Below are 72,089 nucleotides of genomic sequence, written 5' to 3' on the forward strand. Positions count from 1 at the left end.
CGTATCCTCACGTATCCTCACTTATCCTCACTTATCCTCACGTATCTTCACGTATCCTCACGTATCCTCACGTATCCTCACGTATCCTCACGTATCCTCACGTATCCTCACGTATCCTCACTTATCCTCACGTATCCTCACGTATCCTCAAGTATCCTCACTTATCCTCACGTATCATCACGTATCCTCACTTATCCTCACGTATCTTCACTTATCCTCACGTATCCTCACTTATCCTCACTTATCCTCAAGTATCTTCACTTATCCTCACTTATCCTCACGTCTCCTCACTTATCCTCACGTATCTTCACTTATCCTCACTTATCCTCACGTCTCCTCACGTATCCTCACGTATCCTCACGTATCCTCACGTATCCTCACTTATCCTCACGTATCTTCACTTATCCTCACGTATCCTCACTTATCCTCACTTATCCTCAAGTATCTTCACTTATCCTCACTTATCCTCACGTATCCTCACTTATCCTCACGTATTTTCACTTATCCTCACTTATCCTCACGTCTCCTCACGTATCCTCACGTATCCTCACGTATCCTCACGTATCCTCACTTATCCTCACGTATCTTCACTTATCCTCACGTATCCTCACTTATCCTCACGTATCCTCACGTATCCTCAAGTATCCTCACTTATCCTCACGTATCATCACGTATCCTCACTTATCCTCACGTATCCTCACGTATCCTCAAGTATCCTCACTTATCCTCACGTATCCTCACGTATCCTCACGTATCCTCACGTATCCTCACGTATCCTCACTTATCCTCACGAATCCTCACGTATCCTCAAGTATCCTCACTTATCCTCACGTATCATCACGTATCCTCACTTATCCTCACGTATCTTCACTTATCCTCACGTATCCTCACTTATCCTCACTTATCCTCACGTATCCTCACGTATCCTCAAGTATCCTCACTTATCCTCACGTATCCTCACTTATCCTCACGTATCCTCACGTATCCTCACTTATCCTCACGTATCCTCACGTATCCTCAAGTATCCTCACTTATCCTCACGTATCATCACGTATCCTCACTTATCCTCACGTATCTTCACTTATCCTCACGTATCCTCACTTATCCTCACTTATCCTCAAGTATCTTCACGTATCCTCACTTATCCTCACGTATCCTCACGTATCCTCACGTATCCTCACGTATCCTCACTTATCCTCACTTATCCTCACGTATCCTAACGTATCCTCACTTTTCCTCACGTATCCTCACGTATCCTCACGTATCCTCACGTATCCTCACGTATCCTCATTTATCCTCACGTATCCTCACGTATCCTCACATATCCTCACGTATCCTCACGTATCCTCACTTATCCTCACGTATCCTTACGGATCCTCACGGATCCTTATTTATCCTCACGTATCCTCACGTATCCTCACGTATCCTCACGTATCCTCACGTATCCTCACTTATCCTCACGTATCCTATCGTGTCCTCCTCCTCTCGTCTCGTCTCCTCTCGTCTCGTCTCCTCTCGTCTCCTCCTCCTCCTCTCGTCTCCTCCTCTCGTCTCGTCTCCTCTCGTCTCGTCTCCTCCTCTCGTCTCCTCCTCTCGTCTCGTCTCCTCTCGTCTCGTCTCCTCCTCTCGTCTCCTCCTCTCGTCTCGTCTCCTCTCGTCGCGTCTCCTCCTCTCGTCTCGTCTCCTCCTCTCGTCTCCTCCTCTCGTCTCCTCCTCCTCTCGTCTCCTCCTCTCGTCTCCTCCTCCTCCTCTCGTCTCCTCCTCCTCCTCTCGTCTCTTCCTCTCGTCTCGTCTCCTCCTCTCGTCTCCTCCTCCTCTCGTCTCCTCCTCTCGTCTCGTCTCCTCCTCTCGTCTCATCTCCTCCTCTCGTCTCCTCCTCCTCTCGTCTCGTCTCCTCCTCTCGCCTCCTCCTCTCGTCTCCTCCTCCTCCTCTCGTCTCCTCCTCCTCCTCTCGTCTCCTCCTCCTCTCGTCTCCTCCTCTCGTCTCGTCTCCTCCTCTCGTCTCCTCCTCTCGTCTCCTCCTCCTCCTCTCGTCTCCTCCTCCTCCTCTCGTCTCTTCCTCTCGTCTCGTCTCCTCCTCTCGTCTCCTCCTCCTCTCGTCTCCTCCTCTCGTCTCGTCTCCTCCTCTCGTCTCATCTCCTCCTCTCGTCTCCTCCTCCTCTCGTCTCGTCTCCTCCTCTCGCCTCCTCCTCTCGTCTCCTCCTCCTCCTCTCGTCTCCTCCTCCTCCTCTCGTCTCCTCACGTCTCCTCACGTCTCCTCACGTATCCTCACGTATCCTCACGTATCCTCACGTATCCTCACTTATCCTCACGTATCTTCACTTATCCTCACGTATCCTCACTTATTCTCACGTATCCTCACGTATCCTCACGTATCCTCACTTATCCTCACGTATCCTCACGTATCCTCACGTATCCTCACGTATCCTCAAGTATCCTCACTTATCCTCACGTATCATCACGTATCCTCACGTATCCTCACGTATCCTCACTTATCCTCACGTATCCTCACGTATCCTCACCTTTCCTCACGTATCCTCACGTATCCTCACGTATCCTCACTTATCCTCACGTATCCTCACGTATCCTCACGTATCCTCACTTATCCTCACTTATCCTCACGTATCCTCACGTATCCTCACTTTTCCTCACGTATCCTCACGTATCCTCACTTATCCTCACGTATCCTCACGTATCCTCACGTATCCTCACTTATCCTCACTTATCCTCACTTATCCTCACTTATCCTTACGTATCCTCACTTATCCTCACGTATCCTCACTTATCCTCACGTATCCTCACTTATCCTCACGTATCCTCACGTATCCTCACTTATCCTCACTTATCCTTACGTATCCTCACTTATCCTCACGTATCCTCACGTATCCTCATTTATCCTCACGTATCCTCACGTATCCTCACGTATCCTCACGTATCCTCACGTATCCTCACGTATCCTCACGTATCCTCAAGTATCCTCACGTATCCTCATTTATCCTCACGTATCCTCACGTATCCTCACGTATCCTCACATATCCTCACGTATCCTCACGTATCCTCACTTATCCTCACGTATCCTCACGGATCCTCACGGATCCTTATTTATCCTTACGTATCCTCACGTATCCTCACGTATCCTTACTTATCCTCACGTATCCTATCGTGTCCTCCTCCTCTCGTCTCCTCCTCTCGTCTCGTCTCCTCTCGTCTCCTCCTCCTCCTCTCGTCTCCTCCTCTCGTCTCGTCTCGTCTCGTCTCGTCTCCTCCTCTCGTCTCCTCCTCTCGTCTCGTCTCCTCTCGTCTCCTCCTCTCGTCTCCTCCTCCTCTCGTCTCGTCTCCTCCTCTCGTCTCCTCCTCTCGTCTCCTTCTCCTCTCGTCTCGTCTCCTCCTCTCGTCTCCTCCTCTCGTCTCGTCTCCTCTCGTCTCCTCCTCTCGTCTCCTCCTCCTCTCGTCTCGTCTCCTCCTCTCGTCTCCTCCTCTCGTCTCCTCCTCCTCTCGTCTCGTCTCCTCCTCTCGTCTCCTACTCCTCTCGTCTCGTCTCCTCCTCTCGTCTCCTCCTCTCGTCTCCTTCTCCTCTCGTCTCCTCCTCTCGTCTCGTCTCCTCCTCTCGTCTCCTACTCCTCTCGTCTCCTCCTCCTCCTCTCGTCTCCTCACGTCTCCTCACGTCTCCTCACGTATCCTCACTTTTCCTCACGTATCCTCACTTTTCCTCACTTATCCTCACGTATCCTCACTTTTCCTCACGTATCCTCACGTATCCTCACGTATCCTCACTTATCCTCACGTATCTTCACTTATCCTCACGTATCCTCACTTATCCTCACGTATCCTCACGTATCCTCAAGTATCCTCACTTATCCTCAAGTATCTTCACGTATCCTCACTTATCCTCACGTATCCTCACTTATCCTCACGTATCCTCACGTATCCTCAAGTATCCTCACTTATCCTCACGTATCCTCACGTATCCTCAAGTATCCTCACTTATCCTCAAGTATCTTCACGTATCCTCACTTATCCTCACGTATCCTCACTTATCCTCACGTATCCTCACGTATCCTCACTTATCCTCACTTATCCTTACGTATCCTCACTTATCCTCACGTATCCTCACGTATCCTCATTTATCCTCACGTATCCTCACGTATCCTCACGTATCCTCACGTATCCTCACGTATCCTCACGTATCCTCACGTATCCTCAAGTATCCTCACGTATCCTCATTTATCCTCACGTATCCTCACGTATCCTCACGTATCCTCACATATCCTCACGTATCCTCACGTATCCTCACTTATCCTCACGTATCCTCACGGATCCTCACGGATCCTTATTTATCCTTACGTATCCTCACGTATCCTCACGTATCCTTACTTATCCTCACGTATCCTATCGTGTCCTCCTCCTCTCGTCTCCTCCTCTCGTCTCGTCTCCTCTCGTCTCCTCCTCCTCCTCTCGTCTCCTCCTCTCGTCTCGTCTCGTCTCGTCTCGTCTCCTCCTCTCGTCTCCTCCTCTCGTCTCGTCTCCTCTCGTCTCCTCCTCTCGTCTCCTCCTCCTCTCGTCTCGTCTCCTCCTCTCGTCTCCTCCTCTCGTCTCCTTCTCCTCTCGTCTCGTCTCCTCCTCTCGTCTCCTCCTCTCGTCTCGTCTCCTCCTCTCGTCTCCTCCTCTCGTCTCCTCCTCTCGTCTCCTCCTCTCGTCTCGTCTCGTCTCCTCTCGTCTCCTCCTCTCGTCTCCTCCTCCTCTCGTCTCGTCTCCTCCTCTCGTCTCCTCCTCTCGTCTCCTCCTCCTCTCGTCTCGTCTCCTCCTCTCGTCTCCTCCTCTCGTCTCCTTCTCCTCTCGTCTCGTCTCCTCCTCTCGTCTCCTCCTCTCGTCTCCTTCTCCTCTCGTCTCCTCCTCTCGTCTCGTCTCCTCCTCTCGTCTCCTACTCCTCTCGTCTCCTCCTCCTCCTCTCGTCTCCTCACGTCTCCTCACGTCTCCTCACGTATCCTCACTTTTCCTCACGTATCCTCACTTTTCCTCACTTATCCTCACGTATCCTCACTTTTCCTCACGTATCCTCACGTATCCTCACGTATCCTCACTTATCCTCACGTATCTTCACTTATCCTCACGTATCCTCACTTATCCTCACGTATCCTCACGTATCCTCAAGTATCCTCACTTATCCTCAAGTATCTTCACGTATCCTCACTTATCCTCACGTATCCTCACTTATCCTCACGTATCCTCACGTATCCTCAAGTATCCTCACTTATCCTCAAGTATCTTCACGTATCCTCACGTATCCTCACGTATCCTCACGTATCCTCACTTATCCTCACTTATCCTCACGTATCCTAACGTATCCTCACTTTTCCTCACGTATCCTCACGTATCCTCACGTATCCTCACGTATCCTCACGTATCCTCATTTATCCTCACGTATCCTCACGTATCCTCATATATCCTCACGTATCCTCACGTATCCTCACTTATCCTCACGTATCCTCACGGATCCTTATTTATCCTCACGTATCCTCACGTATCCTCACGTATCCTCACGTATCCTCACGTATCCTCACGTATCCTCACTTATCCTCACGTATCCTATCGTGTCCTCCTCCTCTCGTCTCGTCTCCTCTCGTCTCGTCTCCTCTCGTCTCCTCCTCCTCCTCTCGTCTCCTCCTCTCGTCTCGTCTCCTCTCGTCTCGTCTCCTCCTCTCGTCTCCTCCTCTCGTCTCGTCTCCTCTCGTCTCGTCTCCTCCTCTCGTCTCCTCCTCTCGTCTCGTCTCCTCTCGTCGCGTCTCCTCCTCTCGTCTCGTCTCCTCCTCTCGTCTCCTCCTCTCGTCTCCTCCTCCTCTCGTCTCCTCCTCTCGTCTCCTCCTCCTCCTCTCGTCTCCTCCTCCTCCTCTCGTCTCTTCCTCTCGTCTCGTCTCCTCCTCTCGTCTCCTCCTCCTCTCGTCTCCTCCTCTCGTCTCGTCTCCTCCTCTCGTCTCATCTCCTCCTCTCGTCTCCTCCTCCTCTCGTCTCGTCTCCTCCTCTCGCCTCCTCCTCTCGTCTCCTCCTCCTCCTCTCGTCTCCTCCTCCTCCTCTCGTCTCCTCCTCCTCTCGTCTCCTCCTCTCGTCTCGTCTCCTCCTCTCGTCTCCTCCTCTCGTCTCCTCCTCCTCCTCTCGTCTCCTCCTCCTCCTCTCGTCTCTTCCTCTCGTCTCGTCTCCTCCTCTCGTCTCCTCCTCCTCTCGTCTCCTCCTCTCGTCTCCTCCTCTCGTCTCATCTCCTCCTCTCGTCTCCTCCTCCTCTCGTCTCGTCTCCTCCTCTCGCCTCCTCCTCTCGTCTCCTCCTCCTCCTCTCGTCTCCTCCTCCTCCTCTCGTCTCCTCACGTCTCCTCACGTCTCCTCACGTATCCTCACGTATCCTCACGTATCCTCACTTATCCTCACGTATCTTCACTTATCCTCACGTATCCTCACTTATCCTCACGTATCCTCACGTATCCTCACGTATCCTCACTTATCCTCACGTATCCTCACGTATCCTCACGTATCCTCAAGTATCCTCACTTATCCTCACGTATCATCACGTATCCTCACGTATCCTCACGTATCCTCACTTATCCTCACGTATCCTCACGTATCCTCACCTTTCCTCACGTATCATCACGTATCCTCACGTATCCTCACTTATCCTCACGTATCCTCACTTATCCTCACGTATCCTCACGTATCCTCACGTATCCTCACTTATCCTCACTTATCCTCACGTATCCTCACGTATCCTCACTTTTCCTCACGTATCCTCACGTATCCTCACTTATCCTCACGTATCCTCACGTATCCTCACGTATCCTCACTTATCCTCACTTATCCTTACGTATCCTCACTTATCCTCACGTATCCTCACTTATCCTCACGTATCCTCACTTATCCTCACGTATCCTCACGTATCCTCACTTATCCTCACTTATCCTTACGTATCCTCACTTATCCTCACGTATCCTCACGTATCCTCACGTATCCTCATTTATCCTCACGTATCCTCACGTATCCTCACGTATCCTCACGTATCCTCACGTATCCTCACGTATCCTCACGTATCCTCACGTATCCTCAAGTATCCTCACGTATCCTCATTTATCCTCACGTATCCTCACGTATCCTCACGTATCCTCACATATCCTCACGTATCCTCACGTATCCTCACTTATCCTCACGTATCCTCACGGATCCTCACGGATCCTTATTTATCCTTACGTATCCTCACGTATCCTCACGTATCCTCACGTATCCTCACGTATCCTCACTTATCCTCACGTATCCTCACTTATCCTCACGTATCCTCACGTATCCTCACGTATCCTCACGTATCTTCACTTATCCTCACGTATCATCACGTATCCTCACTTATCCTCACGTATCCTCACTTAACCTCACGTATCCTCACGTATCCTCACGCATCCTCACGTATCCTCACGTATCCTCACTTATCCTCACGTATCCTCACTTTTCCTCACGTATCCTCACGTATCCTCACGTATCCTCACGTATCCTCACGTATCCTCACTTATCCTCACGTATCTTCACTTATCCTCACGTATCATCACGTATCCTCACTTATCCTCACGTATCCTCACGTATCCTCACGTATCCTCACGTATCCTCACGTATCCTCACTTATCCTCACGTATCCTCACTTATCCTCACGTATCCTCACGTATCCTCACGTATCCTCACGTATCCTCACGGATCCTCACGGATCCTCAGTTATCCTCATATATCCTCACTCATCCTCACGTATCCTATCGTGTCCTCCTCTCGTCTCCTCCTCTCGTCTCGTCTCCTCCTCTCGTCTCCTCCTCTCGTCTCCTCACGTATCCTCACGTATCCTCACGTATCCTCACTCATCCTCACGTATCCTCACGTATCCTCACGTATCCTCACTTATCCTCACGTATCCTCACGTATCCTCACGTATCCTCACGTATCCTCACGTATCCTCACGTATCCTCACTTATCCTCACGTATCCTCACGTATCCTCACGTATCCTCACGTATCCTCACGTATCCTCACGTATCCTCACTTATCCTCACTTATCCTCACGTATCCTCACGTATCCTCACTTTTCCTCACGTATCCTCACGTATCCTCACGTATCCTCACGTATCCTCACGTATCCTCACTTATCCTCACTTATCCTCACGTATCCTCACGTATCCTCACTTTTCCTCACGTATCCTCACGTATCCTTACTTATCCTCACGTATCCTCACTTATCCTCACTTATCCTCACGTATCCTCACGTATCCTCACTTTTCCTCACGTATCCTCACGTATCCTCACTTATCCTCACGTATCCTCACGTATCCTCACGTATCCTCACTTATCCTCACTTATCCTTACGTATCCTCACGTATCCTCACTTATCCTCACGTATCCTCACGTATCCTCACTTATCCTTACGTATCCTCACGTATCCTCACGTATCCTCATTTATCCTCACGTATCCTCACGTATCCTCACGTATCCTCACGTATCCTCACGTATCCTCACGTATCCTCACGTATCCTCACTTATCCTCACGTATCCTCACGTATCCTCACTTATCCTCACGTATCCTCACGTATCCTCAAGTATCCTCACTTATCCTCACGTATCCTCACTTATCCTCACTTATCCTCACGTATCATCACGTATCCTCACTTATCCTCACGTATCCTCACTTATCCTCACGTATCCTCACTTATCCTCACGTATCCTCACGTATCCTCACTTATCCTCACGTATCATCACGTATCCTCACTTATCCTCACGTATCCTCACGTATCCTCAAGTATCCTCACTTATCCTCACGTATCCTCACTTATCCTCACTTATCCTCACGTATCATCACGTATCCTCACTTATCCTCACGTATCCTCACTTATCCTCACGTATCCTCACTTATCCTCACGTATCCTCACGTATCCTCACTTATCCTCACGTATCATCACGTATCCTCACTTATCCTCACGTATCCTCACTTATCCTCACGTATCCTCACTTATCCACACGTATCCTCACGTATCCTCACTTATCCTCACGTATCCTCACGTATCCTCACTTATCCTCACTTATCCTCACGTATCCTCACGTATCCTCACTTTTCCTCACGTATCCTCACGTATCCTCACTTATCCTCACGTATCCTCACGTATCCTCACGTATCCTCACGTATCCTCACTTTTCCTCACGTATCCTCACGTATCCTCACGTATCCTCACGTATCCTTACTTATCCTCACGTATCCTCACGTATCCTCACTTATCCTCACTTATCCTTACGTATCCTCACGTATCCTCACGTATCCTCATTTATCCTCACGTATCCTCACGTATCCTCATGTATCCTCACGTATCCTCACGTATCCTCACGTATCCTCACGTATCCTCAAGTATCCTCACGTATCCTCATTTATCCTCACGTATCCTCACGTATCCTCACGTATCCTCACATATCCTCACGTATCCTCACGTATCCTCACTTATCCTCACGTATCCTCACGGATCCTCACGGATCCTTATTTATCCTCACGTATCCTCACGTATCCTCACGTATCCTCACTTATCCTCACGTATCCTATCGTGTCCTCCTTCTCCTCTCGTCTCCTCCTCCTCTCGTCTCCTCCTCTCGTCTCCTCCTCCTCCTCTCGTCTCCTCACGTATCCTCACTTTTCCTCACGTATCCTCACGTATCCTCACGTATCCTCACTTATCCTCACGTATCTTCACTTATCCTCACGTATCATCACGTATCCTCACTTATCCTCACGTATCCTCACGTATCCTCACGTATCCTCACGTATCCTCACGTATCCTCACTTATCCTCACGTATCCTCACGTATCCTCACTTATCCTCACTTATCCTTACGTATCCTCACTTATCCTCACGTATCCTCACGTATCCTCACGTATCCTCATTTATCCTCACGTATCCTCACGTATCCTCACGTATCCTCACGTATCCTCACGTATCCTCACGTATCCTCACGTATCCTCAAGTATCCTCACGTATCCTCATTTATCCTCACGTATCCTCACGTATCCTCACGTATCCTCACATATCCTCACGTATCCTCACGTATCCTCACTTATCCTCACGTATCCTCACGGATCCTCACGGATCCTTATTTATCCTTACGTATCCTCACGTATCCTCACGTATCCTCACGTATCCTCACGTATCCTCACTTATCCTCACGTATCCTCACTTATCCTCACGTATCCTCACGTATCCTCACGTATCCTCACGTATCTTCACTTATCCTCACGTATCATCACGTATCCTCACTTATCCTCACGTATCCTCACTTAACCTCACGTATCCTCACGTATCCTCACGCATCCTCACGTATCCTCACGTATCCTCACTTATCCTCACGTATCCTCACTTTTCCTCACGTATCCTCACGTATCCTCACGTATCCTCACGTATCCTCACGTATCCTCACTTATCCTCACGTATCTTCACTTATCCTCACGTATCATCACGTATCCTCACTTATCCTCACGTATCCTCACGTATCCTCACGTATCCTCACGTATCCTCACGTATCCTCACTTATCCTCACGTATCCTCACTTATCCTCACGTATCCTCACGTATCCTCACGTATCCTCACGTATCCTCACGGATCCTCACGGATCCTCAGTTATCCTCATATATCCTCACTCATCCTCACGTATCCTATCGTGTCCTCCTCTCGTCTCCTCCTCTCGTCTCGTCTCCTCCTCTCGTCTCCTCCTCTCGTCTCCTCACGTATCCTCACGTATCCTCACGTATCCTCACTCATCCTCACGTATCCTCACGTATCCTCACGTATCCTCACTTATCCTCACGTATCCTCACGTATCCTCACGTATCCTCACGTATCCTCACGTATCCTCACGTATCCTCACTTATCCTCACGTATCCTCACGTATCCTCACGTATCCTCACGTATCCTCACGTATCCTCACGTATCCTCACTTATCCTCACTTATCCTCACGTATCCTCACGTATCCTCACTTTTCCTCACGTATCCTCACGTATCCTCACGTATCCTCACGTATCCTCACGTATCCTCACTTATCCTCACTTATCCTCACGTATCCTCACGTATCCTCACTTTTCCTCACGTATCCTCACGTATCCTTACTTATCCTCACGTATCCTCACTTATCCTCACTTATCCTCACGTATCCTCACGTATCCTCACTTTTCCTCACGTATCCTCACGTATCCTCACTTATCCTCACGTATCCTCACGTATCCTCACGTATCCTCACTTATCCTCACTTATCCTTACGTATCCTCACGTATCCTCACTTATCCTCACGTATCCTCACGTATCCTCACTTATCCTTACGTATCCTCACGTATCCTCACGTATCCTCATTTATCCTCACGTATCCTCACGTATCCTCACGTATCCTCACGTATCCTCACGTATCCTCACGTATCCTCACGTATCCTCACTTATCCTCACGTATCCTCACGTATCCTCACTTATCCTCACGTATCCTCACGTATCCTCAAGTATCCTCACTTATCCTCACGTATCCTCACTTATCCTCACTTATCCTCACGTATCATCACGTATCCTCACTTATCCTCACGTATCCTCACTTATCCTCACGTATCCTCACTTATCCTCACGTATCCTCACGTATCCTCACTTATCCTCACGTATCATCACGTATCCTCACTTATCCTCACGTATCCTCACGTATCCTCAAGTATCCTCACTTATCCTCACGTATCCTCACTTATCCTCACTTATCCTCACGTATCATCACGTATCCTCACTTATCCTCACGTATCCTCACTTATCCTCACGTATCCTCACTTATCCTCACGTATCCTCACGTATCCTCACTTATCCTCACGTATCATCACGTATCCTCACTTATCCTCACGTATCCTCACTTATCCTCACGTATCCTCACTTATCCACACGTATCCTCACGTATCCTCACTTATCCTCACGTATCCTCACGTATCCTCACTTATCCTCACTTATCCTCACGTATCCTCACGTATCCTCACTTTTCCTCACGTATCCTCACGTATCCTCACTTATCCTCACGTATCCTCACGTATCCTCACGTATCCTCACGTATCCTCACTTTTCCTCACGTATCCTCACGTATCCTCACGTATCCTCACGTATCCTTACTTATCCTCACGTATCCTCACGTATCCTCACTTATCCTCACTTATCCTTACGTATCCTCACGTATCCTCACGTATCCTCATTTATCCTCACGTATCCTCACGTATCCTCATGTATCCTCACGTATCCTCACGTATCCTCACGTATCCTCACGTATCCTCAAGTATCCTCACGTATCCTCATTTATCCTCACGTATCCTCACGTATCCTCACGTATCCTCACATATCCTCACGTATCCTCACGTATCCTCACTTATCCTCACGTATCCTCACGGATCCTCACGGATCCTTATTTATCCTCACGCATCCTCACGTATCCTCACGTATCCTCACGTATCCTCACTTATCCTCACGTATCCTATCGTGTCCTCCTTCTCCTCTCGTCTCCTCCTCCTCTCGTCTCCTCCTCTCGTCTCCTCCTCCTCCTCTCGTCTCCTCACGTATCCTCACTTTTCCTCACGTATCCTCACGTATCCTCACGTATCCTCACTTATCCTCACGTATCATCACGTATCCTCACTTATCCTCACGTATCCTCACTTATCCTCACGTATCCTCACGTATCCTCACGTATCCTCACTTATCCTCACGTATCCTCACTTTTCCTCACGTATCCTCACGTATCCTCACGTATCCTCACTTATCCTCACGTATCCTCACGTATCCTCACGTATCCTCACTTATCCTCACTTATCCTCACGTATCCTCACTGATCCTCACTGATCCTCACTTATCCTCACGTATCCTCACGTATCCTCACGTATCCTCACTCATCCTCACGTATCCTATCGTGTCCTCCTCCTCCTCTCGTCTCCTCCTCTCGTCTCGTCTCCTCTCGTCTCCTCCTCTCGTCTCGTCTCCTCTCGTCTCGTCTCCTCCTCTCGTCTCCTCCTCTCGTCTCCTCCTCCTCCTCTCGTCTCCTCCTCCTCCTCTCGTCTCCTCCTCCTCTCGTCTCCTCCTCTCGTCTCGTCTCCTCCTCTCGTCTCCTCCTCCTCCTTTCGTCTCCTCCTCCTCCTCTCGTCTCTTCCTCTCGTCTCGTCTCCTCCTCTCGTCTCCTCCTCCTCTCGTCTCCTCCTCTCGTCTCGTCTCCTCCTCTCGTCTCATCTCCTCCTCTCGTCTCCTCCTCCTCTCGTCTCGTCTCCTCCTCTCGTCTCCTCCTCCTCTCGTCTCCTCCTCTCGTCTCCTCCTCCTCCTCTCGTCTCCTCCTCCTCCTCTCGTCTCCTCCTCCTCCTCTCGTCTCTTCCTCTCGTCTCGTCTCCTCCTCTCGTCTCCTCCTCTCGTCTCGTCTCCTCCTCTCGTCTCATCTCCTCCTCTCGTCTCCTCCTCCTCTCGTCTCGTCTCCTCATCTCGCCTCCTCCTCTCGTCTCCTCCTCCTCCTCTCGTCTCCTCCTCCTCTTCTCGTCTCTTCCTCTCGTCTCGTCTCCTCCTCTCGTCTCCTCCTCCTCCTCTCGTCTCCTCATGTCTCCTCACGTCTCCTCACGTCTCCTCACGTATCCGTATCCTCACGTATCCTCACGTATCCTCACTGATCCTCACGTATCCTCATTTATCCTCACGTATCCTCACTTATCCTCACGTATCCTCATTTTTCCTCGCGTATCTTCACGTATCCTCACGTATCCTCACTTATCCTCACGTATCCTCACGTATCCTCACGTATCCTCACGTATCCTCATTTATCCTCGCGTATCCTCACTTATCCTCACGTATCCTCACTTATCCTCACGTATCTTCACGTATCCTCACGTATCCTCACTTATCCTCACGTATCCTCACGTATCCTCACGTATCCTCACTGATCCTCACTGATCCTCACGTATCCTCACTTATCCTCACGTATCCTCACGTATCCTCACTTATCCTCACGTATCCTCACGTATCCTGACTCATCCTCACGTATCCTCACGTATCCTCACGTATCCTCACTTATCCTCACGTATCCTCACTTATCCTCACGTATCCTCACGTATCCTCACTTATCCTCACGTATCCTCACTTATCCTCACGTATCCTCACTTATCCTCACGTATCCTCACGTATCCTCACTCATCCTCACGTATCCTCACGTATCCTCACGTATCCTCATTTATCCTCACGTATCCTCACGTATCCTCACGTATCCTCACGTATCCTCACTTTTCCTCACGTATCCTCACGTATCCTCACGTATCCTCACTTATCCTCACGTATCCTCACTTATCCTCACGTATCCTCACTTATCCTCACGAATCCTCACTTATCCTCACGTATCCTCACTTATCCTCACGTATCCTCACGTATCCTCACGTATCCTCACTTATCCTCACGTATCCTCACGTATCCTCACGTATCCTCACGTATCCTCACTTATCCTCACTTATCCTCACGTATCCTCATTTATCCTCACTTATCCTCATTTATCCTCACGTATCCTCACTTATCCTCACGTATCCTCACTTATCCTCACGTATCCTCACGTATCCTCACTTATCCTCACTTATCCTCACGTATCCTCATTTATCCTCACGTATCCTCACGTATCCTCACTTATCCTCACTTATCCTCACTTATCCTCACTTATCCTCACTTATCCTCACTTATCCTCACGTATCCTCACGTATCCTCACTTATCCTCACGTATCCTCACGTATCCTCACGTATCCTCACTTATCCTCACGTATATCCTCACGTATCCTCACTTATCCTCACGTATCCTCACTTATCCTCACATATCCTCATTTATCCTCACTTATCCTCACTTATCCTCACTTATCCGCACTTATCCTCACTTATCCTCACTTATCCTCACGTATCCTCACTTATCCTCACGTATCCTCACTTATCCTCACTTATCCTCACTTATCCTCACGTATCCTCACGTATCCTCACTTATCCTCACTTATCCTCACGTATCCTCACGTATCCTCACTTATCCTCACTTATCCTCACTTATCCTCACGTATCCTCACTTATCCTCACGTATCCTCACGTATCCTCACTTATCCTCACGTATCCTCACTTATCCTCACGTATCCTCACTTATCCTCACTTATCCTCACTTATCCTCACTTATCCTCACGTATCCTCACTTATCCTCACGTATCCTCATTTATCCTCACTTATCCTCACTTATCCTCACGTATCCTCACTTATCCTCACGTATCCTCATTTATCCTCACTTATCCTCACTTATCCGCACTTATCCTCACTTATCCTCACTTATCCTCATTTATCCTCACGTATCCTCACGTATCCTCACGTATCCTCACTTATCCTCACGTATCCTCACTTATCCTCACTTATCCTCACTTATCCTCACGTATCCTCACGTATCCTCACATATCCTCACTTATCCTCACTTATCCTCACTTATCCTCACTTATCCTCACTTATCCTCATTTATCCTCACGTATCCTCACGTATCCTCACGTATCCTCACTTATCCTCACGTATCCTCACTTATCCTCACGTATCCTCATTTATCCTCACTTATCCTCACTTATCCTCACTTATCCTCACTTATCCTCACGTATCTTCATTTATCCTCACGTATCCTCACGTATCCTCACTTATCCTCACGTATCCTCACTTATCCTCACGTATCCTCATTTATCCTCACTTATCCTCACGTATCCTCACTTATCCTCACTTATCCTCACGTATCCTCACTTATCCTCACTTATCCTCACGTATCCTCACTTATCCTCACGTATCCTCACTTATCCTCACGTATCCTCATTTATCCTCACTTATCCTCACTTATCCTCACGTATCCTCATTTATCCTCACGTATCCTCACTTATCCTCACTTATCCGCACTTATCCTCACTCATCCTCACTTATCCTCACGTATCCTCACTTATCCTCACGTATCCTCATTTATCCTCACGTATCCTCACTTATCCTCACGTATCCTCACTTATCCTCACTGATCCTCCCATTACAGATAAAGAAGTAAATCTCAGTCTGATAATATCTGACATCAGTTTTTATGGTTTTGTGGCCGAGTGAGGCGTTTCCTGTGAAGAGGTTAATTATTTACTGTGGACCTCGGACTGAGCCTGGACTGAGCCTGGACTCGGCCTGGACTCGGCCTGGACTCGGCCTGGACTCTCAGACGAGCTCGGAGCAGGATGAGGTCGAACGTGTGGAACCTGCAGCTGCTGCTCCTGGGCCTGAGCCTCGGGTCTGCGGTCGCTCAGAGCGGTGAGTGAATCTGACTTTAGAGCTGCACATGTGGGTCTGTTTGGTACAGCAGGGTCAGAGCTTTGGTTTGAGGCTGAAGAACCATGTGCTGTGTTTATTTGTACCACAGTAAATGATAAATACTTTATGACATTTCGTACGATCATAAAGGGTTTATACAAACACAGAAGCTCAGACTCTGCGTCGGGTTTTACATGAGAGATCAGAGGTTTATTATGAGTTATTGAACTTCCTCCTTCTTCTTTCGAGCACAAAGTCTTGTTTTTGTTTTTCTTCTGTAAAAATGTTTGAAATTGAGAAAGGATTTAAAGCCACACCGCGGAGAATTTTACACAATAAATTAACCCCTTCACTCCCACCTGAACCGAGCACATTTTCTCCAGTTTGGCTTTACCCCAATCCAAAAGCTTCTGGGAAAAAGCTGTGAAAAAGCAACACAACTGAGATGAAAACAATGATGAAAAAATGACAAAAATGTGACAAAAAATGATTACATTTTTTCTTATAAAAATGTGACCAAAAAATGACCAAAAAAAGTTACAAAATGAGTTGAAAACCTCCTAAAAAAAGATGGAAGGAAATATCTGATTATGTGAGGAAAAAGATCCATTTAGATGAGTTTTGTAGGTCTTAGCTTTCAAATGAGGCGTTACACTGGCCGACAGGATTTGGGTAAAGCTGAACTGGAGAAAATGCTCTCGGTTCAGGCGGGAGTTAAGAGGTTAAATAGAAACACAAGCAGTTATTTGATGACAGATATTTTCTGCAAATGTACAAACACGAGCCTTCACGGTGAGCGGCTCCTCACACATGACTTTACCTTTAAGTTGAGAGAGGGGGCGTCTCCAGCCCGTCTCCATGGAGATGTGATTAAAGCAGCAGAATCTGAGATTCAAACAGGTTTGGTTTTCATCTAAATCTTTGATTATCCACTGCAGTCTCAGCATCTTCATGAGGAGCAGGTTTTAACAACAGTATAGTCCAGAATGTTACGCAGTGTCCCTTTAACTACTTTCTGGGGGCACGGTGGCGCAGTGGTTAGCGCTCACGCCTCACAGCTAGAAGGTCCTGGGTTCGATTCCCACCTGGACGGGGCCTTTCTGTGTGGAGCATGTTCTCCCCGTGTCTGCGTAGGTTTCCTCCGGGTACTCCGGTTTCCACTACCACTAAAAACATGTACAATAGATTCCCCTCTGGGGCCAGGACTCCCCTGAAAAAGAGATTCTTAATCTCAGTGAGATTGTCCTGGTTAAATAAAGGTCAATAAAAAAATAACTACTTTGTCATGAAAGAGTTTTTTTAGTGAATCCATAGTTTATGTGACAGCTCTGCAAGTCAAGTATAAAGAATATCACTTGAGCAACAAACAAGAGAGGCCCCAGTACTGATCCCTGGGGAACCCCATATGCACTTGTGCAGTTTGGATGAAAGGCTTTGAAATGATTCTGTTTTAAATCCACTGAATGTGTTTGTTTTTAATATGAACAGGTCAATGTGTGATGAAACCTGGTTAATCTTTAAAAAGCAGCTGATTCCATGTTATTAAACACGGATCATTTACGAACACGTGAACTTTGACCTGAACAGGATTAATCACCGAGTAATGACTTTACGGCGCCGCGACTAAACCAGGTCAAAGTGCGGCTTTAATATTATATTATTATATTATTATATTATTAATCAGCAAATACTTTAGCATTAATTATTAGAAGAATCATAAACCAGTGATGTGTCTGTGAACGACCCGGTCCAGACGTAGAACAGATCCTCTGTGTAAAAGCCTCACCACAAACTCTCACTGGATTATTGTAGAGAACAGTCTGTATCACATTATTAAACATTTGCATCATTTTAAGAACTTTCAGGTTATTTTTGTTTGTAAAGTGAACCTGTAAAGAATGTGGACGTTACAAATATATCAGGAAAGATACGACATTTCACTTTAGTGGCTTCATCTTTCATTGTTTGCAATCAGGTTTAGGGCCTTTAACTCCTGTGCTTAACCTCTTAACCACGCCTGAACCCAGAGCATTTTCTACAGTTCAGCTTTACCCAAACCCTGTAGGCCAGTGTAACACCTCATTTGAAAGCTAAGACCTACAAAACTAAATTGATGTTTTTCCTCACATCAGATTTTTTTTCATCACTTTTTTTGTTGGGCAGTCGTCTCATTTTTGTCAAATTTTCGTGACTTTTTTGCCACTTTTTCGTCAAATTATTCGATTTTTTTTGTCAAATTGTTATCACTTTTTAGTCAATTTTTTGTCACTTTTTTGTCAAATTTTTGTACATTTTTTGTCACTTTTTTGTCGATGTTTTCGTCTCCGTTTTGTTGCTTTTTCACACCTTTTTTCCAGAAGCTTTTGGATTGGGGTAAAGCCAAACTGGAGAAAATGTGCTCGGTTCAGGTGGGAGTTAAGGGGTCAGTATGGTCACGTTTGACGGTGTAAATCCTGAGTTAAATATGTGGTGAACACATGACACACGCTGCTTTTGGAAAGGGATCATGACTTTCTGGTTTGAGTTGAAACATACTTTTCATTGGAACCTGCGTCTCAAAATCATCCGATTTTACTTTGAAAATCCTGAGAAGATTCAGCATCACTTTGACCTTCAAATGTGACTGGAATCATTGTCCAAAAGGCCTCGGATGCTCCATTTGGAGGGATTATAACTCTGTTTTACTGTGGCTCATGCATTATTATTCCACTTCATCTTTATTTATCTGCTTCATATCATGTGAAAATCCAGACAAAATGAAAGGACAAAGTGCTACATTTGTCACTTTAATTGTTCTCCACAGTGACATGTGAGGGATCTGAACATGATGATGCTTTGACTGTTCATGATTAACATGTGTTTCCAGAGACATCACGCATAGCTCCGGCGGCCATTTTGAATACTAAAGTAGAAGTATGCAGTACTACAACATGTAACAGTAACTCAGGATGAAGATGAACTGATCCACAGAGGTGTTTTTATTTACTCGTAATCATCGCTCAGGAAGAGAACAGTAAAAACAGGTTTATGTGGAATAACAGCAGCTCCGTCTGTGGAGCGACAGCAGGATCTACTAAAGACCTGCTTCACTCTGAAGACTAAATGAACACATCAAAGAGAGAACAGAAAACCTTTCTCTGTGACTGTTACAGTTTGTCGACAGAGTCTCAGTCTGAGTCAGTGTTTCAGCTGCTCAAGACGTTAGCATGCTACCGGTTAGCAACTGTCAATGACTTCAACACAATAAACACGCGTGTGTCTCACATGTATGACACTGAGGAAATACTACAGTAACAGCTCTGACCTCTGACCTCTGACCTCTGTCACAGGTTGTATCCAAGGCCAGATGTTTGTGGTTCAGGGCTTTCTCTTGGAGAGGTCAGAGGTCAGATCGCTGCTGTAGAGGCTAAATGCTAACCGGTAGCATGCTAACGTCTTAAACACCGACTCGCTGGTTTCTTCACATAAACTCTGGAGCTGAACTTTGTTATCCTGCTGCTCACACGGATCTGTCTGGAATTCAAATGTGTTTATTCCCTGTTTATTCCCTGTTTATTCCCTCTTTATTCCCTGTTAATTCCCGTTTGTTCCCGTTTGTTCCCGTTTGTTCCCGTTTATACTCGTTTATTCCCTGTTAATTCCCGTTAATTCCCTGTTAATTCCCTGTTAATTCCCGTTTATTCCCTGTTCATTCCCTGTTTATTCCCTGTTTATTCCCTGTTAATTCCCTGTTAATTCCCGTTTGTTCCCGTTTGTTCCCGCCAGCCCGGGCCTCGGGGGCGCGGCCTCTGCCTCAGTGGCTCACCGGGATCATCGCCGTGGTCGGCTTCCTCTTCCTCACCTTCGTCGTGTTCCTCGTCAAACGCGCCTGGTGCGAGAAGCCCAAAGAACGGTAACCACGGCAACGCCACACACACCGGGAGGGGGGCGGGGTCTATCCGGGAGGGGACGGGGTCTAACCAGCGACCGGGAGGAGGGCGGGGTCTAACCAGCGACCGGGAGGAGGGCGGGGTCTAACTGGGAGGGGGGTGGGGTCTAACCGGGAGGGGGGCGGGGTCTAACCGGGAGGGGGGCGGGGTCTAACCGGGAGGGGGCGGGGTCTAACCGGGAGGGGGGTGGGGTCTAACCGGGAGGGGGGCGGGGTCTAACCGGGAGGGGGCGGGGTCTAACAGCGACCGGGAGGAGGGCGGGGTCTAACCAGGAGGGGGGTGGGGTCTAACCGGGAGGGGGGCGGGGTCTAACCGAGAGGGGGCGGGGTCTAACCAGCGACCGGGAGGAGGGCGGGGTCTAACCGGGAGGGGGCGGGGTCTAACCGGGAGGGGGCGGGGTCTAACCAGCGACCGGGAGGAGGGCGGGGTCTAACCAGGAGGGGGGTGGGGTCTAACCGGGAGGAGGGCGGGGTCTAACCGGGAGGGGGCGGGGTCTAACCGGCGATCACGATGTTGCCGTAACACTGTGTTTGAATCGTGCAGGGGCTTCAAGGACGTGGAGACGAAGGAGAACGAGTACGAGGACGTGAAGGAGAACGGGCGCCCAGCGCAGAGAAGGTCAGGTCCAAGTCTGAGAAGATCTGACTCAGAGAACATGGGTCACAGGTCAGGATGAGTCTGAGAAGATCTGACTCAGAGAACATGGGCCACAGGTCAGGATGAGTGAGAAGATCTGACTCAGAGAACATGGGTCACAGGTCAGGATGAGTCTGAGAAGATCTGACTCAGAGAACATGGGTCACAGGTCAGGATGAGAGTCTGAGAAGATCTGACTCAGAGAACATGGGTCACAGGTCAGGATGAGTGAGAAGGTCTGACTCAGAGAACATGGGCCACAGGTCAGGATGAGTCTGAGATCTGACTCAGAGAACATGGGTCACAGGTCAGGATGAGTGAGAGAAGATCTGCCTCAGAGAACATGGGCCACAGGTCAGGATGAGTCTGAGATCTGACTCAGAGAACATGGGCCACAGGTCAGGATGAGTCTGAGATCTGACTCAGAGAACATGGGTCACAGGTCAGGATGAGTGAGAAGGTCTGACCCAGAGAACATGGGTCACAGGTCAGGATGAGTCTGAGAAGATCTGACTCAGAGAACATGGGTCACAGGTCAGGATGAGTGAGAAGGTCTGACTCAGAGAACATGGGCCACAGGTCAGGATGAGTCTGAGAAGGTTTGACTCAGAGAACATGGGCCACAGGTCAGGATGAGTCTGAGATCTGACTCAGAGAACATGGGTCACAGGTCAGGATGAGTGAGAGAAGATCTGCCTCAGAGAACATGGGTCACAGGTCAGGATGAGTCTGAGAAGATCTGACTCAGAGAACATGGGTCACAGGTCAGGATGAGTCTGAGAAGATCTGACTCAGAGAACATGGGCCACAGGTCAGGATGAGTCTGAGAAAGTCTGACTCAGAGAACATGGGCCACAGGTCAGGATGAGTCTGAGAAGGTCTGACTCAGAGAACATGGGCCACAGGTCAGGATGAGTGAGAAGATCTGACTCAGAGAACATGGGCCACAGGTCAGGATGAGTCTGAGGTCTGACTCAGAGAACATGGGTCACAGGTCAGGATGAGTGAGAAGGTCTGACTCAGAGAACATGGGCCACAGGTCAGGATGAGTCTGAGAAGGTTTGACTCAGAGAACATGGGTCACAGGTCAGGATGAGTGAGAAGATCTGACTCAGAGAACATGGGCCACAGGTCAGGATGAGTGAGAAGATCTGACTCAGAGAACACGGGTCACAGGTCAGGATGAGTCTGAGAAGATCTGCCTCAGAGAACATGGGTCACAGGTCAGGATGAGTGAGAGAAGATCTGCCTCAGAGAACATGGGCCACAGGTCAGGATGAGTGAGAGAAGATCTGACTCAGAGAACATGGGTCACAGGTCAGGATGAGTCTGAGAAGGACCTTAAACGTCTCGTCTGGTGTTTTTCAGGGACAGCTCTGAGTTGAAGACCTACACGAACCTCGCCATGGAGAGCGAGGACAAAGTCACCGCCATGTGACCAAACGGAGCCTCCTGATTGGACGATCCCACCAAACAGCACTCAACCTTTTATTGCACATTTGCTAACATGGCTCTGGAATGTTCTGGAATCTCCACGTTCTTCTTTCTTCACTGTAAAGCTTTTCCAGGATGACTTTAGAGAGACTTTAGTTTACACCAAATGAAAACAGTTCCTGTATTTATCGATCACTCTTTCACTTTTGATTAAAAACTATTTATACCAAATGAGTCTGTTTTTTATTTGGTTTGACCTTTATTTAACCTCTGACCACCGGCCAAAACCAAATGCATTCTGTCCTCTTTGCCATGGTCGTCACTTTTTATTTCCCACCTTTTATTTCCCTTATCTGGTCTGCTCATGGTCTGCTCATGGTCTTCTCGTGGTCTGCTCATGGTCTTCTCATGGTCTTCTCATGGTCTTCTCATGGTCTTCTCATGGTCTTCTCATGGTCTTCTCATGGTCTGCTCATGGTCTTCTCATGGTCTGCTCATGGTCTTCTCATGGTCTGCTCATGGTCTTCTCATGGTCTTCTCGTGGTCTGCTCATGGTCTTCTCATGGTCTGCTCATGGTCTGCTCATGGTCTTCTCATGGTCTGCTCATGGTCTTCTCATGGTCTGCTCATGGTCTGCTCATGGTCTTCTCATGGTCTGCTCATGGTCTTCTCATGGTCTGCTCATGGTCTGCTCATGGTCTTCTCATGGTCTGCTCATGGTCTGCTCATGGTCTGCTCATGGTCTGATCGTGGTCTGCTCATGGTCTGCTCATGGTCTGCTCATGGTCTTCTCGTGGTCTGCTCATGGTCTTCTCATGGTCTGCTCATGGTCTTCTCATGGTCTTCTCATGGTCTGCTCATGGTCTTCTCATGGTCTGCTCAGGGTCTGCTCAGGGTCTGCTCATGGTCTTCTCATGGTCTGCTCGTGGTCTGCTCATGGTCTGATCGTGGTCTGCTCATGGTCTGCTCATGGTCTGCTCATGGTCTGATCGTGGTCTGCTCATGGTCTGCTCATGGTCTTCTCATGGTCTGCTCATGGTCTGCTCATGGTCTGCTCATGGTCTTCTCGTGGTCTGCTCATGGTCTGCTCATGGTCTGATCGTGGTCTGCTCATGGTCTGCTCATGGTCTTCTCATGGTCTGCTCATGGTCTGCTCATGGTCTGTTCATGGTCAGCTCATGGTCTTCTCATGGTCTGCTCATGGTCTGCTCATGGTCTGTTCATGGTCAGCTCATGGTCTTCTCATGGTCTTCTCATGGTCTGCTCATGGTCTGTTCATGGTCTGTTCATGGTCTGTTCATGGTCAGCTCATGGTCTTCTCATGGTCTTCTCATGGTCTTCTCATGGTCTGCTCATGGTCTGCTCATGGTCTGCTCATGGTCTGCTCATGGTCTGCTCATGGTCTGCTCATGGTCTGCTCATGGTCTTCTCATGGTCTGCTCATGGTCTTCTCATGGTCTGCTCATGGTCTGCTCATGGTCTTCTCATGGTCTATTCATGGTCTATTCATGGTCTGCTCATGGTCTGCTCATGGTCTTCTCATGGTCTGCTCATGGTCGATTCATGGTCTATTCATGGTCTATTCATGGTCTGATCGTGGTCTGATCGTGGTCTGCTCGTGGTCTTCTCATGGTCTGCTCATGGTCGATTCATGGTCTATTCATGGTCTATTCATGGTCTGCTCATGGTCTGCTCATGGTCTTCTCATGGTCTGCTCATGGTCGATTCATGGTCTATTCATGGTCTATTCATGGTCTGATCGTGGTCTGCTCATGGTCTTCTCGTGGTCTTCTCGTGGTCTTCTCGTGGTCTTCTCATGGTCTGCTCGTGGTCTTCTCATAGTCTTCTCATAGTCTGCTCATGGTCTTCTCATGGTCTGCTCTGTCCCTCACTGAGATGAACCACCTGCGTGCTGGCCCGTTGTTTTGTCGTATTTTCCTCAGTTTTTCATCACGTTTATGTTGCTTGTCTCTTTGGCCACGTTTTTGACTTTTTGATTTGGGTAAAGCCGGTTCAGGTGGGGGCTAAGAGGTTAAAACCCGTTGTGTTCTCCTGGTTTACACTCGCTTTAGTCCAATCGTTAAACCCGCAGTGTGTGAGCTCTGAGCACCTCTGGCATAAACATCTGCGGCCGCTGTGATTGGATGAACCCTGACCGTGTGAAGCTGTGATTGGACGAACCCTGACCGTGTGACGTTGTGATTGGACGAACCCTGACCGTGTGACGCTGTGATTGGACGAACCCTGACCGTGTGACGTTGTGATTGGACGAACCCTGACCATGTGATGCTGTGATTGGACGAACCCTGACCATGTGACGCTGTGATTGGATGAACCCTGACCGTGTGACGCTGTGATTGGATGAACCCTGACCATGTGACGCTGTGATTGGATGAACCCTGACCATGTGACGCTGTGATTGGACGAAACCTGACCGTGTGACACTGTGATTGGATGAACCCTGACCGTGTGACGCTGTGATTGGACGAAACCTGACCGTGTGACACTGTGATTGGATGAACCCTGACCATGTGACACTGTGATTGGATGAACCCTGACCGTGTGACGCAGGAGTAAAGTCCAGTTTCCATCAGTGAAACATTAAACTGGTCATGAAGCACTTCTTTGTGCTTCATGACCCCCCCCCCCCCCCCCCGAAACCGTCAGATTGTAACCTCTAAGCTCTAACACGAGCAACTTAACACAACAACAACAACAACAACAACAACAACAACAACAACAACAACAACAACAACAACAACAACAACAACAACAACAACAACATAATGTCCAAACAAAGACATTTAAGGAGAAAAATAAATCCAAATGATCCAAACATTTCCCTTTAGTGTTATTTTAGTTCCACAGCTGTTTCATAAAGCTACAGCAGCAAATGATCCATGTGGCTTAAGTTTCTACTAAATGAAAAAAAAAAAGCATTTAAGCGTTAGCATCAGAGGTCCATATGCTAAAGTGCCTATGATAGTTAGCACCAGAGGTCCCTATGCTAAAGTGCCTATGATAGTTAGCACCAGAGGTCCCTATGCTAAAGTGGCTATGATAGTTAGCACCAGAGGTCCCTATGCTAAAGTGGCTATGATAGTTAGCACCAGAGGTCCCTATGCTAAAGTGGCTATGATAGTTAGCATCAGAGGTCCCTATGCTTTAGTGGCTATGATAGTTAGCACCAGAGGTCCCTTTGCTAAAATGGCTATGATAGCTAGCACCAGAGGTCCCTATGCTAAAGTGGCTATGATAGTTAGCATCAGAGGTCCCTATGCTAAAGTGGCTATGATAATTAGCATCAGAGGTCCCTATGCTAAAGTGGCTATGATAGTTAGCACCAGAGGTCCCTTTGCTAAAATGGCTATGATAGCTAGCACCAGAGGTCCCTATGCTAAAGTGGCTATGATAGTTAGCACCAGAGGTCCCTATGCTAAAATGGCTATGATAGCTAGCACCAGAGGTCTCTATGCTAAAGTGGCTATGATAGTTAGCACCAGAGGTCCCTATGCTAAAGTGGCTATGATAGTTAGCACCAGAGGTCCCTATGCTAAAGTGGCTATGATAGTTAGCACCAGAGGTCTCTATGCTAAAGTGGCTATGATAGTTAGCATCAGAGGTCCCTATGCTAAAGTGGCTATGATAATTAGCATCAGAGGTCCCTATGCTAAAGTGGCTATGATAGTTAGCACCAGAGGTCCCTTTGCTAAAATGGCTATGATAGCTAGCACCAGAGGTCCCTATGCTAAAGTGGCTATGATAGTTAGCATCAGAGGTCCCTATGCTAAAGTGGCTATGATAGTTAGCACCAGAGGTCCCTTTGCTAAAATGGCTATGATAGCTAGCACCAGAGGTCCCTATGCTAAAGTGGCTATGATAGTTAGCATCAGAGGTCCCTATGCTAAAGTGGCTATGATAGTTAGCACCAGAGGTCCCTTTGCTAAAATGGCTATGATAGCTAGCATCAGAGGTCCCTATGCTAAAGTGCCTATGATAGTTAGCATCAGAGGTCCCTATGCTAAAGTGGCTATGATAGTTAGCATCAGAGGTCCCTATGCTAAAGTGGCTATGAGAGTTAGCATCAGAGGTCCCTATGCTTAAGTGGCTATGATAGTTAGCATCAGAGGTCCCTATGCTAAAGTGACTATGATAGTTAGCACCAGAGGTCCCTATGCTAAAGTGGCTATGATAGTTAGCACCAGAGGTCCCTATGCTAAAGTGGCTATGATAGTTAGCACCAGAGGTCCCTATGCTAAAGTGGCTATGATAGTTAGCACCAGAGGTCCCTATGCTAAAGTGGCTATGATAGTTAGCATCAGAGGTCCCTATGCTTAAGTGGCTATGATAGTTAGCACCAGAGGTCCCTTTGCTAAAATGGCTATGATAGCTAGCACCAGAGGTCCCTATGCTAAAGTGGCTATGATAGTTAGCATCAGAGGTCCCTATGCTAAAGTGGCTATGATAATTAGCATCAGAGGTCCCTATGCTAAAGTGGCTATGATAGTTAGCACCAGAGGTCCCTTTGCTAAAATGGCTATGATAGCTAGCAGCAGAGGTCCCTATGCTAAAGTGGCTATGATAGTTAGCACCAGAGGTCCCTATGCTAAAATGGCTATGATAGCTAGCACCAGAGGTCTCTATGCTAAAGTGGCTATGATAGTTAGCACCAGAGGTCCCTATGCTAAAGTGGCTATGATAGTTAGCACCAGAGGTCCCTATGCTAAAGTGGCTATGATAGTTAGCACCAGAGGTCTCTATGCTAAAGTGGCTATGATAGTTAGCATCAGAGGTCCCTATGCTAAAGTGGCTATGATAATTAGCATCAGAGGTCCCTATGCTAAAGTGGCTATGATAGTTAGCACCAGAGGTCCCTTTGCTAAAATGGCTATGATAGCTAGCACCAGAGGTCCCTATGCTAAAGTGGCTATGATAGTTAGCACCAGAGGTCCCTATGCTAAAATGGCTATGATAGCTAGCACCAGAGGTCTCTATGCTAAAGTGGCTATGATAGTTAGCACCAGAGGTCCTATTGCTAAAATGGCTATGATAGTTAGCATCAGAGGTCCTTATGCTAAAGTGGCTATGATAGTTAGCACCAGAGGTCCCTATGCTAAAGTGGCTATGATAGTTAGCACCAGAGGTCCCTTTGCTAAAATGGCTATGATAGTTAGCATCAGAGGTCCTTATGCTAAAGTGGCTATGATAGTTAGCATCAGAGGTCCCTATGCTAAAGTGGCTATGATAGTTAGCACCAGAGGTCCCTAATCTAAAGTGGCTATGATAGTTAGCATCAGAGGTCCCTATGCTAAAGTGGCTATGATAGTTAGCATCAGAGGTCCCTATGCTAAAGTGGCTATGATAATTAGCATCAGAGGTCCCTATGCTAAAGTGGCTATGATAGTTAGCATTGAGGCTCCTTTCCCTAACTCCTTCCTAACTGACAGCCCAATTTGGAAGCATCTTGTCATGGCGGACGCTGACGCACATCCGGTTTGCCGTAAGAGCTCTTACCAATCTGCTCGTTTGGGAAGGGCCTTAGTCTGAATCTGAACCCCCATTCAAATCCCCCCTAAACCACTCCACTGACAGCACCCTGAACCTTGGCCTCTAGAGGTTCAATGTTTCTCCCTCTGACCCACAATGCCCCATCTGCAAACAAAGATCTGCCCCCATCCCGGGCTCTGCACCAAACACTTCATTAATCATTAATCAGTCAATTTTTTTATTTTCCTGTTACTGACTGGAGCAAACGGATCCTCTTACAAAGGAATAATGTGAGCAGGACAGATTTAACTGTTTGGCCCGGGACACATCCTGAGTGTTAACCTGGTGTTGTTATTGCATTGATGTATCTCACAGGCAGACTTCCATATGTGCCTGTATCAAACCCCCCCACAAATCCATGATATAAAAGAAGCCAGACGCCCAGGCTGATGCTGAGAAGGAGAGTGTTTTAATGCACAGCAGATGAACGTGCCCTAGCTCAGGTTGGGGGTAGATTTGTAGGTCAGCCCCCCCACAGTTAGGGCCACTCTCGGAGGCGCGTCTTTGGCACAGATGGAGTCCAGACTCCGGCTCTCCGGGAGGTCGTTCCAATACGCGCCTGGATTGAGTGAAGCACAAAGAAAGCTTGTTAGAAAAGTTACTCATTCAGCTTCACGTGACTTCTTCTCAGGAGGATCCATTTGTTGTGTTTTGATTTTGAGCTGTACATCTTTACCGTCCCAGTGGATCTCAGTGAAGTGCTCGTTCCCGGCAGTGTTGCTCGGCTCGCCTGTCTTCAGCTGCCAGTGTGAATAATCCCAAACAGATCCGTCGCTCCACAGCCACAGTCCTTCCTGATCACAGGTTCACACATTTCAACTCCATTACCAGGATTTAAGTGATGGAACAAACAGTCTGACCTTTGCCGCGTCCAGTCCACCGATCCAGGTCCGCCGCTGTTCTCCTGTGGCCTCTTTGATCAGATCTTTGATGAAGGCGTGCTCCTCAGCGCTGTGGATGGACGCCAGGTTTGCACCGTGATACTGGCAGGTGGTCTGGACAGAAAACACCAAAAGGTACGGTACGGTTTAACCCCTTAACTCCCACCTGAACCGAGCACACAGTTTGGCTTTACCCCAGTCCAAAAGCTTCTGGAAAAAAGCAGTGAAAATAGCAACAAAACTGAGACGAAAACAATAATGAAAATGTCACAAAAATGTCACAAGTAATTGAGAAAATGTGGCAAAAAAATGACAAAAATGTGATAAAAATGAGTTGAATACCCAATAAAAAATGATGGAAAAAAATCTGATGACGTGAGGAAAAAGATCTCTCGGTTCAAGCGGGAGTTAAGAGGTTAAAAACAAAATCAAACTGCTGCTCTCCTGAATTGCCTCATTTGAAAGCTAAGGACCTCCAGAGCCTCAGCGACAGAGCATTGTTTTGTGGAGGTGAGTGATCGTGATCTTTTATATCAAATCAACATCACAAATATTAGTTCTTGACAAACCCGACTATTAATCTAGTGTTAATCTATGGATCTGCTCCATGTGATACACACAGCCTTTATGTCGACTCAATGTAGTGATGTGAGTCTTCTGGACTCGAGTTCCTCCTCCCAGAGTTGAACCTCTGACTCCCAGAGTAAAGAGAATATTAGTATTATCAGGGCTGTACCTCTGCTACTGTCCAAGTCGCCTTAGAATCAAAGAACTTGAAACAGCGAGTTCCAAACAGAGTCCAGTCCTCAGGACAGCCTTTATTAAAATAATAACATTATTAATAATAAATGAATCATAATGAGTGTTCTGTAGATGAACTCACCATCGGCATCCTTCATCGGCTGTGAGTGAGGGACAATGAGCAGAGTTATTAAAGCCTGATCAAACAGATTGATAAATGAGGTGTATCTTACAGTTTCAGCTCGTGTGGTCAGCAGAGCGGTGGTCAGACACAGCAGGGCGGTCAGCGGGCAGTGGACAGCCATCTGAAATCATCAGGTAGTGAGAAGATCTGTGTGAAAGACCTGAGCCATGAGGAGACTTACCTTGACTCCAGAGTGGGCTCTGCAGGAGAGGAGGAGCAGTTCTTATAGAGCAGTCGGGGGGGGGGGAGTTCACTGCCGGTAAATCACACACACACATTTTGGCTAAGTTTCAAGGACTGAGAATGTTTCTGTATTTTGTTTTCCTTTTTAATCATTATAAATTATAAAAATCGGTCTCATGGACCTGTCAACTGTATATGCAAGTATTCCCTTCAACTTTCCTAAATATAAAATGTGTACGTTCATGCGCGAGTACCTGGTGTTTATCAAGAGTTAAACTCTAACAACTTTTTTCAAGTGAAAACTGCAGCTTCATGTTTGATAAGTTCTGTGAACTTCAACCTCCTCCTTTTGAGTGAGCAAATGCTCTCCTGTTCCTGTGGAAACATCTGTTGTCTGTACCTTGTTTGCTGCTCAAATAAACTAATAAACCAAAGTAAGTTAAGTTAAGTTATACGTTTAAGTTATACTTTATTCATCTCTGTAGAGGAATGTGTTCTCTGCATGTGACCTCCTCAGTGTCACTGGTGGCCTGTAGGACCAGTGAGCTCCAGCGTGGGCCGGCGCTCGGGGACCCATCTCCCTATTGCACATGTTTTTACCACTAACCTACGCAGACACGGGGAGAACATGCAACTCCACACAGTAAATGGAGCACCTGTAGACCTGAAGAGGGGAAGGAGAACCATGGCCTCGGAGTTGGAGGTGCTGATCCTCATCCCGGCCGCTTCACACTCGGCTGCAAACCAGAGCAGCTGAAGGTCCAACAGAACTTCGTCTGCAAACAGCAGAGATGAGATCCTGAGGCTCCCAAACCGGACACTCTCCGGCCCCTGGCTGCGCCCTCTGTCCATAAAGGTAATGAACAGAACGAGTGACAAAGGGCAGCCCCGTGGAGGCCCCCAAAGGGCACCATGAGGGACACGGTCGAACGCTTTCTCCTGATCCAAGAAACCACATGTGACTGAACCCTCGAGCCCCTGATGGAGGGTATAGTGAACCCTCGAGCCCCTGATGGAGGGTATAGTGAACCCCCGAGCCCCTGATGGAGGGTATAGTGAACCCTCGAGCCCCTGATGGAGGGTGTAGTGAACCCTCGAGCCCCTGATGGAGGGTGTAGTGAACCCTCGAGCCCCTGATGGAGGGTGTAGTGAACCCTCGAGCCCCTGATGGAGGGTATAGTGAACCCTCGAGCCCCTGTTGGAGGGTATAGTGAACCCTCGAGCCCCTGATGGAGGGTATAGTGAACCCTTGAGCCCCTGATGGAGGGTATAGTGAACCCTCGAGCCCCTGATGGACGGTATAGTGAACCCTCGAGCCCCTGTTGGAGGGTATAGTGAACCCTCGAGCCCCTGATGGAGGGTGTAGTGAACCCTCGAGCCCCTGATGGAGGGTAAAGTGAACCCTCGAGCCCCTGATGGAGGGTATAGTGAACCCTTGAGCCCCTGATGGAGGGTATAGTGAACCCTCGAGCCCCTGATGGAGGGTGTAGTGAACCCTCGAGCCCCTGATGGAGGGTATAGTGAACCCTCGAGCCCCTGATGGAAGGTATAGTGAACCCTCGAGCCCCTGATGGAGGGTGTAGTAAACCCTCGAGCCCCTGATGGAGGGTATAGTGAACCCTCGAGCCCCTGATGGAGGGTATAGTGAACCCTTGAGCCCCTGTTGGAGGGGATAGTGAACCCTCAAGCCCCTGATGGAGGGTATAGTGAACCCTTGAGCCCCTGTTGGAGGGTATAGTGAACCCTTGAGCCCCTGTTGGAGGGTATAGTGAACCCTCGAGCCCCTGTTGGAGGGGATAGTGAACCCTCGAGCCCCTGATGGAGGGTATAGTGAACCCCCGAGCCCCCGATGGAGGGATAGTGAACCCCCGAGCCCCCGATGGAGGGTATAGTGAACCCCCGAGCCCCCGATGGAGGGTAGAGTGAACCCCCGAGCCCCCGATGGAGGGATAGTGAACCCCCGAGCCCCCGATGGAGGGTGTAGTGAACCTTCGAGCCCCTGATGGAGGGTATAGTGAACCTTCGAGCCCCTGATGGAGGGTATAGTGAACCCTCGAGCCCCTGATGGAGGGTGTAGTGAACCCTCGAGCCCCTGATGGAAGGTATAGTGATCCCTCGAGCCCCTGATGGAGAGTATAGTGAACCCTCGAGCCCCTGATGGAGGGTGTAGTGAACCCTCGAGCCCCTGATGGAAGGTATAGTGAACCCTCGAGCCCCTGATGGAAGGTATAGTGAACCCTCGAGCCCCTGATGGAGGGTATAGTGAACCCTCGAGCCCCTGATGGAGGGTGTAGTGAACCCTCGAGCCCCTGATGGAAGGTATAGTGATCCCTCGAGCCCCTGATGGAGAGTATAGTGAACCCTCGAGCCCCTGATGGAGGGTGTAGTGAACCCTCGAGCCCCTGATGGAAGGTATAGTGAACCCTCGAGCCCCTGATGGAAGGTATAGTGAACCCTCGAGCCCCTGATGGAGGGGATAGGGAACCCTCGAGCCCCTGATGGAGGGTGTAGTGAACCCCCGAGCCCCTGATGGAGGGTGTAGTGAACCCCCGAGCCCCCGATGGAGGGTGTAGTGAACCCTCGAGCCCCTGATGGAGGGTGTAGTGAACCCCCGAGCCCCTGATGGAGGGTGTAGTGAACCCTCGAGCCCCTGATGGAGGGTGTAGTGAACCCTCGAGCCCCTGATGGAGGGTGTAGTGAACCCCCGAGCCCCTGATGGAGGGTATAGTGTACCCTCGAGCCCCTGATGGAGGGTATAGTGAACCCTCGAGCCCCTGTTGGAGGGTATAGTGAACCCCCGAGCCCCTGATGGAGGGTATAGTGAACCCTCGAGCCCCTGATGGAGGGTATAGTGAACCCTCGAGCCGCTGATGGAGGGTATAGTGAACCCCCGAGCCCCCGATGGAGGGTATAGTGAACCCCCGAGCCCCCGATGGAGGGTATAGTGAACCCCCGAGCCCCCGATGGAGGGTATAGTGAACCCCCGAGCCCCTGATGGAGGGTATAGTGAACCCCCGAGCCCCCGATGGAGGGTGTAGTGAACCTTCGAGCCCCTGATGGAGGGTATAGTGAACCCTCGAGCCCCTGATGGAGGGTGTAGTGAACCTTCGAGCCCCTGATGGAGGGTATAGTGAACCCTCGAGCCCCTGATGGAGGGTGTAGTGAACCCTCGAGCCCCTGATGGAGGGTATAGTGAACCCTCGAGCCCCTGATGGAGGGTATAGTGAACCCTCGAGCCCCTGATGGAGGGTGTAGTGAACCTTCGAGCCCCTGATGGAGGGTATAGTGAACCCCCGAGCCCCTGATGGAGGGTATAGTGAACCCTAGAGCCCCTGATGGAGGGTATAGTGAACCCCCGAGCCCCTGATGGAGGGTGTAGTGAACCCTCGAGCCCCTGATGGAGGGTGTAGTGAACCCCCGAGCCCCCGATGGAGGGTGTAGTGAACCCTCGAGCCCCTGATGGAGGGTGTAGTGAACCCTCGAGCCCCTGATGGAGGGTGTAGTGAACCCCCGAGCCCCTGATGGAGGGTGTAGTGAACCCTCGAGCCCCTGATGGAGGGTGTAGTGAACCCTCGAGCCCCTGATGGAGGGTGTAGTGAACCCCCGAGCCCCTGATGGAGGGTATAGTGAACCCTCGAGCCCCTGATGGAGGGTATAGTAAACCCTTGAGCCCCTGATGGAGGGTATAGTGAACCCTCGAGCCCCTGTTGGAGGGTATAGTGAACCCTCGAGCCCCTGATGGAGGGTGTAGTGAACCCCCGAGCCCCTGATGGAGGGTATAGTGAACCCTCGAGCCCCTGTTGGAGGGTATAGTGAACCCTCGAGCCCCTGATGGAGGGTATAGTGAACCCTCGAGCCCCTGATGGAGGGTATAGTAAACCCTTGAGCCCCTGATGGAGGGTATAGTGAACCTTCGAGCCCCTGATGGAGGGTGTAGTGAACCCCCGAGCCCCTGATGGAGGGTATAGTGAACCCTCGAGCCGCTGATGGAGGGTATAGTGAACCCCCGAGCCCCCGATGGAGGGTATAGTGAACCCCCGAGCCCCCGATGGAGGGTATAGTGAACCCTCGAGCCCCCGATGGAGGGTATAGTGAACCCTAGAGCCCCTGATGGAGGGTATAGTGAACCCCCGAGCCCCTGATGGAGGGTGTAGTGAACCCTAGAGCCCCTGATGGAAGGTATAGAGCTGATCCAGTGAGCCACGACCAGGATGGAAACCACATAAAATGTCAGCATTGGCAGTGCTGAGTTTCCAAATGCAGGCGGTGATAAAGTGACGCTGATACAGAGATTATTGCACGTAGAAAGTTTTACATTTCCTGAATCCTCAGAGTTTAGAGAATTACATTTTTGCAGCTCTTTTGTCTCTTGTTTGGAATTTTTTTGCGCGATTTCTTAATTTGTTTTTTGATGCTTTTTGTTGTATTTTGACACATTTGTTACTTTTTTATCCCGTTTTTGTTGCTACTTTATGCTTTTTAACAAGCTTTTGAATTTAACATACATAACACGCCATCACAGCCAAGAGCCGCTTTGACAAACACAGACTTTAATCCTCAAACACAAACAGTGACGGGAACGAGAGCGGCTCAGACAGGGAATCCAGCACCATCATCGACCCGTCCTGCTCTTGTCCATGTCCTGGATTCAGCTTTTAAAGAGGGGGTATTATGCTTTTTTCAGCCACATAGCACCAGTCTATAGCACACTACAATGATGACGAAACCTTCTGTTGGTCTGTCAATGCAGTAAATTAGAATAACTGCCTTGTATAAAATTGCTCTTTCAAAATGGCGTTAGCAAATGACTTGAAATAGGCCTCTGTCTCTTTAAGAACCTCTGACCCTTTGCGACACGCCCCCTCCACACGCTGTCTGTGGCATCACAACAACACTGCGCTCGTTGTCTCAACTGTATTGAAACTACGATCGGTGCATTTTAATTTTTATTGTTGGAAAGGAGCTACTGTTTATCACTTTGTGAACGATGGCCACACAGGATATTATTTGGAAACGAACCTTCCACACCGGACGCTTGGAAGGGGCTCTTGCCTGAAAAATAACTGCTGTTTGGAGGCTTCTCTTTGCATCTGCCATGCCCTATGGATCTCTAACTATACCCCCATGGACGACACCAGGATCTGCAGGAGCCCATACGATTCAAAGACGGACATTATCTGTGCAAGTGGACAGTGGTTTTTCGAGGTTACCCATTAGCTTGTTATAATCGACTACAGCTCATTGTTGATGAAAAGTCTGTAATAAACCACACATGTGTAAAGCCAGGCTCATTGTGTGATCATCGTAAAGGCTGCTTCAAGTAGTTGCCGGCTTTATTGACGTTATTTGTGCATAATATGCTGCCTGTTTTCAATGAATGTTGTGAAGGTGAAGGTTGTTAGCTTGTCGCGGCTAATAGTGCCTTAGCTCCGGGAGAAAACCACTCGGCTACGACTCACTGTAGATGAAATGTGAGCAATAAACTACGAAATCAACAAGCCCGGCTCAGTGTGTGATCATCATAAAGGCTGCTTCAAGCAGTTGCCTGTTTTAGTGACGTTTTCAATGCATAATATGCTGCTTGTATTCAGTGAATTTTCCCGTTAGCTTGTCGCGGCTAGCTTGTTAGCTCCGGGAGAAAACCACTCGTCTATGACCCATTGTAGATGAAATGTGAGCAATAAACTTCCAAATCAACAAGCCTGGCTCCGTGTGTGATCATTGTTAAACGGTTCTTTATGTGTGTGGTGGTTTTATTGACTTTATTTGTGCATATTTTTCGTTTTCACGTGATGACTCGAGGTTTAGCTTAGCATTAGCTTTCTCCGGAGGCTCTGTGCATCATCAAGGCCCAGCGCAGAACCAGACACTGAAATAAGTGTTCTTGTCACCGGTTTGAATCCTGGGTGTTTCGGTAACAGAAACACTGATGTGTGTCTTTGTAAAAGTCTGCTGTAACTCCGGTTCACAACACATGAAGCTAATCCTCCATGATGACTCTGTTTACATCTTAGGGCTAGACACTGCGGGGAGGAGGTTCTGCTGAGGGGCAGTGGTTGGTTACTCGGCTGGTGACGAAAGGTCGGAGGCGTATCCTGGAGGTCGAGGGCGTTTCCTGAAGGAATCAGGCGTTTTATCCCTAAAATGGCCGCCATCAGAGTTTCTACAGATTACTCGAAAATACGTGAATGTGCCCAGGCAACACTTCAGGCATGGTTTTAATGAGGGAATGACTTAATAACATGATGTAAAGCTTGAAAAAGTCGATTTTGCATAATAGGCCCCCTTTAAACAAAGTAAAAGATGAAATGAACTTTTAAGAACTTTTAAGAACTTAAAAGTTGCTACAGCGCATACTCCAAAAACATAAAAAATGAAATATTTTTAAAATTTCATATCCAAAATGGTAAATTTCTGGTCTGGCTGATGTGGCCTGAGGTCTGTGTGAAATGACCCGAAGGATTTGTTTCTAAGTTGAAATTTGTGTATGTAGCGGCAATTTTAGTAAAACATGTTGTTGTAGGAGCTTCCACACAAAAATGTGCTTTTCACTTTAGAGAGCTATGAAAAAATGAAGGAACAATATTTTTTAAAACTTTTTGGTTTTATTTTGGAGGCTGACCTCTCCTCTTGTTGTGCATATAAAAATAATCAAACTTTTTAAATATTAGAACCCTTTCATTGCCAACTTTCTGTTGTAAAGTCACTAAAATGGATTTCCATTGTGGGCCCTTTGGCTCCACAGACTTACATTATAATCACATTTTTTCAAAATGCTTCTATAAAACGGATTTAAATATTAATTTCAAACTTCTGAAATATTGTTCTTCATGGAGTTATAGCTCTCTAAAGTTTCAAGCACATTTTTGTGTCGAAGCTCCCTTAACGTGTCTTTTATTTATGAGTGTTTACAATGGGGTAAAAATCCAAATGACATCACATTATTTTAGATCAACAAAAAAATACAGTTTCACTCAATTGGCTTTAAAAATGTAGGAGTTATGCAAAAAATAAAAGTCCAAAAGCACAAAAATGTGCTTGGGTGTAATTTAGGGTTAACAGAAGCTTTAATCACGTCTTTAACAGAAGCTTTAATCACGTCTTTAACAGAAGCTTTAATCACGTCTTTAACAGAAGCTTAAACTGTCCAGAAACCATGACTGTAAATATCGCTAATCATTCAGAAAACGCTGGTGCAAAACGTGACAAAAACAAAAACATTTCCCTTTGATTCGATTCCAAAAGTAACGTAAACACTTCTAAACGACGACAGTGTTGATTTTGACGACGCTCTTTAGATTTTTCTCACTTTGTGCTTCACGTTTCATACTCAGGGTCGACACAAACGCCTGCTTGTGTTGATTTATTTTATTTAAATACTGTTTTTATTGCACGAGTAATGTTTGTGACTCAGACGACACTGACCCCAGATCAGCGGAGACGGGTCATGTGATCATCATCATGTGAAAAGGAGGCGGAGGAGAGACGCTCTGCAGAAGGGAAGAACCTGCTGTGCTGTTTGTGCCGCTGCGATGACAGAGACGTGAAAGGGGAGGAGCTACAAGGTTTTAAAGGGGAGGAGCTACAGGGTTTTTCTGTGTGTGTTTCTCCCACGTTTGTTTCTCCTGTGAGTCCAGAACCAGGTGGTACAGGTGAGGTGGTACAGGTGAGGTGGGGCAGGTGAGGAAGGTGAGGTGGTACAGGTGAGGTGTTGAGGTGGGGCAGGTGGAATTCTCTCTCCTGTACTGTTTAGTTTGTGTATGATGACCGGCTGTATGATCAGGTCTTTCCTTGTAAATCTCATGTTTACCTGTAGGTTTAGTGTCAGTATTTACAGTGCCTCTGGAAAGTATTCATACACCTTGAACTTTTGTACATTTTGTCATGTTTACAACCCTAAACATAAAGATTTTATTTTGATTTTTTTACTGAACGTTCACACACAAGTAACAGACGACTGTGAAGTGAAAGCAAAATGATACATGATTCTGTTATTTTTCAAAAAATAGAAAAGTGAAAAGTGGGGCTTGCATAAGTATCATACAGCATGAATACTTTGTGAACCCCCTTTTACTGCAATAACAGCAGAAAGTCTTTTGGGGTCTGACTCTACAAGATTTGCACATGTAGAGACTGACATTTTAGCCCATTCATCTTTACAAAACAACTCAAGCTCTGTCACATTAGAAGGAGAACGTTTGTGAACAGCAGTTTTCAGATTATTCCACAGATTTTCAATAGGATTTAGGTCAGGACTTTGACTGGGCCATTCTAACACATTAATATGTTTTTATTGAACCATTCCATTGTAGATTTATCTTTGTGTTTAGGGTCATTGTCCTGCTGAAGGTGAATCTCCGCCCCAGCCTCAGTTCTCTTGTGACTCCAGCAGGTTTTCCTCCAAAATGTCTCTATATTTGGCTCCATCCATCTTCACAACTATTCTTACAGTCTCCCCAGTCCCCGCTGAGGAAAAGCAGCCCCACAGCATGATGCTCCCCCCCGTATATTTGACACTGGGGATGGTGCACTCAGGACGATGAGCACTGTCAGGTTTGCTCCAGACATAACGTTTGTCTCATCTGACCAAAGCTCCTTCTTAAACATGAAGCTGTGTCCTCCATATGACTTCTAGCAAACTTCAAACAGGATTTTTTATGTTCTCCTTTCAATAATGGCTTTCTTCTTCCACTCGTCCATGAAGGCCAGATTTGTGTAGATACGACTTATAGTTGTCCCATGTACAGTTTCCCCCAGCTCAGCAGCAGCACTTCACAGCTCCTCCAGAGTTATCTTGGGGCACTTGGTTGCATTTCTCACCAGCAGGGGCGTAGCACCAAATTCTGGGCCCTGGGTACAAACTATCTTGGTGGACCCCCCCCCCCCATTTGAAATTCACATTTTATATTCTATGTTCTTTGACCACATGACAGTGGTTTAGTGGTTTGACAGCGCGGTTCATTTATATTCTATTATAACTTTATTATATATACCAACCTTAACTAAGTGAAAAAATGGGTCGGCCAAAAAAGTGCTTCATAAACAAATACATATCCAATCCAATGGGTACTTTGGTTATGGTTTGTTTGTTTATTTGTTTGTTTGTTTGTTTCAAGTCCATGTTTGACTTGAAATTTCATCTGATTTGGATTCAATTACAGAAATTGAATAACCTTTAACCCTGTGGTGACATAGATATTTAGATTAGGGTGGAATATTCTACTTTAATTGGGACAATTGAAATGGCTAGTTTTAGGTAGAGCATAATGATTATTAGCATATCACATTAAACAGGAGGACTGAACTAAGGACATGGGATATTTGTGCTGAGAATAACACATTTGTGACTTTAAAATAGGCATTAAAATGCTATTTTACATAAAATGATGATACTATGTTGTCTCTGTGGCCACAGGCCTGAACACAAAACTCAAGGGCTTCAGTCTGATTTAGTCTCTCACATACAGTATCTGAAGCCTGTACCTTTAAGTTTATTGTCAGTAAATTGTTGTTGTAAAAAGTTACGCTGGAATCGACTAAATGGCTCGAGCTCCACCTTTCACTAGAACCAGGTTAACTCGTCCCCAAAGCTGCGCATTTATAATGCGTGAATCCAAATGCGCGCGGCTAATTTGCATAATTAATTCGGCGAAAACAGCGTGCGCGACCTGTGGCTTTTGTCACTGTATTGGCCTGAGGCTCAATTATAATAAATATGAGGAAAGAGAAACTTTAGAGGTTAAAACGAGGAGAGAAGGAGCTCTGACTCTGACTCAGCGCAGGCAGAGGCAGGACTCGCCTCACCTCATGTTTAACTGTCATTTATGACAGAAAGTTTCCTCTCAGCTCCGCTAGAACAGGCTAGTGTTAAATAAAAGCACATTAGAGCGAGGTAAGACTAATATCTGTCTTTCCTCATAGCTCTGTGTCATTACATCACAGAGTCCACCTCATTAAAGTCACTGCTGAGCTGAAGCTGGTGCTGAACACCGGTGTGTGGGCTGAACAATTTGGCACATTTTTAAAGGGGTGTCAGGGCCTGAGATATTATCAATCATTATTGTTTGTGCAAAATTCTGGGTAGCAACCATTGTATTTTAGCCCCGTTGTTTAGTTCTTATAGTATCAATTATGAAGAAACTTAGAAAGTACAGTACATAACGCTTTTTGCAGCATTATTGAGGGCCCCTACCCTGCTATGGGCCCTGGGTACACAGTACCCTTTACCCCCCCAGTCCGACGCCCCTGCTCACCAGTGTCTCCTTGTTCAGTTTGTTAGTTTACGTGAACAGCCGTGTCTTGGTAAGTTGGCAGTGGTGCTTTACTCTTTCCATTTCTGAATGGTGGATTGAACAGTTGCTCCGGGAGATGTTTAAATCTTGGGAAATCTTTGTATAACTTAAGGCTGCTTTAAACTTCTCCACAGCTTTATCCCTGACCTCTCTGGTGCTCCTTGACCTTCATGATGTTGTTCAGTGACCAATACACTCCGACCACAGCTCTGAGGGCCTAAAAGAACAGCTGAAATTATACTGAAAGTAGTAGACATACAGGTGCCTCTATTTAACCGTTAGGCCAAGGTGTGAACATTCTGGAGTCATTAGGAATGTTTTAAAGGCAATTTAATGCACTCAGAAAATGCTGTATGAATACTTATGCACGCCCCACTTTTCACTTTTCTATTTTTTGAAAAATAACGGAATTATGTATCATTTTGCTTTCACTTCACAGTTGTCTGTTACTTGTGTGTGAACGTTCAGTAAAAAAATCAAAATAAAATCTTTATGTTTAGGGTTGTAAACATGACAAAATGTGCAAAAGTTCAAGGTGTATGAATACTTTCGCGAGGGACTTTAACTACAATTTCAAAGTATTCTCCCCAACACTGATATTCAGAGAAACCGGGCAAAAGTAGATGCTAACCACTCCATTCAAACTAAAGCGGCGGCTCGGCTACATAAAGCTTAACAAACACGACTTACCAATTTCGCAGATACATCACACTCGAACACTCCCTCGCTGCGACCACGGCTCCGGTGCTCGGCCCTGCAGTCCCACATGATGACATTTTAGTTTAGAAGCTTTGGTTTAAAAACTATGCACAAACCTGCAGAAGCTCACATAAGCGCGTCCCTCTCGCTCTTACCGGGAGAACCCACTCCCGGTGTTACGCCGAAAACTGCACCCCTTCGTACCGCGCACAGATGAAACGACGACGAGGAAGGTTTCTGTGTCTTTACAACTATGGCCCATTTAATGTGAGATTGACGAACCACAGCTCATTTAACCAGAAGAGTTTTTTAAAGGTTAATGCTGGATCGTCTGCTCCGGAGGGACAGTCTGCTGAAAACATGAGATATCACGACACAAATGAAGGTGAGGGCCTGGGAGATGATCAACCTTAAGGGTAGGATTAGGGTTATTTGTATTTTCTGCTCATTGTCAGCTCATGGTCTTCTCATGGTCTTCTCATGGTCTTCTCATGGTCTGCTAATGGTCAGCTCATGGTCTGCTCATGATCTGCTCATGGTCTTCTCATGGTCTTCTCATGGTCTTCTCGTGGTCTTCTCATGGTCTGCTAATGGTCAGCTCATGGTCTGCTCATGGTCTGCTCATGGTCTTCTCACGGTCTTCTCATGGTCTTCTCATGGTCTGCTCATGGTCTTCTCGTGGTCTTCTCACGGTCTTCTCATGGTCTTCTCATGGTCTGCTAATGGTCAGCTCATGGTCTGCTCATGGTCTGCTCATGGTCTTCTCACGGTCTTCTCATGGTCTTCTCGTGGTCTTCTCATGGTCTGCTAATGGTCAGCTCATGGTCTGCTCATGGTCTGCTCATGGTCTTCTCACGGTCTTCTCACGGTCTTCTCGTGGTCTTCTCATGGTCTGCTAATGGTCAGCTCATGGTCTGCTCATGGTCTGCTCATGGTCTTCTCACGGTCTTCTCACGGTCTTCTCATGGTCTTCTCATGGTCTTCTCACGGTCTTCTCATGGTCTTCTCGTGGTCTTCTCGTGGTCTTCTCGTGGTCTTCTCATGGTCTTCTCACGGTCTTCTCATGGTCTTCTCGTGGTCTTCTCGTGGTCTTCTCGTGGTCTTCTCATGGTCTTCTCACGGTCTTCTCATGGTCTTCTCATGGTCTTCTCGTGGTCTTCTCGTGGTCTTCTCGTGGTCTTCTCATGGTCTTCTCGTGGTCTTCTCACGGTCTTCTCATGGTCTTCTCGTGGTCTTCTCGTGGTCTTCTCATGGTCTTCTCATGGTCTGCTCATGGTCTGCTCATGGTCTTCTCATGGTCTTCTCGTGGTCTTCTCATGGTCTTCTCGTGGTCTTCTCGTGGTCTTCTCGTGGTCTGCTCATGGTCTGCTCATGGTCTTCTCATGGTCTTCTCATGGTCTTCTCGTGGTCTTCTTATGGTCTTCTCGTGGTCTTCTTATGGTCTTCTCGTGGTCTTCTCATGGTCTTCTCATGGTCTTCTCATGGTCTTCTCATGGTCTTCTCGTGGTCTTCTTATGGTCTTCTCGTGGTCTTCTCATGGTCTTCTCGTGGTCTTCTCATGGTCTTCTCGTGGTCTTCTTATGGTCTTCTCACGGTCTGCTCATGGTCTGCTCATGGTCTGCTCATGGTCTGCTCATGGTCTGCTCATGGTCTGCTCATGGTCTGCTCATGGTCTGCTCAAGGTCTGCTCATGGTCTTCTCATGGTCTGCTCATGGTCTTCTTATGGTCTTCTCACGGTCTTCTCATGGTCTTCTCACGGTCTTCTCACGGTCTGCTCATGGTCTGCTCATGGTCTGCTCATGGTCTGCTCAAGGTCTGCTCATGGTCTTCTCATGGTCTGCTCATGGTCTTCTCATGGTCTGCTCATGGTCTGCTCATGGTCTGCTCAAGGTCTGCTCATGGTCTTCTCATGGTCTGCTCATGGTCTGCTCATGGTCTGCTCATGGTCTGCTCATGGTCTGCTCATGGTCTGTTCATGGTCAGCTCATGGTCTTCTCATGGTCTGCTCATGGTCTTCTCATGGTCTGCTCATGGTCTGCTCATGGTCTGCTCATGGTCTGCTCATGGTCTGCTCATGGTCTGCTCATGGTCTGCTCATGGTCTGCTCATGGTCTTCTCTTGGTCTGCTCGTGGTCTTCTCATGGTCTGCTCGTGGTCTGCTCATGGTCTTCTCTTGGTCTGCTCGTGGTCTTCTCGTGGTCTGCTCATGGTATGCTCATGGTCTGTTCATGGTCTTCTCATGGTCTGCTCATGGTCTTCTCGTGGTCTGCTCATGGTCTGCTCGTGGTCTGCTAATGGTCTGCTCATGGTCTTCTCGTGGTCTTCTCATGGTCAGCTCATGGTCTGCTCATGGTCTGCTCATGGTCTGCTCATGGTCTGCTCATGGTCTGCACATGGTCTGCTCATGGTCTGCACATGGTCTGCTCATGGTCTGTTCATGGTCTTCTCGTGGTCTTCTCATGGTCAGCTCATGGTCTTCTCATGGTCTGCTCATGGTCTGCTCATGGTCTGCTCATGGTCTGCTCATGGTCTGCTCATGGTCTGCACATGGTCTGCTCATGGTCTGTTCATGGTCTTCTCATGGTCTGCTCATGGTCTTCTCATGGTCTGCTCATGGTCTGCTCATGGTCTGCTCATGGTCTGCTCATGGTCTGCTCATGGTCTTCTCGTGGTCTGCTCATGGTCTGTTCATGGTCTTCTCATGGTCTGCTCATGGTCTTCTCATGGTCTGCTCATGGTCTGCTCATGGTCTGCTCATGGTCTGCTCATGGTCTGCTCATGGTCTGCTCATGGTCTTCTCATGGTCTTCTCGTGGTCTTCTCATGGTCTTCTCATGGTCTTCTCGTGGTCTTCTCATGGTCTGCTCATGGTTTTCTCATGGTCAGCTCATGGTTTTCTCATGGTCAGCTCATGGTCTTCTCATGGTCTGCTCATGGTCTTCTCATGGTCTTCTCATGGTTTTCTCATGGTCAGCTCATGGTTTGCTCATGGTCTGTTCATGGTCTTCTCATGGTCTGCTCGTGGTCAGCTCATGGTCTGCTCGTGGTCAGCTCATAGTCTTCTCATAGTCTTCTTATGGTCTTCTCGTGGTCAGCTCATGGTCTGCTCTTGGTCAGCTCATGGTCAGCTCATGGTCTGCTCATGGTCTGCTCATGGTCTTCTCATGGTCTTCTCATGGTCTTCTCATGGTCAGCTAATTGTCTGCTCATGGTCTGCTCTGTCCCTCACTGAGATGAACCACCTGCGTGCTGGCCCGTTGTTTTGTCCTATTTTTGTCATTTTTTCATCACATTTGTCAATTTTGTGGCTTTTATGTTGCTTGTCTCTTTTGCCACGTTTTTGACTTTTTGATTTGGGTAAAGCGGGTTCAGGTGGGGGCTAAGAGGTTAAAACCCATTGTGTTCTCCTGGTTTACACTCGCTTTAGTCCCATTGTTTGACCCGCAGTGTGTGAGCTCTGAGCACCTCTGGCATAAACATCTGCGGCCGCTGTGATTGGATGAACCCTGACCATGTGACGCTGTGATTGGACGAACCCTGACCATGTGACGCTGTGATTGGATGAACCCTGACCATGTGACGCTGTGATTGGACGAACCCTGACCATGTGACGCTGTGATTGGATGAACCCTGACCATGTGACGCTGTGATTGGATGAACCCTGACCATGTGACGCTGTGATTGGATGAACCCTGACCATGTGACGCAGGAGTAAAGTCCAGTTTCCATCAGTGAAACATTAAACTGGTCATGAAGCACTTCTTTGTTTTGCTGAGGCAGGATCGTGATCAGGCTGTAAATCTGTCAAACTTTAAACATGTTTAGAAACCGTCAGATTGTAGCCTCTAAGCTCTAACACTGGCAACTTAACCAAACAACAACAACAACAACAACAACAACATAGTGTCCAAACAAAGACATTTAATGAGAAAAAAAATCCAAATGATCCAAGCATTTCCCTTTAGTGTTATTTTATTTCCACAGCTGTTTCTTAAAGCGACAGCAGCAAATGATCCATGTGGCTTAAAGGAATCGGCCACCGTTTTTACATACTGAGATATGTTCTTACCTAACCTTAGTCGAGTTAATATATCCCCGTCTGGTCTTTGTCCGTGTGCTCTGCCAGGCAAACGGAGCACATACGCAGCCTCTCCCACATGTCACATAGCTCCAAAAAAGCTCACGATAGAAGCTACCAAGCTCTTCCACGTGTTCCCTATTTAAATAAAGTTACGTGAACTGTTTTCATGCGAAGTATATTTACACAGAAATGTAACATGTGGATTTTATAAGCAGATAAAAAGGGGAACTATATTGTGAGGCGTAATGATACAGGAGCACAGCGTCCGCGCAGTAACTCCTAAAGACTTCCCCGCTCACTTCCGTCAATAGAAGCTGCGTGACTTGTACAGAGCCTTTTACAACAAGTAGAAAATATATTTTGGGAAAGTGCTGCACAATCCTACCTCATGGTGGAGCTCCTGAGTCCTGTGTCGTCGTCCGGGGTGAGTTGGAAATCTGTGAAACATTACTACACTATATACTTTCTGCTTGTTATCACAGCCCGGCACGATGCACGTAAAAGGCATCGTTCACAAGTTATCCACGCTTCTTCAACTGTTCTCTGCAGCTCTACAAGTCACGCAGCTTCTACTGACGGAAGTGAGCGGGGGAAGTCTTTAGGAGTTACTGCGCGGACGTTGTGCTCCTCGTATCATTACGCCTCACAATATAGTCCCCCTTTTTATCTGCTTATAAAATCGACATGTTACATTTCTGTGTAAATATACTTCGCATGAAAACACTTCACGTAACTTTATTTAAATAGGGAACACGTGGAAGAGCTTGGTAGCTTCTATCGTGAGCTTTTTTGGAGCTATGTGACAACTGGGAGAGGCTGCGTATGTGCTACGTTTGCGTGACAGAGCGCACGGACAAAGACCAGACGGGGATATATTAACTCGGCTAAGGTTAGGTAAGAACATATCTCAGTATGTAAAAACAGTGGCCTATTCCTTTAAGTTTCTACTAAATGAAAACAAAAGCATTTAAGAGTTAGCACCAGAGGTACCTATGCTAAAGTGGCTATGATAGTTAGCACCAGAGGTCCCTATGCTAAAGTGACTATGATAGTTAGCACCAGAGGTCCCTATGCTAAAGTGGCTATGATAGTTAGCACCAGAGGTCCTTATGCTAAAGTGGCTATGATAGTTAGCATCAATGGTCCCTATGCTAAAGTGGCTATGATAGTTAGCGCCAGAGGTCCCTATGCTAAAGTGGCTATGATAGTTAGCACCAGAGGTCCCTATGCTAAAGTGGCTATGATAGTTAGCACCAGAGGTCCTTATGCTAAAGTGGCTATGATAGTTAGCACCAGAGGTCCTTATGCTAAAGTGGCTATGATAGTTAGCACTAGGGGTCCCTATGCTAAAGTGGCTATGATAGTTAGCACCAGAGGTCCCTATGCTACAGTGGCTATGATAGTTAGCACCAGAGGTCCCTATGCTAAAGTGGCTATGATAGTTAGCACCAGAGGTCCCTATGCTAAAGTGGCTATTATAGTTAGCACCAGAGGTCCCTATGCTACAGTGGCTATGATAGTTAGCACCAGAAGTCCCTATGCTAAAGTGGCTATGATAGTTAGCACCAGAGGTCCCTATGCTAAAGTGGCTATGATAGTTAGCACCAGAGGTCTCTATGCTAAAGTGGCTATGATTGTTAGCACCAGATGTCCCTATGCTAAAGTGGCTATGATAGTTAGCACCAGAGGTCCCTATGCTAAAGTGGCTATGATAGTTAGCATCAGAGGTCCCTATGCTAAAGTGGCTATGATAGTTAGCATCAGAGGTCCCTATGCTAAAGTGGCTATGATAGTTAGCATCAGAGGTCCCTATGCTAAAGTGGCTATGATAGTTAGCATCAGAGGTCCCTATGCTAAAGTGGCTATGATAGTTAGCCCCAGAGGTCCCTATGCTAAAGTGGCTATGATAGTTAGCACCAGAGGTCCCTATGCTAAAGTGGCTATGATAGTTAGCATCAGAGGTCCCTATGCTAAAGTGGCTATGATAGTTAGCATCAGAGGTCCCTATGCTAAAGTGGCTATGATAGTTAGCATCAGAGGTCCCTATGCTAAAGTGGCTATGATAGTTAGCACCAGAGGTCCCTATGCTAAAGTGGCTATGATAGTTAGCCCTAGAGGTCCCTATGCTAAAGTGGCTATGATAGTTAGCACCAGAGGTCCCTATGCTAAAGTGGCTATGATAGTTAGCACCAGAGGTCCTTATGCTAAAGTGGCTATGATAGTTAGCACTAGAGGTCCCTATGCTAAAGTGGCTATGATAGTTAGCACCAGAGGTCCCTATGCTAAAGTGGCTATGATAGTTAGCACCAGAGGTCCCTATGCTAAAGTGGCTATGATAGTTAGCACCAGAGGTCCCTATGCTACAGTGGCTATGATAGTTAGCATCAGAGGTCCCTATGCTAAAGTGGCTATGATAGTTAGCACCAGAGGTCCCTATGCTAAAGTGGCTATTATAGTTAGCACCAGAGGTCCCTATGCTACAGTGGCTATGATAGTTAGCACCAGAAGTCCCTATGCTAAAATGGCTATGATAGTTAGCACCAGAGGTCCCTATGCTAAAGTGGCTATGATAGTTAGCACCAGAGGTCTCTATGCTAAAGTGGCTATGATAGTTAGCACCAGATGTCCCTATGCTAAAGTGGCTATGATAGTTAGCACCAGAGGTCCCTATGCTAAAGTGGCTATGATAGTTAGCATCAGAGGTCCCTATGCTAAAGTGGCTATGATAGTTAGCATAAGAGGTCCCTATGCTAAAGTGGCTATGATAGTTAGCATCAGAGGTCCCTATGCTAAAGTGGCTATGATAGTTAGCATCAGAGGTCCCTATGCTAAAGTGGCTATGATAGTTAGCCCCAGAGGTCCCTATGCTAAAGTGGCTATGATAGTTAGCATCAGAGGTCCCTATGCTAAAGTGGCTATGATAGTTAGCATCAGAGGTCCCTATGCTAAAGTGGCTATGATAGTTAGCATCAGAGGTCCCTATGCTAAAGTGGCTATGATAGTTAGCATCAGAGGTCCCTATGCTAAAGTGGCTATGATAGTTAGCACCAGAGGTCCCTATGCTAAAGTGGCTATGATAGTTAGCCCTAGAGGTCCCTATGCTAAAGTGGCTATGATAGTTAGCACCAGAGGTCCCTATGCTAAAGTGGCTATGATAGTTAGCGCCAAAGGTCCCTATGCTAAAGTGGCTATGATAGTTAGCGCCAAAGGTCCCTATGCTAAAGTGGCTATGATAGTTAGCCCTAGAGGTCCCTATGCTAAAGTGGCTATGATAGTTAGCACCAGAGGTCCCTTTGCTAAAGTGGCTATGATAGTTAGCATCAGAGGTCCCTATGCTAAAGTGGCTATTATAGTTACCATCAGAGGTCCCTATGCTAAAGTGGCTATGATAGTTAGCACCAGAGGTCCTTATGCTAAAGTGGCTATGATAGTTAGCACTAGAGGTCCCTATGCTAAAGTGGCTATGATAGTTAGCACCAGAGGTCCCTATGCTAAAGTGGCTATGATAGTTAGCACCAGAGGTCCCTATGCTAAAGTGGCTATGATAGTTAGCATCAGTGGTCCCTATGCTAAAGTGGCTATGATAGTTAGCATCAGAGGTCCCTATGCTAAAGTGGCTATGATAGTTAGCACCAGAGGTCCCTATGCTAAAGTGGCTATGATAGTTAGCATCAGTGGTCCCTATGCTAAAGTGGCTATAATAGTTAGCATCAGAGGTCCCTATGCTAAAGTGGCTATGATAGTTAGCACCAGAGGTCCCTATGCTACAGTGGCTATGATAGTTAGCACCAGATGTCCCTATGCTAAAGTGGCTATGATAATTAGCACCAGAGGTCCCTATGCTAAAGTGGCTATTATAGTTAGCACCAGAGGTCCCTATGCTACAGTGGCTATGATAGTTAGCACCAGAAGTCCCTATGCTAAAGTGGCTATGATAGTTAGCACCAGAGGTCCCTATGCTAAAGTGGCTATGATAGTTAGCACCAGAGGTCCCTATGCTAAAGTGGCTATGATAGTTAGCCCCAGAGGTCCCTATGCTAAAGTGGCTATGATAGTTAGCACCAGAGGTCCCTATGCTAAAGTTGCTATGATAGTTAGCATCAGAGGTCCCTATGCTAAAGTGGCTATGATAGTTAGCATCAGAGGTCCCTATGCTAAAGTGGCTATGATAGTTAGCATCAGAGGTCCCTATGCTAAAGTGGCTATGATAGTTAGCACCAGAGGTCTCTATGCTAAAGTGGCTATGATAGTTAGCCCCAGAGGTCCCTATGCTAAAGTGGCTATGATAGTTAGCACCAGAGGTCCCTATGCTAAAGTGGCTATGATAGTTAGCACCAGAGGTCCCTATGCTAAAGTGGCCATGATAGTTAGCATCAGAGGTCCCTATGCTAAAGTGGCTATGATAGTCAGCACCAGAGGTCCCTATGCTAAAGTGGCTATGATAGTTAGCGCCAGAGGTCCCTGTGCTAAAGTGGCTATGATAGTTAGCGCCAGAGGTCCCTGTGCTAAAGTGGCTATGATAGTTAGCACCAGAGGTCCCTATGCTAAAGTGGCTATGATAGTTAGCACCAGTGGTCCCTATGCTAAAGTGGCTATGATAGTTAGCACCAGAGGTCCCTATGCTAAAGTGGCTATGATAGTTAGCACTAGAGGTCCCTATGCTAAAGTGGCTATGATAGTTAGCATCAGAGGTCCCTATGCTAAAGTGGCTATGATAGTTAGCACCAGAGGTCCTTATGCTAAAGTGGCTATGATAGTTAGCACTAGAGGTCCCTATGCTAAAGTGGCTATGATAGTTAGCACCAGAGGTCCCTATGCTAAAGTGGCTTTGATAGTTAGCACCAGAGGTCCCTATGCTAAAGTGGCTATGATAGTTAGCATCAGTGGTCCCTATGCTAAAGTGGCTATGATAGTTAGCATCAGAGGTCCCTATGCTAAAGTGGCTATGATAGTTAGCACCAGAGGTCCCTATGCTAAAGTGGCTATGATAGTTAGCATCAGTGGTCCCTATGCTAAAGTGGCTATGATAGTTAGCGCCAGAGGTCCCTATGCTAAAGTGGCTATGATAGTTAGCATCAGAGGTCCCTATGCTAAAGTGGCTATGATAGTTAGCGCCAGAGGTCCCTATGCTAAAGTGGCTATGATAGTTAGCGCCAGAGGTCCCTGTGCTAAAGTGGCTATGATAGTTAGCACCAGAGGTCCCTATGCTAAAGTGGCTATGATAGTTAGCACCAGTGGTCCCTATGCTAAAGTGGCTATGATAGTTAGCGCCAGAGGTCCCTATGCTAAAGTGGCTATGATAGTTAGCGCCAGAGGTCCCTCTGCTAAAGTGGCTATGATAGTTAGCATCAGTGGTCCCTATGCTAAAGTGGCTATGATAGTTAGCGCCAGAGGTCCCTGTGCTAAAGTGGCTATGATAGTTAGCACCAGAGGTCCCTATGCTAAAGTGGCTATGATAGTTAGCACCAGTGGTCCCTATGCTAAAGTGGCTATGATAGTTAGCGCCAGAGGTCCCTATGCTAAAGTGGCTATGAGAGTTAGCGCCAGAGGTCCCTGTGCTAAAGTGGCTATGATAGTTAGCATCAGTGGTCCCTATGCTAAAGTGGCTATGATAGTTAGCGCCCGAGGTCCCTATGCCAAAGTGGCTATGATAGTTAGCGCCAGAGGTCCCTGTGCTAAAGTGGCTATGATAGTTAGCACCAGAGGTCCCTATGCTAAAGTGGCTATGATAGTTAGCACCAGTGGTCCCTATGCTAAAGTGGCTATGATAGTTAGCACCAGAGGTCCCTATGCTAAAGTGGCTATGATAGTTAGCACCAGAGGTCCCTATGCTAAAGTGGCTATTATAGTTAGCACCAGAGGTCCCTATGCTACAGTGGCTATGATAGTTAGCACCAGAAGTCCCTATGCTAAAGTGGCTATGATAGTTAGCACCAGAGGTCCCTATGCTAAAGTGGCTATGATAGTTAGCACCAGAGGTCCCTATGCTAAAGTGGCTATGATAGTTAGCCCCAGAGGTCCCTATGCTAAAGTGGCTATGATAGTTAGCACCAGAGGTCCCTATGCTAAAGTTGCTATGATAGTTAGCATCAGAGGTCCCTATGCTAAAGTGGCTATGATAGTTAGCATCAGAGGTCCCTATGCTAAAGTGGCTATGATAGTTAGCATCAGAGGTCCCTATGCTAAAGTGGCTATGATAGTTAGCACCAGAGGTCTCTATGCTAAAGTGGCTATGATAGTTAGCCCCAGAGGTCCCTATGCTAAAGTGGCTATGATAGTTAGCACCAGAGGTCCCTATGCTAAAGTGGCTATGATAGTTAGCACCAGAGGTCCCTATGCTAAAGTGGCTATGATAGTTAGCCCCAGAGGTCCCTATGCTAAAGTGGCTATGATAGTTAGCACCAGAGGTCCCTATGCTAAAGTTGCTATGATAGTTAGCATCAGAGGTCCCTATGCTAAAGTGGCTATGATAGTTAGCATCAGAGGTCCCTATGCTAAAGTGGCTATGATAGTTAGCATCAGAGGTCCCTATGCTAAAGTGGCTATGATAGTTAGCACCAGAGGTCTCTATGCTAAAGTGGCTATGATAGTTAGCCCCAGAGGTCCCTATGCTAAAGTGGCTATGATAGTTAGCACCAGAGGTCCCTATGCTAAAGTGGCTATGATAGTTAGCACCAGAGGTCCCTATGCTAAAGTGGCCATGATAGTTAGCATCAGAGGTCCCTATGCTAAAGTGGCTATGATAGTCAGCACCAGAGGTCCCTATGCTAAAGTGGCTATGATAGTTAGCGCCAGAGGTCCCTGTGCTAAAGTGGCTATGATAGTTAGCACCAGAGGTCCCTATGCTAAAGTGGCTATGATAGTTAGCACCAGTGGTCCCTATGCTAAAGTGGCTATGATAGTTTGCACCAGAGGTCCCTATGCTAAAGTGGCTATGATAGTTAGCACTAGAGGTCCCTATGCTAAAGTGGCTATGATAGTTAGCATCAGAGGTCCCTATGCTAAAGTGGCTATGATAGTTAGCACCAGAGGTCCTTATGCTAAAGTGGCTATGATAGTTAGCACTAGAGGTCCCTATGCTAAAGTGGCTATGATAGTTAGCACCAGAGGTCCCTATGCTAAAGTGGCTTTGATAGTTAGCACCAGAGATCCCTATGCTAAAGTGGCTATGATAGTTAGCATCAGTGGTCCCTATGCTAAAGTGGCTATGATAGTTAGCATCAGAGGTCCCTATGCTAAAGTGGCTATGATAGTTAGCACCAGAGGTCCCTATGCTAAAGTGGCTATGATAGTTAGCATCAGTGGTCCCTATGCTAAAGTGGCTATGATAGTTAGCGCCAGAGGTCCCTATGCTAAAGTGGCTATGATAGTTAGCATCAGAGGTCCCTATGCTAAAGTGGCTATGATAGTTAGCGCCAGAGGTCCCTATGCTAAAGTGGCTATGATAGTTAGCGCCAGAGGTCCCTGTGCTAAAGTGGCTATGATAGTTAGCACCAGAGGTCCCTATGCTAAAGTGGCTATGATAGTTAGCACCAGTGGTCCCTATGCTAAAGTGGCTATGATAGTTAGCGCCAGAGGTCCCTATGCTAAAGTGGCTATGATAGTTAGCGCCAGAGGTCCCTGTGCTAAAGTGGCTATGATAGTTAGCATCAGTGGTCCCTATGCTAAAGTGGCTATGATAGTTAGCGCCCGAGGTCCCTATGCCAAAGTGGCTATGATAGTTAGCGCCAGAGGTCCCTGTGCTAAAGTGGCTATGATAGTTAGCACCAGAGGTCCCTATGCTAAAGTGGCTATGATAGTTAGCACCAGTGGTCCCTATGCTAAAGTGGCTATGATAGTTAGCACCAGAGGTCCCTATGCTAAAGTGGCTATGATAGTTAGCACTAGAGGTCCCTATGCTAAAGTGGCTATGATAGTTAGCATCGAGGCTCCATTTCCTAACTCCTTCCGAACTGACAGCCCAATTCGGAAGCATCTTTTCATGGCGGACGCTGATGCACATCAGGTTTGCCGTAAGAGCTCTTACCAATCTGCTCGTTTCGGAATGATGTATCTCACAGGCAGACTTTCGTATGTGAACCCCCCCCCCCACACACACACACACACAAACACACAAATCCATGATATAAAAGAAGCCAGACACCCAGGCTGATGCTGAGAAGGAGAGTGTTTTAATGCACAGCAGATGAACGTGCCCTAGCTCAGGTTGGGGGTAGATTTGTAGGTCAGCCCCCCCACAGTTAGGACCACTCTCGGAGGCGCGTCTTGGGCACAGATGGAGTCCAGACTCAGACTCTCCGCGAGGTCGTTCCAATACGCGCCTGGATTGAGTGAAGCAGAAAGAAAGTTAGTTAGAAAAGTTACTCATTCAGCTTCACGTGACTTCTTCTCAGGAGGATCCATTTGTTGTGTTTTTATTTTGAGCTGTACATCTTTACCGTTCCAGTTGATCTCAGCGAAGTGCTCGTTCCCGTTCTGGTTGTTCGGCTCGCCGATCATCGCGTGCCAGTTTGAATAATCCCAAACAGATCCGTCGCTCCACAGCCACAGTCCTTCCTGATCACGGGTTCACACATTTCAACTCCATTACCAGGATTTAAGTGATGGAACAAACAGTCTGACCTTCGCCGCGTCCAGTCCACCGATCCAGGTCCGCCGCTGTTCTCCTGTGGCCTCTTTGATCAGATCTTTGATGAAGGCGTGCTCCTCAGCGCTGTGGATGGACGCCAGGTTTGCACCGTGATACTGGCAGGTGGTCTGGACAGAAAACACCAAAAGGTATAGTACGGTTTAACCCCTTAACTCCCACCTGAACCGAGCACACAGTTTGGCTTTACCCCAGTCCAAAAGCTTCTGGAAAAAAGGAATGAAAATAGCAACAAAACTGAGACGAAAACAATGATGGAAATGTCACAAAAATGTCACAAGAAATTGACAAAATGTGTTAAAAAAATGACAAAAATGTGATGCAAATTTGACAAGAAAACTACAAAAAATGACCAAAAAATGACAAAAAAATGACAAAAAATGAAAAAAAAAGTTGAGGAAAAAGATCTCTCGGTTCAGGCGGGAGTGAAGAGGTTAAAAACAAAATCAAACTGCTGCTCTACTGAACATGCCTCATTTGAAAGCTAAGGACCTCCAGAGCCTCAGCGACAGAGCATTGTTTTGTGGAGGTGAGTGATCGTGATCTTTTATATCAAATCAACATCACAAATATTAGTTCTTGACAAACCCAATTATTAATCTAGTGTTAATCTATGGATCTGCTCCATGTGATACACACAGCCTTTATGTCGACTCAATGTAGTGATGTGAGTCTTCTGGACTCGAGTTCCTCCTCCCAGAGTTGAACCTCTGACTCCCAGAGTAAAGAGAATATTAGTATTATCAGGGCTGTACCTCTGCTACTGTCCAAGTCGCCTTAGAATCAAAGAACTTGAAACAGCGAGTTCCAAACAGAGTCCAGTCCTCAGGACAGCCTTTATTAAAATAATAACATTATTAGTAATAAATGAATCATAATGAGTGTCCTGTAGATGAACTCACCATCGGCATTCTTCATCGGCTGTGAGTGAGGGACAATGAGCAGAGTTATTAAAGCCTGATCAAACAGATTGATAAATGAGGTGTATCTTACAGTTTCAGCTCGTGTGGTCAGCAGAGCGGTGGTCAGACACAGCAGGGCGGTCAGCGGGCAGTGGACAGCCATCTGAAATCATCAGGTAGTGAGAAGATCTGTGTGAAAGACCTGAGCCATGAGGAGACTTACCTTCACTCCAGAGTGGGCTCTGCAGGAGAGGAGGAGCAGTTCTTATAGAGCAGTCGGGGGGGGGAGTTCACTGCCGGTAAATCACACACACACACATGTTGGCTAAGTTTCAAGGACTGAGAATGTTTCTGTATTTCGTTTTCCTTTTTAATCATTATAAATAACCAACGCAGACACGGGGAGAACATGCAACTCCACACAGTAAATGGAGCACCTGTAGACCTGAAGAGGGGAAGGAGAACCATGGCCTCGGAGTTGGAGGTGCTGATCCTCATCCCGGCCGCTTCACACTCGGCTGCAAACCAGAGCAGCTGAAGGTCCAACAGAACATCATCTGCAAACAGCAGAGATGAGATCCTGAGGCTCCCAAACCGGACACTCTCCGGCCCCTGGCTGCACCCTCTGTCCATAAAGGTAATGAACAGAACCAGTGACAAAGGGCAGCCCTGTGGAGGCCCCCACAGGGCACCATGAGGGACACGGTCGAACGCTTTCTCCTGATCCACAAACCACATGTGACTGAACCCTCGAGCCCCTGATGGAGGGTATAGTGAACCCCCGAGCCCCTGTTGGAGGATATAGTGAACCCTCGAGCCCCTGATGGAGGGTATAGTGAACCCTCGAGCCCCTGATGGAGGATATAGTGAACCCCCGAGCCCCTGTTGGAGGGTGTAGTGAACCCCCGAGCCCCTGATGGAGGGTATAGTGGACTCTCGAGCCCCTGATGGAGGGTGTAGTGAACCCTCGAGCCCCTGATGGAGGATATAGTGAACCCTCGAGCCCCTGTTGGAGGGTGTAGTGAACCCTCGAGCCCCTGATGGAGGATATAGTGAACCCTCGAGCCCCTGTTGGAGGGTGTAGTGAACCCTCGAGCCCCTGATGGAGGGTATAGTGAACCCTCGAGCCCCTAATGGAGGGTATAGTGAACCCTCGAGCCCCTGATGGAGGGTATAGTGAACCCTCGAGCCCCTGATGGAGGATATAGTGAACCCTCGAGCGCCTGATGGAGGATATAGTGAACCCTCGAGCCCCTGATGGAGGATATAGTGAACCCTCGAGCCCCTGATGGAGGGTATAGTGAACCCTCGAGCCCCTGATGGAGGGTATAGTGAACCCTCGAGCCCCTGATGGAGGGTATAGTGAACCCTCGAGCCCCTGATGGAGGGTATAGTGAACCCCCGAGCCCCTGATGGAGGATATAGTGAACCCTCGAGCCCCTGATGGAGGATATAGTGAACCCTCGAGCCCCTGATGGAGGGTATAGTGAACCCTCGAGCCCCTGATGGAGGATATAGTGAACCCTCGAGCCCCTGATGGAGGATATAGTGAACCCTCGAGCCCCTGTTGGAGGGGGTAGTGAACCCCCGAGCCGCTGATGGAGGGTATAGTGAGCTCTTTTGTCTCTTGTTTTGACTTTTTTTGCGCAATTTCTTGATTCGTTTTTGACACTTTTTTGTGTATTTTGACACATTTGTTACTTTTTGGTCCCGTTTTTGTTGCTACTTTGATGCTTTTTAACAAGCTTTTGAATTTAAAATACATAACACGCCATCACAGCCAAGAGCCGCTTTGACAAACACAGACTTTAATCCTCAAACACAAACAGTGACGGGAACGAGAGTGGCTCAGGCAGGGAATCCAGCACCATCATCGACCCGTCCTGCTCTTGTCCATGTCCTGGATTCAGCTTTTAAACAAAGTAAAAGATGAAATGAACTTTTAAGAAACCAAACTTAACTTATATAATAAAAGAAAACATCTTTTGTAACTCATTTACCTCTGCCTGGTCCTTTTATCGTACCTGTGCCTTTAAAGGTACTTCCCAGTTATACTGTGGCAACATTTATTTATTTATTTATTACTCAGTGTTCCTCTGAGGCACATTGAGTTGCCTCACTTGAACACACTTGCCTTACTGTAAATGTGTGTGTGTGACCTACTGGCAGTGAAGTCCCCTCCCCCCCCCCCCCCCCCCACACACGATGACACGCCCCCAAGGCCTGCACTATTTCTCTGACTTTTCACTTCACGCTGTTAAATATACCAACACTGTGATCTACAACATGGAGAGGCGTCTTCATGACACTGAACGATTCTGCAAAAAAGCAAAAATCACACATTTTCAAAAAAAGACTCTTCTCGATTTGTGAAAAAGTGGCCGACTTGAGTCCTTGGAATCCACGACGGGCACATTCATCAGCATTATAAGAAATGAAGCAAAGTAAACAATATGAGACTTACATTTATCCATGAGGACAAAAGAGAAGTCTTGGGCTGAGTCCGAAACGAGCAGATTGCTAAGAGCTCTTACGCCAAACCGGATGTGCGTCAGCGTCTGCCATGACAAGAAGCTTCCGAATTAGTCAGTTAGGAAGTAGTTAGGAAAAGGAGCCTCGATGCTAACTAGCATAGCCACTTTAGCATAGGGACCTTTGATGCTAACTATCATAGCCACTTTAGCATAGGGACCTTTGATGCTAATGTGGTGATGTGAGTAACTTGTGGTAGTGGTGTTCCTGTGCGCGCCACTAGGGGCGCACTATAAAAGGCCTCGGGTTAGTGTTGCTTGCCCTCTGACCTTGTGTATCTCCTGCTGCCTGTTGTACCCGGTGCTGGCGCTGGTGTGCTCTGTCCGACAGGTAGATATCTCTGCAACATTTATTTTAAATTCATCCTTTACGCTCACCCTGATTAGTGTTTCCTCGTGTTAGTGTTGCTGTGGGTCCCTTCACGGGAGGGCGTCATGGCGCAACGCTTTAGCATCGCAGTAGATTGGGTGTGTGGTTCCCTGATGGTCCTGTTGATGAGCGTGTTCCCTTGTACAGCGCACGAAAGGTGGCGCTAACTGGTATGTTTTCAACTCTAGCGGCGGGTAGCAAAGGCCACCACTGTATGTAATTGTTAATAATATGCATTCCTTCTTAATAGGCGCAGGCAGTAGCACCAGCACTGCCCATCGCTGTCTTGTCTTCCCTCTAAATGTCCGTGTGTGATTTGGGTCTGTCCAGCAGTCGGCGGGGACTTGTTGGAGGACTCTTATCCTAAATGTGAAATCTGTATCTCATGGACTAAACATATGTGCTAAAGGTTTTAAATCAAGCATACTTATGAAATGCAATGAAAGAAAAACATTTTGTAACAAATAAATTCTATTTAACCAATGGAACACTTGTGCCCTTTTTCAATGGAACTTATCTGTGTGTCTTAAAGCTAAGGTTAAAAACAAAAACCTCGCTCTGCTACACTAACTATCATAGCCACTTTAGCATAGGGACCTTTGATGCTAACTATCATAGCCACTTTAGCATAGGGACCTCTGGTGCTAACTATCATAGCCACTTTAGCATAGGGACCTCTTGTGCTAACTATCATAGCCACTTTAGCATAGGGACCTCTGGTGCTAACTATCATAGCCACTTTAGCATAGGGACCTCTGATGCTAACTATCATAGCCACTTTAGCATAGGGACCTCTGATGCTAACTATCATAGCCACTTTAGCATAGGGACCTCTGATGCTGAGTATCATAGCCACTTTAGCATAGGGACCTCTGATGCTGAGTATCATAGCCACTTTAGCATAGGGACCTCTGGTGCTAACTATCATAGCCACTTTAGCATAGGGACCTTTGATGCTAACTATCATAGTTAGCATCAAACTATGATGCTAACTATGATAGTTAGCTATGATAGTTAGCTAAAGGTGCTAACTATCATAGCCACTTTAGCATAGGGACCTCTTGTGCTAACTGTCATAGCCACTTTAGCATAAGGACCTCTGGTGCTAACTATCATAGCCACTTTAGCATAGGGACCTCTAGTGCTAACTATCATAGCCACTTTAGCATAGGGACCTCTAGTGCTAACTATCATAGCCACTTTAGCATAGGGACCTCTGATGCTAACAATCATAGCCACTTTAGCATAGAGACCTCTAGTGCTAGCTATCATAGCCACTTTAGCATAGGGACCTCTGATGCTAACTATCATAGCCACTTTAGCAAAGGGACCTCTGATGCTAACTATCATAGCCACTTTAGCATAGGGGCCTCTGGTGCTAACTATCATAGTCACTTTAGCATAGGGACCTCTGGTGCTAACTATCATAGCCACTTTAGCATAGGGACCACTGGTGCTAACTATCATAGCCACTTTAGCATAGGGACCTCTGATGCTAACTATCATAGCCGCTTTAGCATAGGGACCTCTGATGCTAACAATCATAGCCACTTTAGCATAGGGACCTCTGGTGCTAACTATCATAGCCACTTTAGCATAGGGACCTCTGGTGCTAACAATCATAGCCACTTTAGCATAGGGACCTCTAGTGCTAACTATCATAGCCACTTTAGCATAGGGACCTCTGATGCTAACTATCATAGCCACTTTAGCATAGGGACCTCTGGTGCAAACAATCATAGCCACTTTAGCATAGGGACCTCTAGTGCTAACTATCATAGCCACTTTAGCATAGGGACCTCTGATGCTAACTATCATAGCCACTTTAGCATAGGGACCTCTGATGCTAACTATCATAGCCACTTTAGCATAGGGACTCTGATGCTAACAATCATAGCCACTTTAGCATAGGGACCTCTGGTGCTAACTAGCATAGCCACTTTAGCATAGGGACCTCTGGTGCTAACTATCATAGCCACTTTAGCATAAGGACCTCTGGTGCTAACTATCATAGCCACTTTAGCATAGGGACCTCTAGTGCTAACTATCATAGCCACTTTAGCATAGGGACCTCTGGTGCTAACTATCATAGCCACTTTAGCATAGGGACCTCTGATCCTAACTATCATAGCCACTTTAGCATAGGGACCTCTGGTGCTAACTATCATAGCCACTTTAGCATAGGGACCTCTGGTGCTAACTATCATAGCCACTTTAGCATAGGGACCTCTGATCCTAACTATCATAGCCACTTTAGCATAGGGACCTCTGGTGCTAACTATCATAGCCACTTTAGCATAGGGACCTCTGATCCTAACTATCATAGCCACTTTAGCATAGGGACCTCTGGTGCTAACTATCATAGCCACTTTAGCATAGGGACCTCTGATCCTAACTATCATAGCCACTTTAGCATAGGGACCTCTGGTGCTAACTATCATAGCCACTTTAGCATAGGGACCTCTGGTGCTAACTATCATAGCCACTTTAGCATAGGGACCTCTGATCCTAACTATCATAGCCACTTTAGCATAGGGACCTCTGGTGCTAACTATCATAGCCACTTTAGCATAGGGACCTCTGATCCTAACTATCATAGCCACTTTAGCATAGGGACCTCTGGTGCTAACTATCATAGCCACTTTAGCATAGGGACCTCTGGTGCTAACTATCATAGCCACTTTAGCATAGGGACCTCTGATCCTAACTATCATAGCCACTTTAGCATAGGGACCTCTGATGCTAACTATTATAGCCACTTTAGCATAGGGACCTCTGATGCTAACTATCATAGCCACTTTAGCATAGGGACCTCTGATGCTAACTATTATAGCCACTTTAGCATAGGGACCTCTGATGCTAACTATCATAGCCATTTTAGCATAGGGACCTCTGATGCTAACTATCATAGCCACTTTAGCATAGGGACCTCTGATGCTAACTATCACAGCCACGTTAGCATAGCGACCTCTGATGCTAACTATTATAGCCACTTTAGCATAGGGACCTCTGATGCTAACTATCATAGCCACCGTAGCATAGGGACCTCTGGTGCTAACTATCATAGCCACTTTAGCATAGGGACCTCTGGTGCTAACTATCATAGCCACTTTAGCATAGGGACCTCTGGTGCTAACTATTATAGCCACTTTAGCATAGGGACCTCTGATGCTAACTATCATAGCCACTTTAGCATAGGGACCTCTAGTGCTAACTATCATAGCCACTTTAGCATAGGGACCTCTGGTGCTAACTATCATAGCACTTTAGCATAGGGACCTCTTGTGCTAACTATCATAGCCACTTTAGCATAGGGACCTCTGATGCTAACTATCATAGCCACTTTAGCATAGGGACCTCTGGTGCAAACAATCAAAGCCACTTTAGCATAGGGACCTCTAGTGCTAACTATCATAGCCACTTTAGCATAGGGACCTCTGATGCTAACTATCATAGCCACTTTAGCATAGGGACCTCTGATGCTAACTATCATAGCCACTTTAGCATAGGGACTCTGATGCTAACTATCATAGCCACTTTAGCATAGGGACCTCTGGGGCTAACTATCATAGCCACTTTAGCATAGGGACCTCTGATGCTAACAATCATAGCCACTTTAGCATAGGGACCTCTGGTGCTAACTAGCATAGCCACTTTAGCATAGGGACCTCTGGTGCTAACTATCATAGCCACTTTAGCATAAGGACCTCTGGTGCTAACTATCATAGCCACTTTAGCATAGGGACCTCTAGTGCTAACTATCATAGCCACTTTAGCATAGGGACCTCTGGTGCTAACTATCATAGCCACTTTAGCATAGGGACCTCTGATCCTAACTATCATAGCCACTTTAGCATAGGGACCTCTGGTGCTAACTATCATAGCCACTTTAGCATAGGGACCTCTGATGCTAACTATCATAGCCACTTTAGCATAGGGACTCTGATGCTAACTATCATAGCCACTTTAGCATAGGGACCTCTGGGGCTAACTATCATAGCCACTTTAGCATAGGGACCTCTGATGCTAACAATCATAGCCACTTTAGCATAGGGACCTCTGGTGCTAACTAGCATAGCCACTTTAGCATAGGGACCTCTGGTGCTAACTATCATAGCCACTTTAGCATAAGGACCTCTGGTGCTAACTATCATAGCCACTTTAGCATAGGGACCTCTAGTGCTAACTATCATAGCCACTTTAGCATAGGGACCTCTGGTGCTAACTATCATAGCCACTTTAGCATAGGGACCTCTGATCCTAACTATCATAGCCACTTTAGCATAGGGACCTCTGGTGCTAACTATCATAGCCACTTTAGCATAGGGACCTCTGGTGCTAACTATCATAGCCACTTTAGCATAGGGACCTCTGATCCTAACTATCATAGCCACTTTAGCATAGGGACCTCTGGTGCTAACTATCATAGCCACTTTAGCATAGGGACCTCTGATCCTAACTATCATAGCCACTTTAGCATAGGGACCTCTGGTGCTAACTATCATAGCCACCTTAGCATAGGGACCTCTGATCCTAACTATCATAGCCACTTTAGCATAGGGACCTCTGGTGCTAACTATCATAGCCACTTTAGCATAGGGACCTCTGGTGCTAACTATCATAGCCACTTTAGCATAGGGACCTCTGATCCTAACTATCATAGCCACTTTAGCATAGGGACCTCTGGTGCTAACTATCATAGCCACTTTAGCATAGGGACCTCTGATCCTAACTATCATAGCCACTTTAGCATAGGGACCTCTGGTGCTAACTATCATAGCCACTTTAGCATAGGGACCTCTGGTGCTAACTATCATAGCCACTTTAGCATAGGGACCTCTGATCCTAACTATCATAGCCACTTTAGCATAGGGACCTCTGGCACTAACTATCATAGCCACTTTAGCATAGGGACCTCTGATGCTAACTATTATAGCCACTTTAGCATAGGGACCTCTGATGCTAACTATTATAGCCACTTTAGCATAGGGACCTCTGATGCTAACTATTATAGCCACTTTAGCATAGGGACCTCTGATGCTAACTATCATAGCCATTTTAGCATAGGGACCTCTGATGCTAACTATCATAGCCACTTTAGCATAGGGACCTCTGATGCCAACTATCACAGCCACGTTAGCATAGCGACCTCTGATGCTAACTATTATAGCCACTTTAGCATAGGGACCTCTGATGCTAACTATCATAGCCACCGTAGCATAGGGACCTCTGATGCTAACTATCATAGCCACTTTAGCATAGGGACCTCTAGTGCTAACTATCATAGCCACTTTAGCATAGGGACCTCTGGTGCTAACTATCATAGCACTTTAGCATAGGGACCTCTTGTGCTAACTATCATAGCCACTTTAGCATAGGGACCTTTGATGCTAACTATCACAGCCACTTTAGCATAGGGACCTCTGGTGCTAACTATTATAGCCACTTTAGCATAGGGACCTCTGATGCTAACTATCATAGCCACTTTAGCATAGGGACCTCTGATGCTAACTATCATAGCCACTTTAGCATAGGGACCTCTGATGCTAACTATCATAGCCACTTTAGCATAGGGACTCTGATGCTAACTATCATAGCCACTTTAGCATAGGGACCTCTGGGGCTAACTATCATAGCCACTTTAGCATAGGGACCTCTGGTGCTAACTATCATAGCCACTTTAGCATAGGGACCTCTGATGCTAACTATCATAGCCACTTTAGCATAGGGACCTCTGATGCTAACTATCATAGCCACTTTAGCATAGGGACCTCTAGTGCTAACTATCATAGCCACTTTAGCATAGGGACCTCTGATGCTAACTATCATAGCCACTTTAGCATAGGGACCTCTGATGCTAACTATTATAGCCACGTTAGCATAGGGACCTCTGATGCTAACTATCATAGCCACTTTAGCATAGGGACCTCTGATGCTAACTATTATAGCCACTTTAGCATAGGGACCTCTGATGCTAACTATCATAGCCACTTTAGCCTAGGGACCTCTGATGCTAACTATCATAGCCATTTTAGCATAGGGACCTCTGATGCTAACTATTATAGCCACGTTAGCATAGCGACCTCTGATGCTAACTATCATAGCCACTTTAGCATAGGGACCTCTGATGCTAACTATCATAGCCACTTTAGCATAGGGACCTCTGATGCTAACTATCATAGCCACTTTAGCATAGGGACTCTGATGCTAACTATCATAGCCACTTTAGCATAGGGACCTCTGGGGCTAACTATCATAGCCACTTTAGCATAGGGACCTCTGGTGCTAACTATCATAGCCACTTTAGCATAGGGACCTCTGGTGCTAACTATCATAGCCACTTTAGCATAGGGACCTCTGATGCTAACTATCATAGCCACTTTAGCATAGGGACCTCTGGGGCTAACTATCATAGCCACTTTAGCATAGGGACCTCTGGTGCTAACTATCATAGCCACTTTAGCATAGGGACCTCTGATGCTAACTATCATAGCCACTTTAGCATAGGGACCTCTGGTGACGCAGCCTTGGTCTAAATCCGGCCACAGCGGCTCAGGACGAACGCCTGAACTCTCCTCTCCGTTTACAAAGACATAAAGCTCTTGTGCGGTTATTGTTATTGGAACTGGAAAGAAAACACTCAACACTCGACAATGCGGCGAAAGGATTTCAGAACTGTTGCTGAAATATTTATTTTTGTAAAGCTGAACTAGCCCTGAGCCGTGGGGGCGGAGCTTATCCTGCTACAATAACTTTAACCTCTTAACTCCCAACTGGAGAAAATGTGCTCAGTTCAGGTGGGAGTTAAGGGGTTGAAGGCAGGTGAGTTTCCCTGTGAAATAGTGAACGTGTGATTAAAACCAGGAGTCGAAACTCGTGAGCAGAATCTGTGATTTTACTAAACGACAAACATCTTTTAAACATTTCAGGCTCTTCACATGAAAAACACAATCCTGTCTTTGAGAGTTTCACAAATGAACAATGATTCAAACATAACGAGTATCAAAAATAAAACTCTACGTGACGACGAAGAGCGTCCGCCTCGAACGGCTCTGGAAGACTTTCCTCTTCTACATGATCCAGACAGACGACGGCTCTTCTGAAGGCGATGAGGAGGAGTTTAACAGGATGAACAGAAGCTTTAATCACGTCTTTAACAGAAGCTTTAATCACGTCTTTAACAGAAGCTTTAATCACGTCTTTAACAGAAGCTTTAACTGTCCAGAAACCATGACTGTAAATATCGCTAATCATTCAGAAAACGCTGGTGCAAAACGTGACAAAAACAAAAACATTTCCCTTTGATTCGATTCCAAAAGTAACGTAAACACTTCTAAACGACGACAGTGATTTTTCTCACTTTGTGCTTCGCGTTTCATCCTCAGGGTCGACACAAACGCCTGCTTGTGTTGATTTATTATATTTAAATATTGTTTTTATTGCACGAGTAATGTTTGTGACTCAGACGACACTGACCCCGGATCAGCGGAGGCGGGTCATGTGATCATCATCATGTGAAAAGGAGGCGGAGGAGAGACGCTCTGCAGAAGGGAAGAACCTGCTGTGCTGTTTGTGCCACTGCGATGACAGAGACGTGAAAGGGGCGGAGCTACAGGGTTTTAAAGGGGAGGAGCTAGTGAATCCTCTCTCCTGTACTGCTTGTATATCATGTTAATGTGAGCAGGACCGGCTGTATGATCGGGTCCACCCGTGTTATGCCGATGATGTTGTTTTATTTAGTCGGAGCAGTGCTGGGATTCAGGAACCTTTAACCTCTAACCATCCGACTAAACCAAATGCATTCTGTCCTCTTTGGCCATTATATAGGCCTGTGTAGCACCTCATTTGAAAGCTACGAGCCACAAAACTGATCTTTTTCCTCACGTTGTTGCTGTGTTGTGTATGTTTTTTGTTGTTGTTTTTTTTGTTGAATTTTTGTTGAATTTTTGTTGAATTTTTGTCAAATTTTTGTTGAATTTTTGTTGAATTTTTGTTGAATTTTTGTTGAATTTTTGTTGAATTTTTGTCACATTTTTTTTTTGAATTTTTGTTGAATTTTTGTCACATTTTTGTTGAATTTTTGTCACATTTTTGTTGAATTTTTGTTGAATTTTTGTTGAATTTTTGTCACATTTTTGTTGAATTTTTGTCACATTTTTGTCACATTTTTGTTGTGTTTACATCCTTGTTTTCTTCTCATGTTTGTGGCTGTTTTGGTGCTTTTTTCTCAAGAAGCTTTTTGATTGGGGTAAAGCCAAACTGGAGACAATGGGATCTGTTCAGGTGGGAGTTAAGAGGTTAAACGTGTGCTCCACATGGTGTGGATCATCAGTGCTGCCCTGGTGAAGGCAATGTTTTAATCTAATGGCCAAGCTGCAATAAAGGCCTTTTACCAATACTTTCCTTTGAGCGCCTCACTTTTGTTCCGTGTTAAAGTCAAATGCTGTGGATCATGACATCAAATATAATATATAAACATCTGCAGAACAGGAGACGGTTTTGAACTTTCCTCCATTTCATTTGTGTGGGAATAATCTGACCATGTGCAGGCGAACATGCGTGTGCGTGTACACATGTACCCGCTCTATACGACACACCTGTGGTCAAACTATAAACGCTCCAGCGACAAAACCAAACCTAAATCCTGTCTGAGAGTTCTCTGGACCTCGTGTTATAAAGGTGTGATGATGATGATGATGATGCCTTTGTGAGTGCGGAGCTGGTACAGCACAGAGTCTCTCCACGTTTCCAGGCTGAACACAGGATTAAATGATGATTCCAGGACATTTAGAACAGATATAAATGTGCGATTAATCACGAGTTATGACATTCACAAGATGAATCGTGATGAAATATTTGAACTGACACTAATAAACGTAAATGTCTGAGTCTCTTTTAGTCACGAAAACATGACTGACTGAAATGATGTGAGATCTTTAAGTCGCCCAAATGAACTCTGTTAAAGGAAGCTACAGGTGTGACGTCCCTTTGAGCGGCGGCCGTTAAAGGGCTGGGTCTGCGGTCGCTGCGGTGGATCCTCTCTGGTCTCTCTGGTCTCTCTTCTCTGGTCTGGTGTCACTGGTCTCAAGTCTCTGGTCTGGTCTGGTCTGGTCTCTCTGGTCTGGTCTCATGTCGCTGGTGTCTCTGGTCTGGTCTGGTCTGGTCTCTCCGGTGTCTCTGGTCTGGTCTCATGTCTCTGGTCTGGTCTGGTCCGGTGTCTCTGGTCTGGTCTTGTCTCTCCGGTGTCTCTGGTCTGGTCTCATGTCTCTGGTCTGGTCTGGTCCGGTGTCTCTGGTCTGGTCTTGTCTCTCCGGTGGCTCTGGTCTGGTCTGGTCTGGTCTGGTCTCTCCGGTGTCTCTGGTCTGGTCTTGTCTCTCCGGTGGCTCTGGTCTGGTCTGGTCTGGTCTGGTCTCTCCGGTGTCTCTGGTCTGGTGTCTCTGGTCTGGTCTCATGTCTCTGGTGTCTCTGGTCTGGTCTTTGTGGTCTGGTTTGGTGTCATGTCTCTGGTGTCTCTGGTCTGGTCTTGTCTGGTCTGGTCTGGTCTCTCCGGTGTCTCTGGTCTGGTCTGGTCTCTCCGATGTCTCTGGTCTAGTCTTTGTGGTCCGGTGTCTCTGGTCTGGTCTGATGTCTCTGATGTCTCTGGTGTCTCTGGTCTGGTCTGGTGGCTCTGGTCTGGTCTGGTCTCATGTCTCTGGTGTCTCCGGTGTCTCTGGTCTCCCTGGTGTCTCTGGTCTGGTCTTTGTGGTCTGGTCTGGTCTGGTCTGGTCTCCCTGGTGTCTCTGGTCTGGTCTTTGTGGTCTGGTCTGGTCTGGTCTGGTCTCTCCGGCGTCTCTGGTCTGGTGTCTCTGGTGTCTCCGGTGTCTCTGGTCCGGTGTCTCTGGTCTGGTCTGGTCTGGTCTCCCTGGTGTCTCTGGTCTGGTCTTTGTGGTCTGGTCTGGTCTGGTCTGGTCTGGTCTGGTCTCTCTGGTGTCTCTGGTGTCTCTGGTCTCCCTGGTGTCTCTGGTCTGGTCTTTGTGGTCTGGTCTGGTCTGGTCTGGTCTGGTCTGGTCTCTCTGGTGTCTCTGGTCTCTCTAGTGTCTCTGGTCTGGTCTGGTCTGGTCTCTCTGGTGTCTCTGGTCTCTCTGGTCTGGTGTCTCTGGTCTCTCCGGCGTCTCTGGTCTGGTGTCTCTGGTCTCCCTGGTGCCTCTGGTCTGGTCTGGTCTCTCTGGTCTGGTCTGGTCTCATGTCTCTGGTGTCTCATGTCTCTGGTCTCTCCGGTGTCTCTGGTCTCCCCGGTGCCTCAGGACAGCACCTGCAGCACCACGGTCCCGGGCTTCTGCTTCTTTAACAGACTGACGGCCTGCTGGTGCGTGGCCCCGCTCAGACTGTCCCCGTTCACGGACAGGATCTGGTCTCCGCGGCGCAGCTGGCCCTCGTCCGCCGCCGCGCCCTGGAACCACACGGACACGTGAGCGCGAGGAGGTCGCTGGTGCGAGTCCACGCCCCGCTGGTACCTCACCTTACTGAAGACGGTCTTCACGTAGATGGGCAGGTCTCCGTGTGGACTCCCGAAGCCGCCCACGATGCTGAAGCCCAGGCCCTCAGAGCCTTTCTGCAGCACGATGGTCCTGCTGCGTGGAGAGCTGAAGAACAACAGAGGAGAAGGAGGAGCTTAAGCAACCTGGTCCAGAACAACAGAGGAGAGCAAGAAGCTAAAGCAGCCTGATCCAGAACAACAGAGGTCCTACTGCAAGGAGAGCTGAAGAACAACAGAGGAGAGCAAGAAGCTAAAGCAGCCTGATCCAGAACAACAGAGGAGAGCAAGAAGCTAAAGCAGCCTGATCCAGAACAACAGAGGAGAGCAAGAAGCTAAAGCAGCCTGATCCAGAACAACAGAGGAGAGCAAGAAGCTAAAGCAGCCTGATCCAGAACAACAGAGGAGAGCAAGAAGCTAAAGCAGCCTGATCCAGAACAACAGAGGAGAGCAAGAAGCTAAAGCAGCCTGATCCAGAACAACAGAGGTCCTACTGCAAGGAGAGCTGAAGAACAACAGAGGAGAGGAAGAAGCTAAAACAACCTGATCCAGACTAAAAGAGGTCCTGCTGAAGCTGCTTTCTCAAGTCAAGTTCACGCCTCAGAGACTCAACACTTAAATCTTATCGTTCACAACTTCATGGAACTTTTGTAAAATGACTAAACAATCTTAAAATGTGCGTTCCATTAAAGAAGTTCCTCTCACGACTGCAACACAAATAAACTTCTCAAAACCTACAGAATAATCTGTGGATTTAAATGAAACGGTAAAACTCACCAGGAGTCAGAGACGTGTGGAGTGAGAACAGAAGACCCACAACGGCCAAAACATTGTAAATCTTTTCAATGGAAACTAGAAGATTTATCCAAACTGCACTGAGACACCTGACAACTCCCAGCATGCACGTCTTTGCAAACATTTGTCTAAAATGTATAAAAACAGAGGTCTGAGGTTCTATGGGTTCTGGAGGGAGTTACAATAAACTGTTCCCTCTTATCTCGACAAATCTGATGTGAGGGGCATGAGTGTTATGTCCCAGAGGCCCATGATGAGAGAAGAAGAAAGCGCCACCTGAAGGGAACAAAAGATGTCACATCCCCCTAGTGGAGGAACTGTGTAATTGCATCTATGCAGGGATAGGGATACCAGAAGCTCTTGGCGCTAACTGTGGGCCGGTGTAAAGTGTTACGGGGCTGATCTGACCCGATGGCCAGTCCAGCACTGATCTTACTCTGGCTCCGTCTCGGTGTTGGAGGACAGGGCGGAGCTGCCGGACAGACTCTCCACGTGAGTCGCGATCGCTGCGATGTTTGTGTCGGCGACAACCTGGAAACAAACCGGAGGATGTTTCATAAACCAGGCTCAGGAACTGTGGAAATGTGGTCAGAGAACTTCAGACTGAGCACGAGCTGTAGGTTTAGTGTCAGTATTTACCTGTAGGTTTAGTGTCAGTGTTTACCTGTAGGTTTAGTGTCAGTGTTTACCTGTAGGTTTAGTGTCAGTGTTTACCTGTAGGTTTAATGTCAGTGTTTACCTGTAGGTTTAGTATCAGTATTTACCTGTAGGTTTAGTGTCAGTGTTTACCTGTAGGTTTAGTGTCAGTATTTACCTGTAGGTTTAGTGTCAGTATTTACCTGTAGGTTTAGTGTCAGTATTTACCTGTAGGTTTAGTGTCAGTATTTACCTGTAGGTTTAGTGTCAGTGTTTACCTGTAGGTTTAGTGTCAGTATTTACCTGTAGGTTTAGTGTCAGTATTTACCTGTAGGTTTAGTGTCAGTATTTACCTGTAGGTTTAGTGTCAGTGTTTACCTGTAGGTTTAGTGTCAGTGTTTACCTGTAGGTTTAGCGTCAGTGTTTACCTGTAGGTTTAGCGTCAGTATTTACCTGTAGGTTTAGTGTCAGTATTTACCTGTAGGTTTAGCGTCAGTATTTACCTGTAGGTTTAGCGTCAGTATTTACCTGTAGTTTTAGTGTCAGTATTTACCTGTAGGTTTAGCGTCAGTATTTACCTGTAGGTTTAGCGTCAGTATTTACCTGTAGGTTTAGTGTCAGTATTTACCTGTAGGTTTAGTGTCAGTATTTACCTGTAGGTTTAGTGTCAGTGTTTACCTGTAGGTTTAGTGTCAGTGTTTACCTGTAGGTTTAGTGTCAGTGTTTACCTGTAGGTTTAATGTCAGTGTTTACCTGTAGGTTTAGTGTCAGTGTTTACCTGTAGGTTTAGTGTCAGTGTTTACCTGTAGGTTTAGTGTCAGTGTTTACCTGTAGGTTTAGTGTCAGTATTTACCTGTAGGTTTAGTGTCAGTATTTACCTGTAGGTTTAGTGTCAGTATTTACCTGTAGGTTTAGTGTCATATTTACCTGTAGGTTTAGTGTCAGTATTTACCTGTAGGTTTAGTGTCAGTGTTTACCTGTAGGTTTAGTGTCAGTATTTACCTGTAGGTTTAGTGTCAGTATTTACCTGTAGGTTTAGTGTCAGTGTTTACCTGTAGGTTTAGTGTCAGTGTTTACCTGTAGGTTTAGTGTCAGTGTTTACCTGTAGGTTTAGTGTCAGTGTTTACCTGTAGGTTTAATGTCAGTGTTTACCTGTAGGTTTAGTGTCAGTGTTTACCTGTAGGTTTAGTGTCAGTGTTTACCTGTAGGTTTAGTGTCAGTGTTTACCTGTAGGTTTAGTGTCAGTATTTACCTGTAGGTTTAGTGTCAGTATTTACCTGTAGGTTTAGTGTCAGTATTTACCTGTAGGTTTAGTGTCAGTATTTACCTGTAGGTTTAGTGTCAGTGTTTACCTGTAGGTTTAGCGTCAGTATTTACCTGTAGGTTTAGTGTCAGTATTTACCTGTAGGTTTAGTGTCAGTGTTTACCTGTAGGTTTAGTGTCAGTGTTTACCTGTAGGTTTAGTGTCAGTATTTACCTGTAGGTTTAGTGTCAGTATTTACCTGTAGGTTTAGTGTCAGTATTTACCTGTAGGTTTAGTGTCAGTATTTACCTGTAGGTTTAGTGTCAGTGTTTACCTGTAGGTTTAGTGTCAGTGTTTACCTGTAGGTTTAGTGTCAGTGTTTACCTGTAGGTTTAGTGTCAGTGTTTACCTGTAGGTTTAGTGTCAGTATTTACCTGTAGGTTTAGTGTCAGTGTTTACCTGTAGGTTTAGTGTCAGTATTTACCTGTAGGTTTAGTGTCAGTATTTACCTGTAGGTTTAGTGTCAGTGTTTACCTGTAGGTTTAGTGTCAGTGTTTACCTGTAGGTTTAGTGTCAGTGTTTACCTGTAGGTTTAGTGTCAGTGTTTACCTGTAGGTTTAGTGTCAGTATTTACCTGTAGCTTTAGTGTCAGTGTTTACCTGTAGGTTTAGCGTCAGTATTTACCTGTAGGTTTAGTGTCAGTATTTACCTGTAGGTTTAGTGTCAGTATTTACCTGTAGGTTTAGTGTCAGTGTTTACCTGTAGGTTTAGTGTCAGTATTTACCTGTAGGTTTAGTGTCAGTATTTACCTGTAGGTTTAGTGTCAGTGTTTACCTGTAGGTTTAGTGTCAGTGTTTACCTGTAGGTTTAGTGTCAGTGTTTACCTGTAGGTTTAGTGTCAGTGTTTACCTGTAGTGTCAGTATTTACCTGTAGGTTTAGTGTCAGTATTTACCTGTAGGTTTAGCGTCAGTATTTACCTGTAGGTTTAGTGTCAGTGTTTACCTGTAGGTTTAGTGTCAGTGTTTACTTGTAGGTTTAGTGTCAGTGTTTACCTGTAGGTTTAGTGTCAGTATTTACCTGTAGGTTTAGTGTCAGTATTTACCTGTAGGTTTAGTGTCAGTATTTACCTGTAGGTTTAGTGTCAGTATTTACCTGTAGGTTTAGTGTCAGTATTTACCTGTAGGTTTAGTGTCAGTGTTTACCTGTAGGTTTAGTGTCAGTATTTACCTGTAGGTTTAGTGTCAGTATTTACCTGTAGGTTTAGTGTCAGTGTTTACCTGTAGGTTTAGTGTCAGTATTTACCTGTAGGTTTAGTGTCAGTATTTACCTGTAGGTTTAGTGTCAGTATTTACCTGTAGGTTTAGTGTCAGTGTTTACCTGTAGGTTTAGTGTCAGTGTTTAGCTGTAGGTTTACTGTCAGTGTTTACCTGTAGGTTTAGTGTCAGTATTTACCTGTAGGTTTAGTGTCAGTGTTTACCTGTAGGTTTAGTGTCA

General features: G+C 46.8%; 4 protein-coding genes across 4 annotated transcripts in view; 1 reads left to right on the forward strand and 3 right to left on the reverse strand.

The window, feature by feature from the left end:
• Positions 1–16,277: 16,277 nt before the first annotated feature.
• On the forward strand, positions 16,278–22,365 carry pdzk1ip1 (PDZK1 interacting protein 1; the record flags this gene model as incomplete). Its single annotated transcript, XM_079559052.1, has 4 exons — positions 16,278–16,350; positions 20,116–20,242; positions 20,823–20,897; positions 22,284–22,365. The coding sequence occupies 4 exons, from the start codon at positions 16,278–16,280 to the stop codon at positions 22,351–22,353; spliced, it is 345 nt and encodes a 114-aa protein (XP_079415178.1). The 3' UTR covers positions 22,354–22,365.
• A 5,965-nt stretch (positions 22,366–28,330) lies between these two features.
• Positions 28,331–29,823, reverse strand: LOC306964886 (galactose-specific lectin nattectin-like; the record flags this gene model as incomplete). The annotated part of the gene is made up of 6 exons (XM_079559053.1): positions 28,331–28,455; positions 28,573–28,690; positions 28,757–28,891; positions 29,514–29,593; positions 29,661–29,679; positions 29,752–29,823. The coding sequence occupies 6 exons, from the start codon at positions 29,821–29,823 to the stop codon at positions 28,331–28,333; spliced, it is 549 nt and encodes a 182-aa protein (XP_079415179.1).
• Positions 29,824–53,153: 23,330 nt separating this feature from the next.
• LOC306964887 (galactose-specific lectin nattectin-like) lies at positions 53,154–54,669 on the reverse strand (the record flags this gene model as incomplete). Its single annotated transcript, XM_079559054.1, has 6 exons — positions 53,154–53,278; positions 53,396–53,513; positions 53,580–53,714; positions 54,360–54,439; positions 54,507–54,525; positions 54,598–54,669. 6 exons carry the CDS (start codon positions 54,667–54,669, stop codon positions 53,154–53,156), a joined length of 549 nt encoding a protein of 182 aa, XP_079415180.1.
• Positions 54,670–66,409: 11,740 nt separating this feature from the next.
• Positions 66,410–72,089, reverse strand: part of patj (PATJ crumbs cell polarity complex component) — a gene marked incomplete at its 3' end in the record, with an annotated part of 112,229 nt that continues 106,549 nt past the window's right edge. Inside the window, exons 46-51 of the mRNA XM_079559055.1 lie at positions 69,152–69,246; positions 67,906–68,029; positions 67,691–67,836; positions 67,445–67,471; positions 66,828–66,843; positions 66,410–66,577 (exon numbers count right to left, since the gene is read on the reverse strand). Coding sequence (XP_079415181.1) covers positions 66,410–66,577; positions 66,828–66,843; positions 67,445–67,471; positions 67,691–67,836; positions 67,906–68,029; positions 69,152–69,246 — 576 coding nt within the window. The remainder of the gene's footprint in view (positions 66,578–66,827; positions 66,844–67,444; positions 67,472–67,690; positions 67,837–67,905; positions 68,030–69,151; positions 69,247–72,089) is intronic.

Source organism: Gobius niger, assembly GCF_951799975.1.
Source record: "Gobius niger genome assembly, chromosome: 6".
NCBI classification, from domain to species: Eukaryota; Metazoa; Chordata; class Actinopteri; order Gobiiformes; family Gobiidae; genus Gobius; species Gobius niger.